This window comes from Nycticebus coucang, unplaced genomic scaffold, assembly GCF_027406575.1.
Source record: "Nycticebus coucang isolate mNycCou1 unplaced genomic scaffold, mNycCou1.pri scaffold_57, whole genome shotgun sequence".
In the NCBI taxonomy this organism is placed as follows: Eukaryota; Metazoa; Chordata; class Mammalia; order Primates; family Lorisidae; genus Nycticebus; species Nycticebus coucang.
The window spans coordinates 260,626-332,714 of NW_026515585.1; the positions used below are offsets into that span (position 1 = coordinate 260,626).

At 40.0% G+C, this 72,089-nt stretch overlaps 1 protein-coding gene and 2 pseudogenes across 3 annotated transcripts; 2 read left to right on the forward strand and 1 right to left on the reverse strand.

Moving 5' to 3' along the window:
- Nucleotides 1–1,079: 1,079 nt before the first annotated feature.
- LOC128579477 (zinc finger protein 41-like) lies at nucleotides 1,080–36,448 on the forward strand. Of its 3 annotated transcripts, XM_053581553.1 has the most exons (9): nucleotides 1,080–1,137; nucleotides 5,589–5,662; nucleotides 5,978–6,068; nucleotides 8,690–8,746; nucleotides 11,522–11,588; nucleotides 15,450–15,553; nucleotides 19,336–19,510; nucleotides 22,446–22,541; nucleotides 35,812–36,448. In XM_053581553.1, exons 2-9 carry the CDS (start codon nucleotides 5,643–5,645, stop codon nucleotides 35,838–35,840), a joined length of 639 nt encoding a protein of 212 aa, XP_053437528.1. In that variant the 5' UTR covers nucleotides 1,080–1,137; nucleotides 5,589–5,642; the 3' UTR covers nucleotides 35,841–36,448. The 3 variants fall into 3 exon arrangements, 2 of the variants coding, with proteins under 2 accessions (XP_053437528.1, XP_053437529.1); XM_053581554.1 differs by lacking the exon at nucleotides 1,080–1,137 and having other exon boundaries at nucleotides 5,096–5,662; nucleotides 19,336–19,462; XR_008378163.1 differs by lacking the exons at nucleotides 1,080–1,137; nucleotides 5,589–5,662; nucleotides 5,978–6,068; ... (1 more) ...; nucleotides 15,450–15,553; nucleotides 19,336–19,510 and adding exons at nucleotides 6,082–6,613; nucleotides 7,852–7,898 and having other exon boundaries at nucleotides 35,812–35,838.
- On the forward strand, nucleotides 23,236–29,048 carry LOC128579466 (zinc finger protein 624-like; annotated as a pseudogene).
- Nucleotides 36,449–61,254: 24,806 nt separating the features above from the next.
- On the reverse strand, nucleotides 61,255–62,431 carry LOC128579471 (plakophilin-4-like; annotated as a pseudogene).
- Between the last annotated feature and the right edge of the window lie 9,658 nt (nucleotides 62,432–72,089).

A 72,089-nucleotide genomic window follows, 5' to 3' on the forward strand; every position in this document is an offset into this window, starting at 1 on the left:
TTAAAAAATGTTTAGCCATTATTTCTTCAAATATTTTTCTACTCCCTCTCTCTTCTGTCTGGGATTCTTAGTTTGGTTACTTGATAGCTTCTGTAACTCACTGGTGCTCTGTTCATTTTTTCATCTTTTTTCTCTGTGTTTCATTTTGGGCAGTTTCTATTTTTCTGTAGTGTCTAATCTGTTCTTAATCCAATTAAGTATATCTTTCATTTCATATATTGCATTTGTTATCTCCAGAAGCTTGGTTTTTCCACTTGTGTTTCCCTTCTGATAGTAATAGTTCAAAGATTATGTCATATTATCTCCAAAGGTACTTACTGGCTCTTTAATATCTCAACAGTCCAGTTCTATGCTGTGTTCAATTTCGCTAAGCTTTGTATTTCCCAGCAGATTCCCCTCTGGAGAGAGCTGACCCCGTCTGGATCTCATACACAATTAAAGAAGCAGAGAGAGGTTTTAATGGATCCAAGGCAGAGCAGAAACGAGTTAAATAAATGGTCTCAGCCTGGAAGAAGCAGCTCTGGAGTCCTGGAGGATTCTAAACTTGACCAGTTGTGAAGAATATGGCCTTTGGACATTAAAAGCATAGAAGTACGGCAAAGGAAATCAAGTTATTATTGTCATCATCATTAACGTTTAGATGAGTAGAGACAGGAAGCTCTAGTTCAAAGACCCAGAAATTGTAATGAAGGCATGATCTGTATTTTTCAGGCAAGAACTTAAAGGAAGGAAAACCATAAGCCCGGACATACACCGGCTGGGCGCTCAGATTTAAAATAAATTGCAGAAGACCTGTTCTCTCCAAGGGCTTTCCTCAGTCGCAAGGCAAGAGTTGTGTCACTCTTCTTTGTCTCCAGGGCTGGTGCTTTTGACACGTAGTCATAGTCTCTCAAAAGAAGTATATACAATTTGAATCTTTTAGCTCACAGAAACAGTATATTGGCAATTCCTTCGTTAGCGCAGACAAAAGGGGCGGGGAAGAGTGGGCGCTGAGGGTGCTGGGTACTGTAGTTCCAACGCCCCTGCGCAGGCGCAATGGCCTACCCGGAGGCCGGCCCAGCCGAGCCCGCGCCATTGTTGGAAGAGTTCCCGCTCTCCTCTGCTAGTGCTCTCTGTTGTCCTCAGTTCGGCCACCAGGTACTCGTTCCCCCGGGCGCCAAACCTGGGTTCTCGGCCGCCCCTCCCTCGCGCTTAACTCCCTGCTGCTTCCGGGGGGTGGCAGTTCCCTACAGAGCCCCTTCCCACCCCCCCCAGCGGACCCGCCCACCCCGGAGAGGCGAATGGGGCTGGGCCTCCTACCTGCGTGTGGGCGCGGGCTGGGCACGGCCTCCCTCGCAGGGCGGTCCCCCGCTCTGCATGGTCTCCTCGCCCGGGTCCGAACGCGGGAACCTCCCCAGGAGGCCGGGCCGCCCTGGCTGCCCTGGGGTTGCGCGGATCGGTTGGCGGAGCTGGGGTGAGGGGCTCGTCACGGGCGGTCGGGGCCCTGACCATACCTTCCCAGCCTTCCCCATTTGCTGGCTTTAGGAGGGTTGGAGCCCGCAAGTTCGGAGCGAAGGGCGGTTGGGGAAAGCGCGCAGAGGTGGAGGGAGCGTTTCCATCCTGTCTTGTTGAGACAGCAGGGTCGGAAGTAGGTTTCACAGAGGGTGACCTGCGCTACTCTTAGTAACCCAGACAGCTTTTCTTTGTCGGCTCATTTTATGACATTTCGAACACTGTAACCACCTTTAAATCACTTGTCACTCACTCCGTGACATAAAGATAGTATGATTGCATTGGTTGGGAGATGCTGGACTCGTCCATGGCGCTAAAATTCTCAGCAAGGACACGGACCCTTTATTCTTTTTAAATAGCTACACTGGCTTGGGGACCACAGCAAGTGAAGTTTCTCCCTTTTTCTTAATACTTTTGCAATGCTTGGAAAGACAGCATCCAAAACAAAATAGGGAAATTGTGACTGGTGAAATACGTGTGTTATCCTAGATATCTAATGTCGAAGGAGAAGCAGGTGGTTACTCTCATTTGCTAATAACTGATTGTGTTAAAGAGACCTGTCTGTAGTCGCGGTAGCCAAACCAAAGTTAGAACCTGACTGAGGATGTCGACCGCCACTCTGGGATTTCATTCTTATACCAGACTTCTGCTTATACATGTATAGATACTTCTTGTCTACTTGGATAATACAGAAAAGTAGAAAGAAGGATAAATATCACAGCCCCAGGTCTTAGAGGTCTTAGTAGTCTGGCTTACTCCATATATATATATGTTTACTCCATATATATATATATATATATATATATATATATATAATGTTTACACAATCTAGGTCAAGCTGACTAGACTGAATGTTGAATAGTATTGTTCTGATTATAAAATAAAATGTTTATTGCAGTTTGGTTAAACATTTTACCTGCATGATTTATTGCCAAGGAGAATTTTATTAATCATTACAGATTTTAAAAGAAATTCTAGGCTACGTGGGTAGCTCATGCCTGTACTCCTAGCACACTGGGAGGCCGAGGTGGGTGGATCACTTGAGCTCTGGAGTTCTAGAGCAGCCTGAGCAAGAGTGAGACCCTGTCTCTACCCAAAATGAAAAACTGAAACAAGAGGATTGCTTGAGCCCAAGAGTTTGAGGTTGCTGTGAGCTATGATGCTACAGCACTCTACCAAGTGTGACAAAGTAATACTCTGTCTCAAAAAAAAAAAAAAAGAAGAAGAAATTCTAAATAAATGATGCAGGGTCATTCTTAACAAATTTTAAAGGTGCAGAAAACTATTGCTCATGTTCCTTGAATTGAAATGTCTTATGTTGCTCTTTGTACATTTGCTTTGGTGTATGGGAAAAATATTATAGTTTGTCTTGGTTCTTTGTGACCTTGTAAAACTGGTCTTATTAACTTAAGGGTCAGTGTAGGGGTTGGGAGAGAGATGGTCTTCAAGCTCCTTAAAATAATTTGCAACATCACTTATGAATGTGCATTATTCTGGACAAAGTCAGATTCTCAAATGTGGTCCAACCCCCCCAAATTAAGATTTATTGGTGTTGGTATGAAATTATTGTTAATATTCATTAGGGCAGTTTCAGTTATTGTTTTAAATTGTCATCAAACTTAGCAAAATCATCGCTTCTGAACCGGCGAGATGAAGAATATTTAAACAAACGCCTAGCTGGAGGCAGAAACTCGGATGAGGAAACTAACGTGGGGCAAAGCTTTGCCTGGGCTCTAGAATCCTTTGGGTAAAACATATTTCAATTGGGTTTTCAAGGTGTGTAAAGAAGAGTTTTTTTTTTTTTTTTTTTTTTTTTGTAGAGACAGAGTTTCACTTTATGGCCCTAGGTAGAGTGCCAAGGCATCACATAGCTCACAACTCCTGGGCTTAAGCGATTCTCTTGCCTCAGCCTCCCAAGTAGCTGGGACTACAGGTGCCCACCACAACACCTGGCTATTTTTTTGTTGCAGTTCGTCCGGGGCCGGGTTTGAACCCTCCACCCTCGGTATATGGGGATGGCACCTTACCGACTGAGCCACAGGTGCCGCCCAGAAGAGTTTTTAATTTGAGGTTCACGAGTTGACTTTAGGACAATATGTAAGGTTAAAAAGCTGAGGTACATTCACCTAGAGTTGAGACCCTGACTTAGGTCTTAGATGAAGCTAAAGAATTTCCTTTCTAATAAGTGTGTCTAGTGAGAGTTTGCATCCTCAGAATTGCTATCCCTCTAATTATATGTGTGAGTTTCTGGGAGAGGAATCATTATTTTCATTAGGTTTTCAAAAGGATCCATGACCTACAAAAAAATGTAGAGAAACACTAATGTAAGGTAAAACCACTTTTGTTGGTAATCTTGTTAACAAAAGACCATGAGAGGAAGAACCACAGAGGAAGGAAAGGAAACAACTTTATTTTCAAAGGAAGAAACAATCTGCATGCGCTGCAGAAGGGTGGGGGAACCTGGTATGTACAGTATGTGTCACAGGATTAGCCTTACCTGTGTACTGAGCAGGGGGAAATATGAATATTCATGAGGGAAGTAAGGCAGGGGCACATGGGGTAAACATATGTAACATACATGTTCATTTTGGGGTGAGGTTTTAGCATTAAAATGAGGGGTAATTTGGCTCTTTATATCAAAAGGTGAACTGTAGGGAACAAAGATAGTTTGCACACAGCCTGTGTAAGTTGGCCAAAACAGCCTTGAGGTTTGCTGCTATTTATCAATAAATAACGTTTATTATCAATAAAGACCAGTCCTTTGTCCAAACTATTTATCAATAAATAACAAAGACTGGTCCTTTTTGCAGTTTTGTTTTGTTTGTTTTTGCCAGGGCTGGGTTTGAACCCGCCACCTCTGGTATATGGGGCCAACACCCTACTCCTTTGAGCCACAGGTACCATTCTGTCCCTCTGTAAATAACAAAGACTGGTCCTTTTTGCAGTTTTTCCCTCCCACTGCACTCTTTTCCCTCCCTCAACTTCTCATTGTTTCTCTTCCACCAAAACATTTTCATTGTGCCTAGTGAAACCTGGTGTCGTCGAATAATTCTGTGTTTTTAAGATACTCACATATTTTCTTGATTTCACTCAACCCTGGTCTCCTCTTGAAGTTAGAAAATTTTAATTTAGTGGCCTTAACAGTGTAAGTTTCACTATACTCATATCTATCTCATTTATATATCTCTAATGTTTTTGCATTCATGACAGCCTTGGTTTTATGTCAATATAAAGATAATGGTTAAATATTGCATTGGTATAAACTATAAGGTTAGATTGAGTTCTGTTATATTTATTGAACAAAAGCTACAACCTGACAGGAAGCAAGGTTCACTTTCAGGGCAGGAGTGGATTCAGCATGTTTAAGCATAACAAAGTTTCTACTTGAAGGGCTATATAATTGTAGTACTTTTTGCACAAAGTAGAGTTTCTCAAAAACTGGATATTTATTACGTCACTGCCCTTTGGTCCGTGAGGCTGTTATATTCTAGAAGAATTTATATTAACAATCTATGCCATTTGGCATAAGGAAATAACATACATCAGAAAAGCAGAACCAGTGCCCAGGCATCCCTCAATAAGGTCCATCCTGTTTGACCACAGTATAAAACCTGTATAATTTATATTAACAATTTATACCATTTGGCATAAGGAAATAACATACATCAGAAAAGCAGAACCAGTGCCCAGGCATCCCTCAATAAGGTCCATCCTGTTTGACCACAGTATAAAACCTGTATAAGGCATGTACTTTTTTTCAATACCAAAGGACTAATCCTTAATGTATTGTGCATTGAATTTCATATCCCTTCTGTTATTATTGTTATCCCCACTTCCTTTTATTTAGATTTGCCTGATATACAAAGGATAAAGATATATTTGAGTACGAGGTTGGGAGGACATGTCAGAGTTTCTAATATCATTTAAATTTTGAAGTTGTAGTGTATTCCTTACATGAAGCTGAGGTCTCTGAAAATGTTAGGAAACTGACTTTTCACAAGAAAAGCAGAAGAGGAGACTTTTAGAATATTTAATTGTTAGATGAGGTGGTGATTGTGGCAAAGAAAGATGGAATTATATTCTTTTACTTCACACAGCATATTGACTTAGTGGAAGAGATACAGGCTTTGGACTTAGATTGATTTGGAGTCATGGCTCTTCATGGCCTTGGGTAAATACTTTGATTTTTCTAAGATTCAGTTTCCTTATCTGTGGAATGGGAATATTCCTGTTGGGTTGATGAGAGGATTCAATGAGAAAGTATTTTAAAATCTTGTACAATGTCTTGCTTACTTATTGTGATTACATTTAACAGTATTAAAGTCTCAAGCTCTCCGGAACCAAGGATCTTTGTCCCTCACTGATCTTGAGGTTACTGTTGTATTTGCTTGGGGAGGTTACACTCACCTGTATGTCAGGATTCCAACGTGGTGAGTCTACAATTCACAAGGCAGGACTGGTGTCTATGGTTCTTTCTCTTCCTCAGATCTGTCTCTACAAGATTCCACTCTTTCCAGAGAGGGGGACACAGAGGCAGAGATTATGGCTGCTGTGGTTTTTTCAGTTGGACCTCTCTGGTGAGTTGGTATTTCCTGTTTCTGATCTGCTATCTTAGTCTGAAAGCTTGTTTACTTTTCCTGAAGTCTTGTGACTTTTCTTCTTTATGCACACACACCCCTTCTTCTAGGAATGGAAGCAAATTGACCCGTGAAAACTGGCTTCATCTCATAAAGGTTGTAATCTATAGGAGGACTCATACACTGAACCAACTATCAGGACACATGATCTTTCCAAAAATATCTGGGCTGTCTTTAATTATGATAAGCATCTTTAGTTTGTATTATTGTATTGTATTATTCCCAGAAAAATCTCAGTTACTTATGGGGATGAAGAATGTAATATTTTTCTACTGGGAAATTTTATTCAGGAAATTTCGGAGGAAAATGTGTACACAAATACGCACACACACAAACATTAATTCATAGGGGCCATTCCCTTTATGACACTCTCTGTGATCTCTTTTCTACCCATTAAGAAGTGATCAAACTTCATAGATGACTTTGAGAGAAAGAACGTGTTTAAGATACAGCCATGACTGGAGGGAGCTTACAGTCTCCTTGAGGTAAGGCATACAGAAGGAATATTTTTGCATGATTTACATTTACATGATTTATTTAGGTGAATAGCAGTTGCTTAGCAGTATGACAAAAAAGATGAGTGTTGTGTAAGGGAAGAGAAGGGACATTAGTGTGGTCACAGGAAACTCATGAGGATAGTTAGATTTAAGCAGGTACCCAAGTACAAGTGAAATTTAAATTGTGAAGATACTTCAGGTGAAAAAGGACTTTAAGGGCAAAGCTCAGGGGCAGAGAAGAGTGGGTAAACTAATTTGGAAAGTTGTGGCAGATAAGGGTGGAAATTAGATATCTAAGATGAATCTTTTAATGTTTTCCTGAAGACATTTACATTTAAATGTGTGCGTATGGGTATATATGTGTGTTTGAGTGTATTTGGGATGAGGATTAATATGATAAAAATTGTATTTTAGCAATGTCTTTTAGAAGTAGGATATTCTGAAGAAAGGTAATACCAACAAATACAGTTTACTGTTGTAATGATCTGCAATAAGCTATACTAGGGATCTTTTTTATTTTATTTATTTATTTTTTGTTGTTGTTGCACTTTGGCCGGGGCTGGGTTTGGATCCGCCACCCTCGGCATATGGGGCAAGCACCCTACTCACTGGGCCACAGGCACCACCCTGAACTAGGGATCTTTTAAAATTAGCGGTTCTCAACCTGTGGGTCATGACTCCTTTTAGGGTCAAACTACCCTTTCACAGGGGTCGCCTAAGACCATCCTACATATCAGATATTTACATTCCAATTCATAACACTAGCAAAATTACAGCTACGAAGTAGCAACAAAAACAATTTTATGGTTGGGGGTCACCACAACTTGAGGAACTGTATTAAAGGGTTGAGGCATTAGGAAGGTTGAGAACCACTGATGTAAATAGTTCTTAAGATATACCCTTGAGAAGATAAATTAAAAACCAAAATGTTACACTTGATCACTGAATCCAACCATATTTATCTAGTCAGATACCGCAGCCTAATCAATCCCATCCCTAATTATCAGAAGCTGAGGGTTCCTATCATCATTAATTTTCTGGAAACTAAGTATTTACTTTTTTTGGATAAGAATTTGGGAGGAAGTAACTAAAATAACATTTTTTCTTAGTGAAATCAAGTATATGGTCTTACTATCTATGATTTTTAAATGGCATAAAATCTAAAATATGTAACTATTACTACAAGGTAAAGATTCACTTTATAAAATCAAGCCCTTGTTTCTAAGGTTTAGAAGAAAACAATGTTATGAAGAGTTGCTGAAATATTTCCTGAGTGAGTATGGAATCATGCCCCCCTAGACACTGTAATAATTTTTCAATTATAGAAAACAGGTGGTGTTAACAGATTTTTAATATTATTCTTGAGCAGGATAGATACTTTCTGAGAAATAGATTTCATCCCCATATGAAAAAGCAGAATTATGGAATGTCTAAAGGCCTTTTATTATAAATTTACTTTTGTTTTGATAGGCTCCATGTTAAAAGCTGCCTTTAAAATTATGCAGTTACTATTCAGCCATAAAAAGGATAGTGATTTAGTATCTTTTGTAACAATCCAGATAGAACTGGAGGCCATTCTTCTAAGTGGAGCATATCAAGAATGGAAAAACAAGCATCACATGTACTCAATACTAAATTGGAACTAGTTGATCAATACTTGTGTACATATATGGAAGTAAAACTCAAAGGAAATTAAGTAAGGGGTGCGGGGTGGACGGAGAGTAGGGTAAATTCACACCTAACTGGTGCGATGCACATATTCTGGGTGAAGGGCACCCTTATAACTTTTACTTAAAATGTACAAAAGCATATTATGTAACTAAAATGTGTATAAAATATTTTTAAAATTATGCAGTTTTGTTCAATCATGGTTGTGTTTGTCTTTGTCTCAAACAAGGAGAAAGAAGATTATAATTGAATGTTACAATGCGACCTTAATTTTAGTCCTTCGTAAAGGAGGGCATCCTATATACACCACACCCATGTGGATTGGTGGCTCTTGTTGAGTCTCTGTTTCAGGTTATAGGCAACCCGCCACAGTGATTTTATCTTATGTCCCTTTAGAGTCATGAAGTTACCCAGCCAGATGAAGATCTTCACCTTCCCATAGAAGAAACAAAGGTAATAATTTACCTCTTGTATAGAAGAGAAATAAAGAGAAAATGCCTTTTTACTGCCTCTAATTCTTAATGTTCCCAGTGAATCGCAAGTTCACAGCTAACATGTAGTATTTGATAGGTATGGTAGTTCCAGGGTTTATGGTATCAATTTAAGAGATTTCATTTCTCTCAGAGGTAGCAGCCCTAATCTGACAGATAGTCACATCATAATTGCTGATGGTAAAATATCCTACAATCAGAGTCTGATTCTTGCTTTGCATTGTAAGACCTACTACTATACTATTAAAAATATCAAGAATACATTAACATTGGTGGATATAGTCTTAAGACACATCTAGTTTATATAATTATTTCATTATATTTGTTAAGCTTACTTTCTTATTTCTGAGTACAGAATCAGAATAAGAAATTTCTCCAGGAAAAATAAAAATTAAAAATGTATCATGTTAAAAAAAAATTTCTAAAATGTAGAAATAAGGCAAAAGACATATTATATTAGACCATGTCATATTATATTAGACCATGTCATATTAGACAATGGTCTGGATATAGCAGAGGAAGGCTGCATTGTTTGACTTACATTTACTATTGATTAATATTCAAACCCTCAAAGGTACATGTTAACTTATAAAAGATTGAAAAGTTCCAAATTATTTCTATCTAAAAGAAAAGATACCCAAAGTTGTGGTATTATTGTCTTGTGGGGTGTAAACCAGATTTGTATCTAATTTTGTAATCTTATTCCAGCATTCTTTTTTTCCATTCTCCATACATCTGTTTCTTGCATCTTCTTAGAACCAGTTCTTTTAAGCTGCTGGTCTGTCAACAAAATTTAAGTAAATCTTTGTTCACTATGCTTTTAGGAGAACTATGTTTTTAAGTTTTTGAAAATTGTATTTTGATAGTTGTTTTTTATTCCAGAAACGTTTCGTATAAATGGGATTTTTCTTTTTCTTTCTATGAAAAAATATATTCTGGGATTCATTCTTAATATATAAAATTTTCAAAATGTAGTACTGGACCTGTGATTTCTTTTTAATTTTCCTTTAACATATAATAGCATAGACTTTACAATTTTAAGGTAAAAATATTCATAGTTTTATACTGTGAATCATGAACCTCAGGAAAATACAATACTTTTTGGCATGGTGAATAATTCATATGGTTATTATTTTTCTGACAGGAATCTTCCCTGGCAGAAGATTAATTTTGTCTGGCTTTTCCTTAAATTCTACTGCTTTTTATAAGTATTAAACTTAGCTTTGTTTAATTTTAATAGAGTCAACATTTTAATAATAACTATCTACAAATCATTAATTTTATTTTTGTTTTGTGTATACTGTGGCTTTTGTCTATACTTTTAAGGGTTTTTTTCCTAACACAGTTCTTCAAAAGAACAAATTTCATTGGTAAATGTCCTTTGATTTTTAAGTATATGTTTTCTATTAATAGTTTAAGCATCTAACAAAGAAACTGTAGAAGATTGATGAAGAACTTTTATATGCATGATTATAATCAGATCAAAAGGAACACATCAAAACAGTCTTGATACTTTCTAATGGATAAGGTTAAGATATTTATATACTAGCGATGTCACAAACAAAAACTAATGAAGTCATAGATGGTATCACAGTGCCAGCAAGTGTTGCAACTTCATTTCATAAAAAAGAGCAAGATACGTGCAGTCTCAAGATGAAGAGGAGATAATAAGCCTTTAAAATCAAATGATTATTTGTAATTTTTTAATGATATAAAAATTAATATGTGGTCCTACTCAATTAATCAAAGATCACTGGGCTGAACTTTTCAGTATTAAGGGCTCATTGCCATTGCAGTAAAGGACAAAGAAAGAGATAGGGTTATTACATAATTTCTCAGGAAGGGTGAAATTCATATGAAATTTTAATGAAATCATTAGTTTGATAGGCTTAAAACAAAGTGGGCTCTATGTGAAGGTATCAACAGCATGTCCAGACTGCAAAGTGGACTTGGGGTTCTGCTTCCTTAGAAAATATGAAGTTAAGATAAAGGTAAAATAGTGCATTCACAAGCTCCTCATGTGAAATTCTGCACCTAGGTCAGAAATCAAGACCACTTATGTGCATCGAAGTCACTTAATATTCTCTCTTGTGTTAGTAAAAGACCATGAGCTCTAAGGAGGAAGGAAAGGGAGACACTTAATTTTTTTTTTTTTAAGAGACAGAGTCTCACTTTATCACCCTCAGTAGAGTGCTATGGCATCACAGCTCACAGCAACCTCCAACTCCTGGGAGTAGGCGATTCTCTTGCCTCTGCCTCCCAAGTAGCTGGTATATAGGCACCTGCCACAACACCTGACTATTTTTTTGCTGCAGTTTGGCTGGGACTGGGTTTGAACCCACCACCCTCAGTATATGGGGCCAGCGCCCTACTCACTGAGCCACAGGCACCGCCCAGGGAGACACTTAATTTTAAGAGGAAAAAACAAACACAACTTTGGGAGAAAACCAAAAGTGTACGCTCAGCAGAAGGGAGCAAAGAACTGGTAGATGTGTCTTATGGAGTTAGTCTTACGTATATATTGAGGAGGGCTGGAGGGAAATACGAATATTTATGACAAGTCAGGCATGTATGTAGTGGATAAATATATAAGTAACATACATCTTATGTTTACTTTTGGGTGGAGGAATAGAGGTAGAATTTGGTTCTGTGTGTGGCAAAATAAGATGTCTGATGATTCTGTTTTGGAGGGTATGTCTCATTTTAAACACAAAGTTCATTTTGTCTGTCTCTTTAGGTATACTTTAAACACTGGTATGATTTCAAACTGCAAAATTTCTGTGATTTTAAAAGACAGCTTCGTGGTGAGTAACAAATCATTGGTTACTCAAAGAAGGGATCATTATGACACTTCATAGCTGCAACATGACTTGGGAGAAATAACTAATTTTTGTCAACTTTGCAGCTGGTTTTATCTGTGTCTCTTATCCTAGCATGAAGTATGGAAGAGCAGAATTTTGCTTTCTTAGTCTGAGCTACTTTTTACTTTCTCAAACTCTATTCAAAAGAAAACTTTACATCATCCTGGCTTATTAATATTATTTTCTCAGCAAAATATATAAAAGGCTAGTCTTGAAACTGAGAATCAACAGTGGGTATTGTCTATATTTTAAAGGTTTGTGGGTATTGTGCATGTACTTGGTGATTTTAATTGTACTCTTAATGTAATTTAAAATTACATTTGTTGGGGGTCTGGGTTCCCTGAACCCAGTTGACCTGGTTAGATTACTAGAAAGTTCAACTGAGGCACAGCAATAATTGAAAGAAAAAATGAATGGAAAGTGAAAATAAAACTGGGGCACCATAGGCAATGTGAAAGTGACCTGCACAAGTCTCAGTGTAACAAAGAGAAATTTTATTTAGGAAGAACAAAGAAAATTTAGAGCATCTCCAAACAGAGTTGGAAGTGGTCCCTCTCATGATGGAGAGAAGGTGCGAGAGACAGAGAGAGACCCAAAGGCTCAGATGCAGTTTCTCTCCATTTGAAATTGGTTGCAGATATTTCACTGGCCTCTCTCTGCCTCCAGGCATTATTGAACTTTTCTATTGGTCATTGGTATTGTCTCTTTCTATCTACCCACATTCTTACTGGCCCACCAGACTTCCTTGTTCATCAGGCCAGGCTTTCCTTCCACCCCACTTTGTGTCCCTTCTCAAAGGTGTTCTTAATTTAATTTTAATTTTTAATTAAATTAAGAATAGAGTTAGTCTGGGATAGTGTAATTGAAAAAAATCAGTACTCTTCTAACTCCCTAGGAACTTTTTGCAATAAAAATAAAACATTAATTTTAGCAATCATTTCTTTAGTTTGACAAGTAAAGGTCCCTTCTGAATAAAGGGATAGGTAAATGAGTTCACTTTCACCAACATCAAAACTTCCATTTTTGGCAGTCTTACTGTGTTTTAGAGCTTAATTCACACTTCCACATTCTATGGTTAGATTACTAGAAAGTTCAACTGAGGCACGGCAGTAATTGAAAGAAAAAATGAATGGAAAGTGAAAATAAAACTGGGGCACCATAGGCAGTGTGATTTGTTCTTCACCTAACACAACTTCCTGATTTTTTTTTAATCATTGTTTCTTACTGGTTTTTCCCTAAGACGGAAAGCATAACTTCCTAATACTATTATAAAATTCATAAAGTATACATTTCACTGGATTTTAAATATACATGTATTCACAGAGTTCTACAACCATCACTGCTGTTTAATTCCAGGATTTTTCATCATCCCTCAAAAGAAACCCCGTATGTGTTAGCAGTATTCTCCATTCCTCCTCCTCACAGCCTCTGACAGACACTAATCTTTCTGTCTCTGTAGATTTCCTATTCTGGACATTTCACATAAATGGAATTAGATATCCTGTGTGGTCCTTTGCAACTGCTTGCCTTCATGCTTGGGTTCATCTGTGTTGTAGGATGTATCAGTACTTATTCCTTTTATGGCCAAGTAACAGTCAGTTATATGGTTCCACCAGATATTGTTTAACCATTAGTCAGTTGATGGATAGTTGAGTTGTTTCTACTTTTGGGTAGTGAATAATGATGCTATGAACACTTGTGTACAGGCTTTTGTGTGAGTGTATGTTTTATTTTTCTTAGGTATATATACCTAGGATTGGAATGATGTGATGTGATATCATATTGAGGAGCTATCAGATCATTTTTCAAAACAGGTGCACCATGTTATATTCCCACAATCAATGTACTTCTACAAGGGTTGCAGTTTCGCTACATCCTCAACTACTCTTGATAATGTCTGTCTTTTTTGTTATATACATCTTGTTGAATGTGAAATGGTATCTTCTTGTGTCTTATTTAATAGTATCTTATTTTCTTGAGCATTTTTTCATGTATGTATTGACCATTTGTGTATCTTCTTTGGAGAAATGTCTATTCAAGTCCACTTCCCTTTTTTTATTGGGCCTTTTTTTTAATTTTAGGGTTGTAAGATTTCTTTATATCTTCTAGTTATAAATTGTTTATCTGATAAATGGTTTGTAAATATTTTCTCACATTCTTTGGGTTGTCTTTTTTTAAAAAAATCATTTTTTACAGTTCTAGCAGCTGAAAGTCCACAATCAAAGCACTGGAAGATTCAGTGTCTGATAAGGACCCATTTCCTTACAGATGGCACTTTCTCACTCTGCCATCACGTGATGGAAAGCATGAGAGAGCTTTCCATGTACTCTTTTTTTTGGGGGGGGGGATTCTTTAATTTCAGATTAATATGAGGGTATGGAAGATTAGGTTACATTGTTTGCATTTGTTAGGGAGAGTCCAAACTGTAGTTGTACTTGGTTGTCTTTTTGAGTTTTTAATTATGTCCCTTGAAGCATAAAAGTTTTTAATTTTTATGAAATCCAACTTATCTGTTTTTTTTTCTTTTTTCTAGTATGCTTTTGGTGTCATATCTAAAAGCCCATGACCAAATCAAAGGTCATGAAGATTTTCCTCTATCCTTCCTTCTAAGAGTTTTATAGTTTTAGTTCTTATATTTAGGTCTATAGCCCGTTTTGAGTAAATTTAATATATGGTTTGAGGTAGGGATTCAGCTTTATTCTTTAGCATGCAAATATCCAGCTAACATCATTTATTGAAAAGACCCTTGTTGGGGGCCGTGCCTGTGGCTCAAGGAAGTAGGGCACTGGCCCCATATGCCAGAGGTGGCAGGTTCAAGGCAGCCCCTGCCAAAAATTGCAAAAAAAAAAAAAAATACCCTTGTTGAAAATCAACTGAACATAAATGTAAGGATTTATTTATAGACTCTCAGTTCTCTTTTATTGATGTAATACCTGTCCTTATGCTGGTACCACAGTGTCTTAAGCACCATAGCTTTAAAGTAAGTTTTTAAATTAGAAAGTAGGATTCCCCAACTTTGTTCATTCTTTTTTTTTTTTTTTTTTACACTAGAATGTTTACTGCAGCTCAGTTCACAATTGCCACCCAACATTGTTCTTTTTCAAGTTTGTTTTGGCTACTGGGGGGGCCTTGTGTTCCCATATGAATTTTAAGATCACCTTTTCTATTTCAGAAAAAAAAAAGTCAGATGGAATTTTCATAGGGCCAGTGTTAAATCTGTTGATCAATTTGGGGAATAATGTTGCTTAACAAGATTAAGTCTCCCAGTATCTGAACATGGTGTCTTCTCATTTATTTATGTATTTGTCAGTTTCTTTCAGTGATGTTTTGTAGTTTTCAGTGTACAAGTCTTGTTAAATTTATTCCTAAGTATTTTATTCTTTTTGCTATTGTAAGTAGATTTTTTTCTTAATTTGTTTTTGAAATGTTCATTGATCTTGTATCCTGAAACTTGGTGAACTAGCTTATTACTTCTAGTGGGGGCTTTTTGTTTTGTTATATTTATTTCTCTATTTTTAGAGTTAGCACAGTGGCATCATCATAGCTCAGTACAGCCCCTATCAGACTCCTACCTCAGCTTCCCAAGTAGCTGGGATTATAGGTGTGAGCCACAAAGCCAAGCTATAGTGGGTGGGTGAGAGTGTGTGTGTGTGTGTGTGTGTGTGTGTGTTTATTTTCTTGTATTTCTTAGGGTTTTTCATATGCAAGATAATTTCATTATAAATAGAGATTATATCATTTGCATTTAGAAATTTGCTTTGTCCTATACAATCTGGATACCTTGTATTTATTTTACATGTCTAGTTTCCTTTGTGAAAACATACAGTAAAATATTGAATAGAAGTAAGAAGAGCGGCCATGGGTGTCTTGTTCATGATCTCAGGGGAAATGCATTTGGCTGTTTACCAGTAAGTATGATATTACATGTGGGGTTTCATAGAAGATCTTTATCAGGTTGATGATGTTTGCTTCTGTTTCTAAGTTTGTTGAATTTTGTCAAACTCTTTTTTGAGTCTATTAAGATGATTGTATGTTTTTGTTTTTTATTAATATGTTCTTTAATTTATTGACTGATTTTTCAATATTACATAAACCTTGCATTCCTGGGATAAATCCCATTTAGTCATTGTGTATACTATATTTTATTTGTTGCTTAATCTATTTTGGTAGTATTCTGTTGAAAATTTTGTATCTGTTTTCATCAGAATATTGGTCTGTAGTGGTCTTGTGATATCTTTGTCTAGTTTTAGTAATATTAGCCTCATAAATGAGTTTGGAATTATTCCCTTCCATTTGGGGGATGAGTTAGTAGCAAAGAATTTAATAATTAATTCTTGGACTGTTTGTTAGAATTCACTAGGGAAGCTGTTTGAACCCAGGCTGTTCTTTGTGGAAAGTTTAGGTAAATTTTTCTATGTAGTCTTGAGTTAGTTTTGGCAGCTTATGTCTAAGAAATTTATCTTATATCTTTCTAAGAAATTTGTTCATGTCTAGGTTATCTAATTTATTAGGAAACAATTGTTCATACTATTTCTTTATAATCCTTTTATTTTTTTTACGGTCAGTTGAAATGTCTTCTTTTTCATTTAGGTTTTCATAATTTGAGTCTTCTCTTTTTTTCTTAGTTACTCTAGATAAAGGCTTGACATTTTTTAATCTTTCCAAAGACAACTTTTGTCTTCGATTTACTCTATTGTTTTTCTGTTCTGTGTTTTATCTTCATTCTAACATTTTTTTTATTTCCTTTCTTAAAAAAAAATGTTTCCTCTTTTCTACTTCTTTATGGTGTAAATTTAGATTATTGACTTGATGTCTTCTTTTGTAAATCTAGTCATTTTACAGTTATAAATTTTCCTCTGAGAACTGCTTTCACTGTCTCTAGCTATTACTGTTCAATTGTCTCATTGTCCCTATAATTATGTAAATTTTTGCTTCTAGTATTATGAGGTTCAAAGTGAATATATGTCTAAATTTGTTATGTCTTACTGATGTGTTTATTTCAGTTATTGTGCTTTTCATCTCTAGAATTACTATTTAGTAAAATAGCATTCTCATAATTTTTAAAAATTTTTACACGTGGTTCTTTAGGTCTTTGAGCATAATAGGTGTTTAATAGTTACAATATCTTGACTTCCTTAGAGGGAGAGTTTCTATTGACTACTTTGGGTGTGTGTGTGTGTGTGTGTGTGTGTGTGCGCGCGCGTTTACTATATATGGATCCATATATATGGATGGATGTTTGTATGTTTTATAATTTTGTTGAAAGCCAGATATTTCAAATAATATAATGTAGCCACCGTGGAAATCAACTCCCTTCTCCAGAGTTTGTTGTTGCAATTGCTGCTGCTATAGCAGCTTTGTTTGTTTAGTAACTTTCTGGGACTAATCTGTAAAGTCTATATTCTTTATTGCATGTGGCCATTGAAATCTCTGCATGGCTAACATAATGGTTAGTTAAAGGAGACAGATTTCTTTAAATGCTTTACACTAGTTAAGTCTTCAGAACTGCCACAGAGACTAGTCCAAATTGAGATGTGTTATAAATTTAAAATACATACTGTATTTCAAAGAGTTAGTATGATAAAAAGAGTGTAAAGTTTTAATTAATATTGATGCATGTTGAAATTATTATATTTGTATATATTGGACAAAGTGAAATATATTATTAAAACTAATTTCACCAATTTATTTTTGTTTTTATTTTGGTTACTAGAAACTATAAAGTCACATATATGACTTGCATTATATTTCTATTGGAAATATTTTTATATATTTATATATTTATATTTGCTATAACCTGTACAAGGATGTGATACTAGAGAATTATAGGTCTCCCTGGGTAAGGATGATGTCTCCTATGTGTTGTTGTATCTGCCCATTTTACCGGGTTTGCCAAAGTGATAGAGCATTAATTTAGAATTTCACACAATATGGATTTTACTGATTGCATTCCCTTGGGATTATTTAACACGCTCCTCTGTCCCTGTATTTTCTTGAAATTATTTGTTATTTTGATTTTTAAGATATTTCTGGCAGTGTTATTTCATATTGCTGGCGGATATATACCATCAGAATATATGTAATGCCTAATTGAGGCCTTTCTCTTATGTTAGCAGCCCCCAATGACCCCTTAATTCATTAGAGGTTTCAAAGTGGTAATGTTTTAATTTTCACTCCTTTTTCATTTACTAGCTGGAGTACTTCCATAAAGGACAACCTCCCTTCATCAACTATTTAATTTGGTTACTATACAAACTATGTATAGTTTGCATAGGACAGGAAGGACAAACAGTTGATACTTTTTTTTAATTTGCCAGTTTCCAGAATTCTCCAAAGTTGAGAAAGGTTTTTAAAAAATAATTTATTATAAACTCATAAATATAACCATATTAGACATTTTTGAAATCCGTATTGCTCCCCAAGTTTTCACATCATTGGCAAGAGGACTCCTCTTCAGCTTGGCCCCAGTGTCTCAGACGTAACCTTGGTAGTGCTTAACAGCTTCCTTGCATTTTGTGTCAGAATGTTCCAGGCCCTGGTTCCTTAGAGTAGGAGGTAATGTTTACAGGTCACAGCAGACTTGCATAACGCTGCCTCATTCGTTATTGTCCCTAAGCCCTTTTAGTAGATGAAGCTAGGAAATACCGTTTCATTCTTTCCTTAAACATAAAATACTTTATTATTTTATACTGATACTTCCGATTCAGATTTGGAGCTATGAAGTTTTAAACTTTATCTTGTCAGTATTACATTTGTATCTTCTTTCTCCCATGCCAAATTTATGATATCAATATGCTGATTTGCTTTATCCAACAATACCTACCCAGTAGTTGCAGAATAGCATTTCAGCATTTCCATCACTACAACCAATACGATTATTTACTGAAAATGTTTTTTGTTTCACAGTTCTTTTTTTCCTCAGAATGTATCTCATGAGGGATTTAAAGTATTTTAAAGTCACTCAAATTGTTCCTCTATGATGATTGGGTATGCTACCAACTAGTTTCATTTTACTTTTAATTTTTAGGGATTGCTTTTTTAATTTTTAATTTTCATTTTGTAATAATATGAAGTATTATGTTTCAAAAGTCAGAGCTACAAAGCCAAATATTCAAAGGAGCCGAGCCTCTATTGCAGCCCTCCTCTCTACACTGTTTCCTCCTTCTCCCAATAAGCAACCATTAAAAATGTTGTATAACTCATTCTTCTATTTTTTTATTCTATATCCACAATCTAACCGGTAAAAATATCTCTTAGTAAGTCATATTCTATAGATTGGAACTGAAATAAAATTGATACTTTACATAAATGAGGGTTTTAAGAAAGAAAGATGATTTGGCTGGAGACTACTAGCTGTTATTAAGTATTTTAAATACTTTCTAGGGAGGGAGGAAACCGTACTATTGATTCCAGATAACACAGTAGGGCCAATATTTATAGACAGCCAGATGTAGTTATTAAAAAACTCCTGCTATCAGGTGACTCTCTGAAGATGGAATAAGCTTCCTTTCATGGTTTTAAGTTCTTGTCATTGGAGAGATTCATACATTTCATACATGATTAACTGGCTGACCTATATAATAATTTGGTGATTGTGATTTCTGGAGTTCTTCTCCAGTTTTATATGTATTATTCTGCCTAACAAGTCTAATTGTGTAGTCTCTGAGTGATCACAGTGTAATTATTTTAGCAATCAGTGACATTTAAAGATGTGACTGTAGACTTCACATTGGAGGAGTGGATGTTGATGGACTCTACACAGAGGGACCTGCACAAGGATGTGATGCTGGAAAATTACAGGAATCTGGCCTCCCTGGGTAAGGGCAACGTCTCCTCTGTGTTGTTCTCTCTGACCATTTTACCAGGTTTGCCCAAGAAATAGATCCTCTAAAGTTCTTAACTAAATTTTGGATTAGAGTTTAGGTGTCAAAAATCTCTTCATCTTAGGGGCATGTTGTTGGGAGTTATGCTATTCCTCTCTCTTAACTAACTAGTCTGACTATGGTAGAATAAGAAATACTTATTTCTTTGGCATCTTGGACATTGTTGACAATGTTACATATTTCGAACCAAAGTTTTCCTAGCCACTTCCGTAGATGGGAGTAAACTCAGATTATTCCATCAAATATAGATCATAGTATTGAGCTCCTTTGAGGTACCTTTGTAATCATCTAGAACATCTCTGCACAATAAAACATTCTTCTATGATAGAAATGTTCTGTATCTGTGCTGTCCAATATGGCAAGTAGTAGCCATTATTGAGCACTTGGAATTTGGGCAGTCCACCTGAAGAACTGAATTTTTTTTTTTTTTTAAGACAGAGCCTCAAGCTGTCGCTCTGGGTAGAGTGCCATGGCATCACAGCTCACAGTAACCTCCAACTCCTAGGCTCAAGCAATTCTGCCTCCGCCTCCCAAGTAGCTGGGATTACAGGTGCCTGCCACAACGCCCAGCTATTTTTTTTTTTTTTTTGGTTGTAGCCATCATTGTTGTTTGGCGGGTCTGGGCTGGATTTGAACCCACCAGCGCAGGTGTATGTGGCTGGCGCCTTAGCCGCTTGAGCCATAGGCACCGAGCCTGAAGAACTGATTTTTTTTTTTTTTTTGGCTGGGGCTAGGTTTGAACCCACCACCTCCAACATATGGGACTGGCGCCCTACTCATTGAGCCATAGGCGCCGCCAAGAACTGAATTTTAAATTGCACTTTTTTTTTTTTTGAGACAGAGTCTTGTTCTCTTGTCTGAGCTAAACTGCAGTGGCATCATCATAGCTCACCACAACTAAGACTCAGGCAATCCTTCTGTCTCAACCTCTTGAGTAGCTGGGACTAGAGGCACCCACTGCCTGCCAACTAATCTTTCAATTTTTTGTAGAGCTAGGGTCTCAGTATGTTGCTCAGGCTGGTCTCAAACTTCTGGCCTCATGTGATTGTTCCACCTCAGCCTCCCAAAGTGCTAGCATTTTAGGCATGAGCCATCACACCTGGCCTAAAATTTAATTGATTTAAATTCAAATTTCATACAAATCAAAACCACCTGGAGATATCACCTAACTCCAGTGAGAATAGCCCACATCACAAAGTCCCAAAGCTGCAGATGGTGGTGTGGGGGCAGAGAGAAGGAAACACTGTTAGTGGGATTGCAAACTAACACAGCATTTTTGGAAAGAGTCCTCAAAGAATTAAAGTAGACCTTTCATTTGGTCCAATAATCCCATTACTAGGTATCTATCCAGAAGAAAATAATAATTTACCATAAAGACATTTGCACTAAATTGTTTATCACAACTCAATTCATCATCACCAAGATGTGGAAACAACCCAAGTGCCCATCAACTCATGAATGGATAAGTAAAAAACTATGGTATATGTATACTATGGAATACTATTCAGCCACAATAGAGACTTTACATCTTTTCTATTAACTGGGAAGGATTTAGAGTACATCCTCCTAGGTAAAGTATCACAAGAATGGAAAACCAAGCATCCAATGTACTCAGTACTAGTATGAAACCAGTAGATGAGCAAGCACTGGCCCACACGAGAGAAAAACACTATTAAATTCTAGAAAGGTCGTGGGAGGAGAGAGGAAGGAGAGGGAAGGAGGGAGGAGGTTTGTCAGTTCTCACCAAACAGGGACAAGGTAGGAATATAGGATACACCTCCTGGGTGAAAGGCTCAACTACAGCTTGGACTTTACCTAACAAATGCAAAAAAAAAGAAAAAAAAAAAAGGTAACGTAATTATTTGTACCCATATATTAATCTGAATTTTTTTTAATAAAAATAATTCAAATTTCAATAGCCATATGTGGCTATCAGATACTGTATTGCAGGGGTCCTCCAACTTTTTAAACAGGGGGCCAGTTCACTGTCCCTCAGACTGTTACAGGGTCGGACTATAGTTTAAAAAAAAAAAAAAACTGAACAAATTCCTACGCACACTGCACATATCTTATTTTGAAGTAAAAAAAACAAAATGGGAACAAATACAGTATTTAAATGAAGAACAAGTAAAGTTAAGTCAACAAACTTATCAGTATTTCAATGGGAACTTTGGGCCCGCTTTTGGTTAATGAGATGGTCAATGTCCGGTTCCATATTTGTCACTGCTAGTCGTAACAAGTGATGCAAGTGTGCATCAATTAGTCCCAAGACTGAGAAGAGGAGTTGAGAGACAGAGAGAAGGAGGGGAGTCGGAGAGTGCGGTGCACATTCCACACATGTGCACTGCGGGCTGGGACCAGTCGGCTGCTAAGTAGGACAGGCAGCAGTGGCAAAAACACCCAGCAGGCTGGATAAATGTCCTTGGTGGGCCACATATGGCCCACGGGCCATAGTTTGAGGATCCTGCTGTATTGGATAATGCCACTCTTAAAATTTTTTATAATGCCAGACCTGGGGGCTCAGACCTGTAATCCTAGCACTCTGGGAGGCTGAGGCAGGTGGATTGCTTGAGTTCAGAAAATCGAGACCAACCTGAGCAAGAGCAAGACCTCGTCTCTACTAAAAAAACAGAAAAACTAATCAGGCGTTGTGGCAGGAGCCTGTAGTCCCAGCTGCTTGGGAGGCTGAGGCATGAGGATTGCTTGAGCCTAAAAGTTTGAGGTTGCTATGAGCACTCTACCCAGGGCACAGACTAAGACTTTGTCTCAAAAAAATAATAAAATAAACTAAATAAAATGTTAAAAAACAACTTTCTATAATGGCCATTCTGCACAGAAAATTAAGAACTGGGACTGAATTTGGCAATAGTTCTTCCTCACAGCTCCAATCAACTCCTATTTATTTTTCTCTGAACAGGGCTTGCAGTTTCCAAACCAGACATGATATCCCATTTGGAGAATGGGAAAGGACCATGGGCCATGGTGAGAGAAATCACAAGAACCCCCTATCCAGGTGAGTTAAGAAAGTAGGATTTATTTCAAGTAATAGGTCATGGAGGGATGTTCAGCAGAATATCTGAAATATCTTCAGCAGTATCTTTGCTCAAAGCTGTCTCAGCAGAAGAAAATTCCCCTGTCTCTCAATCCATCTTTCTCACTCCCTCTTCAGTCTCCCTTCTCTGTCCTCCACTTTTTTCTCTATCCCATTCTCTGCTTTCTTGGGAACATGATTTTCATAATTATTCCTTCATTTCTTCTTTATTGAAACATAGAATTCCTTTCAGTTCTATCTTCTCTAGTTAACTTTACATTTTTCTCATTTATTTTACTAATATCTCACATTTCTTCCTTCATTTTCCTAAAAATGCTTTTATAAGGGTCCCCAGTGATGTTTTTTAAGGTAAACCTATTTACTCATTATTTAACTTTCTTCTCCTGTAAGACTGCTGAAACCTTTGGGGAGCCCTCTTCCTGTCCGCCAGGTTCTTAACTAATTGGGAGTACAAGCAAGTAGTTAGTTGAGTATCAAAATACAATTTTCATTTCTTTAGTCAGTATTTATTATACATCTATATGCTGTAAACTGGGTTAGATACCAGGGCTTGAAGCAGTGAATAAAATGGACCAGATGGTGGTCCCTTCATTCTCCTTCATGAAGATTAAATTTTGAGCAATAGGCAACTAGCAAGTAAATAAAGACAAACTAAATGGTGGCTGCAATGCTTTTCAGCTGTGAAATAAACTGGGGTGATATGAGGGTACCTCCTTTAGACGTGGTGATCAGGGGAGCTTCTGGAGGAGCAACATTTAAGCTGAGACCTAAAGGGTCAGAAGAAGCCAGAGGAGGGCAGAGGAGAAGAGAAGCATTCCAGGCAAAGAGAACAGCAGGGCCCGGTTCTGATACAGAAAAGTATGTCATGTTGTTCCAGAAATCAAAGGAAGCTGTTGTGGTTGAAGTGAGGGGAAATTGGTACAGAAGAAGGTCAGAGAGTCAGGAGCTGTCAGGCCTTTGTAGATGATCTAAGTGAAAAAGCCTGGAGAGGATTTTTAGAAAATAACTCTGTTTATGGAGCTAGAACTTAAAAGTGCTGTTTTATGCAGACAGTAAGTTGAAGCTGTTAGATAGTCTAGGCAGGAGGTGATAGTAACTTTGAGTCAGGTGATGGCAGTTAGAGATGTCTGAGAGAAATGGATTCAAGTTCATTTGAATATTCATTTTATTATAATACCACTCATAACTCATATATGTGTTACATATTATGTATATTCTTTTTATATATCAAATATTATGTATACTTAAGAGTGAGTAGGCATTGGAGATATTTTAGACAAGTTTAGAGAAGGAGTTTTCCCCCCTGTGAAGAGGGAAGGAAAAATGGAGCAGCAACTGAAGAAAGAATGGAGTCAAGAAACACTGCCAGCCCTGGGGAGGGGGGGTCTGTGGTCCCAGCCAGTCTAGAGGCTGGAAGGGTGTCAGGGGTAGGGATGGAACTGCTTGAGCTCCGGGATTGAAGGCTGCAGAGAGCTATGATCATGATCGCACCACTGCATTCCAGCCCAAGTGACAGAGAGAGACCGCCTGTCTCTTAAAAATAATATTAAAATTAAAGAAAAAGAGCACCCATTTTATTTTGGAGATGGAGGTTTCTGTGGCATGTGTGAGTGTTAATAGGATTTTACCTCAGTGGAGAGGTAGAAATCGATATTACCAAAGACAGCATCACTGAAAGATGAAATTGAGGAAGTTAAAGGAGATAAAATCAGGAATGTTAAAGAAGAAATTTACCTCGAATAGGGAGGCCACTCGTGTGTTGTAACACTGGGGATGATGGACAAGATGGGTGCCCACACGGGTCCACTGATGATGGGATGATGTTGTGATGGTTGCCATGTTTTCTAATGTGCAAGGCAAGATCATCAGCTTATAGTGAGGAAAGAGTCATGAGAGAAGAAAACTTATATTTCCTTCAGTACTTATAGACTATACATATTTATTACGTCTATTTTTCTGGTTTAGCAAATTATATTTAACTAGGAATTGTTCTATTTAATCTGAGTGTTAATCTTACTGGCATGCCTCTTCATTATCTTTTAAATGTTCATATGGATCTGAAGGGATGGTCCTCTTTCTGTTATCTTAGTCTCGCTAGAGTTTATTTGCTCTGAAAGAACCATTTGTAATCTTTTGTCATTATATTTTATCTGTTTTATTACTTTCTGCTCTTTATTATTTCATTTTTTTACCTTCTGAAGGTTTAATTTGTGGGTCTTTTGTAACTTCTTGAATTGGATACTTGTATCATTGATTCTTGATCATTCTAATTATTAAAGCTATCAGGAATATATCACACTTTTTATGTAGCATCCTCATAATTTTTGAGTTCAATATATTTAATGATTTCTATTGTGGTATCTGTGACCTTTGAGTTATTTAGAAGTGTTTTGTTTGTTTGTTTTTATTTTTTGTGTTTTTTGTTTGTTTGTTTGTTTTTCTTTTGTTTTTAGAGACAGAGTCTCACTTTGTCACCCTGGGTAGGTGCCCTGGCGTCACAGCTCACAGCAACCTCCAGCTCTTGGGCTTAGGCAATTCTCTTGCCTCAGCCTCCCGAGTAGCTGGGACTACAGGCACCCACTACAACACCTGGCTATTTTTTGTTGCAGTTTGGCTGGGGCCAAGTTTGAACTCAACCACCCTTAGTATATGGGGCCAGTGCCCTACTCACTGAGCCACAGATGCTGCCCTAGAAGTGTTTTTCTTAATTTGTACCATTTGGGTATTTTCTGCTAATCTTACTGTCTTTAATACTCCTCTGGTCAGAAAACATGCTATGTATTCTTTAACTTTTGCAGGTTTCTTCAAACTTGCTTTATTTACCACAGTGTCAATTTTTGGAAACATTTTCTGCATACTTGAAAAAACTGTATAGTCTTGGTACTGAGTTCAGTGTTGTAGATATGTCAAGAGGTTGAGTTCCTTAATTATGTTGCTAAAGTGTATATACTTAAAACTTATTCTATTGCTTAAGAAAGATTTTTTTTAAGTCTTCAAGGGAGACTGTAAATTTGTTTCTTATATTAGTTCATTTAATTTTTTATGTATTTCAAAGCTATGTTATTTAAAAAATGTGAAGTTAGAATTATTACATCTTTCTTGTAAATTGTCATTATGAAAAATGATTTACCTGTTAATGGTTTTTGTGTTAAAGTCTGTTTTGCCAGTATTTCTAGAGCATCTTTCCTTATTGTTTGTATAGTGTATCTTTTTTCATCTGTTCACCTACACTTTCTTTTATAAGTAGCATATTGTTAATTTTTTTAATCTATCTGACAGTTTGCGTCTTTGGAGTGTTCAGTTCATTTGTAAGTAATACATTACATAATCTGTTAACTATACCATTTAACTGTGAAAGTGTTTTGCCTTTTCTGTAATCTTTATCTTCCCACTCATGCCTTCCTTTGGATTTATCTCCCTTTATTGTTATTTTTGCCCCCTCTAGTCACTTTGTAGTTATAACATTTTTAATACTGGTTCAGTGGTTAACACTGAGATTAAAGCATACCTCCTTGGCTGGGCACGGTGGCTCACGCCTGTAATTCTACCACTCTGGGAGGCCAATGGGGGTGGATTCCCTGAGATCAGGAGTTCAAGACCAGTCTGAGCAAGAGCGAAATGCCTTCTCTAATAAACATACAAAAACTTTCTGAGCATTGTGGCAGGTGCCTATAGTCCCAGCTACTTGGGAGGCTGAGGCAAGAAGATTGCTTGAGCCCAAGAGTTTGACGTTGCTGTGAGCTATGATGCCATGGCACTCTACCCAGGATGACAAAGTCAGACTTTGTCTCAAAAAAACAAAATAAATTTTTTAAAGCATGTATTTGATTCAATAGTCTAATACAGGTTTTTCCTTCTTCCCAAGCAACACAAGCACTTTAAAACAGCTTATTCCATTTAACCTCACATATATTTTTGAAGTTTTGTGTTTTAATTCTATGTATGTCAGATCACATATTCATTTAAACTGACCCATATTTTTACCTTTCCTCTCTCATTTTTTCATTGGTGAGCTTACATTTGAGATTATTTTTCTTCTACCTAAAGAACACCCTTTAATATTTCCTTTTATTCATATATGCATGTGTCACATTCTTTCTCTGCCTAAAATATCTTTATTTGACCTTTATTTTTGGAGAATCTTTTTTGGTAAGTTTAGAATTTTAGGTTGGCAGTTATATTCTTTCAGCATTTCAAAGGTATCATTTCATTGTTTGCTGTCTTATATAAAATCTGTTGTGGCCAGGTGCGGTGGCTCAGATCTGTAATCCTAGCACTCTGGGAGGCTAAGGCAAGTGGATTGCCTGAGCTCACAGGTTCTAGACCAGCCTGAACAAGAGGGAGACTCCACCTCTAAAAATAGCCAGGTGTGACGGGCAGCTGTAGTCCCAGCTACTAGGGAGACTGAGGCAAGAGAACCACTTTAGCCCAAGGGTCTGAAGTTGCTGTGAGCTATAAGGCTACAGCACTCTACCAGGGGTAACAAAGTGAGACTCTGTCACAAAAAAAAAAAAAAAATGAAAAAAGGAATCTGTTGACCAGTGAACTGTCTGTCTAATTTAGGAACCAGCAAATATATTATGAAAGCAAGGAAGCAAATATTTTAGGCTCTGTAGGGTCATAAGTCTGATGCAGCTTTCCATTGTGCCATTGTAGCACAAAAACATCCATAGACAATATGTTAAACAATAAACAGAGATATGGTCCACTAAAACTTCATTATGAACACCAAAATATGAATTTTATGCAGTTTTAATATGTCACAATATACCATTCTTTTGATATCTTTTTTAACCACTTAAAAATGTAAAATAGTTGTTATCTCACTGGATATATAGATTGTGAGATCTCTTTGGGGAGGTTCATTCTTCTCATAGTAATTCTTTAAGTCTTTCTAGCTTTCAGCTGCTTTCAGACAGACTTTGTTTCTCTATTTTGTCCAACTTTCCTAATTGTAATCAGAAATAATTCAGGTCCAGAATACTTAAGTCTGACATTACCAAAGTACAGCTCTCTTGAAATGTAAAAGTTGGGTTTCTGTTTTTTATCCTTGTTAAAATGAAGTGACAAATCAAAACTGGCAAGACATCAGGAAACTCACAATGGTGAGAAGCCCTTCAAATGTAATGATTGTGGAAAAGCCTTCAGGAATAAGTCATATCTCAGTGTGCACCAAAAGACCCATACTGAAGAGAAACCATATAAGTGCAATGAGTGTGGGAAATCTTTCAAGAATACCACAATATTTAATGTTCATCAGAGAATTCATACTAGAGAGAAGCCGTTTAGATGTAATGAATGTGGGAAAGCCTACCGAAGTAATTCAAGCCTTATTGTACATGTAAGAACTCACACTGGGGAAAAAAACCTATGAATGTAATGAATGCAGAAAAGCCTTCAACCGCATAGCAAATTTCACAGAACATCAGAGAATTCATACAGGAGAAAAACCCTATAAATGTAATGAATGTGGAAAAGCCTTCATTAATTATTCATGCCTTACTATACACCACAGAATGCACTCAGGAGAGAAACCTTATAAATGTAATGAATGTGGAAAGGCCTTCATGTGTTCTTCCTCTCTAATTATACATCAACATATTCATACTGAAGAGAAAGCTTATCTATGTAATGAATGTGGGGAATCATTCAGAATAAAATCACATTAACTGTGCATCAGAGGATTCACACTGGAGAGAAACCTTATAAATGTAGTGACTGTGAGAGGGCATTCACCAAAATGGTAAATCTCAAGGAACATCAGAAAATTCATACTGGAGTGAAACCTTATAAATGTTATGATTGTGGAAAGTCCTTCAGGACTAAGTCATACCTTACTGTACATCAAAGGACACATACTGGAGAAAAACCCTATAAATGTAATGAATGTGAGAAAGCCTTCACTAATACATCACAGCTCACTGTGCATCAACAAAGGCACACGGGAGAGAAACCCTATAAATGTAATGAATGTGGGAAGGTTTTCACAAGTAACTCAGGCTTTAATACCCATCAGAGAACACATACTGGAGAAAAACCATTTAAATGTAATGACTGTGGAAAAGCATTTAGCCAGATGGTACATGTCACAGAACATCAGAAAATCCACAGTGGAGAGAAGCCCTATAAGTGTGACGTCTGTGGAAAAGCCTTCAGGAGGGGTTCATACCTTACAGTGCATTGGAGAACACATACTGGAGAAAAGCCCTATACCTGTAAGGAATGTGGAAAAGGTTGTATTACTCTATCACAGCTAACTCTACATCAGAGAATACATACTGGGGAGAGGCCCTATAAATGTGAAGAATGTGGAAAGGCCTTCAGAACTGACTCAGACTTTACTGTACACCTGAGGATGCATACTGGAGAAAAACCCTATAAATGTAATGAATTTAGGACAGCCTTCAGGACTAGTTCAAGCCTTACTGTACATCAAAAATACATCAGTGAGAAACTCAATTAATATAGAGAACCATAAATCATTCAAATGTCAACTCCACAAGATAAATTTGATAAACTATATTTTATGAATGTGGGAAATCTTCATTAAAAATTCGCCCACAATATACACTAAATAGATACTCTAGAAACATAATGAATGTGGAAAAGCATTTAGTCATATTAGACCTTAGACGTTATAAGAAAATTCACACTAGAGAAAAATAACATACAAATGAAAGCCTTCATTCAGATTTCATACTTTACTCATTCAACAAATTATCTTCAATTAATTTATATATATATATGCCTATTTTTCTATTGGTTTATCTGCCTTTTCTTATAAATCTTGAGGTACTTTTTATATATTTTAGATATTAGTCCTTTGTTATTTGTGTAGCAAATACTTTTCTTAATCTAGTATTTGTCATTATACTTTTAAATAGAGTCACATTTTTATTCTTACAGTAAAATATTTATATCTTTTCATTTTTAGGTTCTCAATTTACTCATTTAGATTAAAAGAGGTATCTTTAATCCCTGGATATCCTCAGTTTGTTTCTGACTTTAGTTTTTACATTCAAGTCTTAAGTCCCTCTGGACTGGATGGTTCTTCATAGAAGAACAACTATAGATGACCATTAACCTATGAAAAGATTTTGAATCTAAATAGTGCTCAGGGAAATGCAAAATAAAATGACCAATGAGAAGAAACTTCTCCTTCATGGAGTTGGCAACAATTAAGAGATCTTTTGCTAATGAGGTTTATAAAATAATTTACATTAAGGTTGTATAACTTATATTTCCACCAGCAATCCAGCAATATATAATTAAAATATTAACTATAGTATATGCCCTTAGGCCCAGTAGTCTCACTTTGGGGAATATGTCCCACAGAAATAAAAGCATAAATAATGCATAAGAATATAAATAAATAAGCATGTTTGTAGCAGTATTGTTTGTATACCTGGGGAGAGGACCAACTGGAAACAAAGTATTTCCAACTGGAAACAAAATGTCTTCTACTACAGGAATGGTTGGATAAATTGTAATATATCTGTGTTATGGAACAGTGTGAGTCATTCTGAAAATAAGTCCTATCTATATCTGTACTAACTGGCTTCCATGTATTTCCACGTTTTGATAATTGCTTTATAAAATGTGTATATAACATTTCATTTTTGTTAAAATAATGATCATACATTAATAATATATTTATGTGTGCATGTGTTAGATATGCATGGGAGTAGGTAAGGAAGAATATACACCAGACTCTTAATACTGATTATCTTGAGGGGAGTGAGAAAAGGAAAAGTGGAGATAAGGAGGGAGTGACTATAAAAACAGAAGAATGTAAGTGCAGCCTGTAAAACTGTATATGTCATATTATGTATTTGTATGAACTTTTGAGAGAAATGAATAAAGGAATGGTCTTTAAAATTTTAATGGTAAGTGTTTCAGTGTTGGTGGAGTATCCAGTATTTTTTGTTTGTTTGACTTTCTTTGCTGTGCTTTTCTGTATTTTTAAGTTTTTCTCTGCAATGCACATGTAACATTTACATAAAATGGCAAAACCTTTTTTGTGGTGAAGTAATTTATTGCATGCCTGCTGTGTGCCAGATACTAGATACACATTAGTGGGGGGAAAGCTACTCCTGTACATGAGAGCATGAGAATGGGTTCTGACATTGCCTAAATTCCAAAATAGTTACTAAACACCTTATTTCTACAACCCACTGAGTTTCATTTGGAGAAGGTGATGGAAATTCCAGATAGATGAAAAGTGGATTCTGGAACTTGTGTCTGTACTTTAGACCAGACAAGCCTCAGAAAGAAGTTTCACTTTCAGCCTGGCACTGAAAAAAAGGTCATAATGGCATAAGAAGGTGAATTTACAGATAGGCCTATGTAAAGCCTCCAAATTTTGCATGATGAAGTGTAGAGAGGAGAGACAACCACTAACTCCCAAGTCTATTAATGAAGGCTTGGAACTTCTGGGAATACTAGGAAATCTTCCTCCAAATCCTGGGCTCAGGCAATCCTACTGTTTCAGCCACCTCCCAAAGCCCTGGGATTACAAGCATGAACCACTGCACCCAGCCAAGACTTTTGTTAGTTAAAAAATAGTTTTAATATACTACTTTCTGACTAAAAAGTTTGAGATTCAGAGCCTTAAGGAGCCTTGATGTGAAGAAGTTGACATATTGTGATGCCCACTCTGTTGATCATTCTATTTCACCTCTTAATCCCCACTATACCTCAACCATGCCTTATATCACTGCTCAGAGGCAAACACTTCAAGTGGAGGAGCATGGTGAGCAGTTTCAAATGACATAAAAACTGAAAAGTGTCTGTTAGGTTAGTGGATGGGGATAACATAGGCCAACTCGAACAGAGCAATTTCAGTGGAGTGGTGAGGTGCCAAAGCCTGGTTCTGTGGGCTCATATCTCATTTGGGGTTTAATTTGCATTTTCTCAGTGGATGATGACAGTGATGTTGAGGGACCTTTTTAGATGCTTATTGGCTTTGTGAGATCTTCTTTTGAGGAGTGCCTGTTCAAGAATTTTGCCTATTTTTTTGTATTGGGAACTCTTGACTATATTCATTTGTAGGATCTTTATTCTGGACACAAGATATTTTCTAGATAATTGTATTACAAACATTATCTCATCCACAGTTTGCCTTTTCACTCTATACATGATGTCTTTTAATGAATAGTTCTTAATTTTAATGAAGAATAATTTATCTTCTCTTTTATGATTAGCGCTTTTCTTGCCTAGTTAAAGAAATATTTTCCTAACTCAAGGTCATAAAGATACCTTTCTGCATTTTCTTCCACATATCTCCTGTTTCACTTTTCACTTTATGTCTATAATGCATCTGAAATTAATATTTATATATAGTATGGGGTAGAGATCAAAATTAATGTTTTTCATTACAAGCATACAATTTATTCAACATTATTTATTGAAAAGGCCACCTTCCTCTCTCTACCTTATATTGCAATGGAACATTTATGATAAACCAGATAATCATATATGTGAGAGTCTTCTGGACTATTTGTTCAATTTCGTTTTTCTATTTGTTTGTCATTGTACCAATACCAAAAATCCTTAATGAAAACAGGCAGTACAGTCGGACCTTGAACAAGGCAGAGCTTAGGAACACTGACCCCCTCACTGAGTCAAAAACCCATGTAATACTTTTGATTTCCCTAACAGTTAACTTCTAATAGCCTATCACTGACCAGCAGCCTTCCCAATAACATGAACAGTTGAGTGAATAGATTTTGTATATTATATGTATCTCTTTATATGTTATGTTATATATGGTGCATGTATGTTATCTATACTATATTCTTACAATAAACTAGAGAAAAACTAATAAGGAAACTTTAAGGAAGACAAAATATATTTACTAGTTATTAAGTAGAAGTGGATCACTGTCAAGGTCTTAATACTCATCTTCTTCACATTTAGTAGGCTAAGGAAGAAAAGAAAGGGGAGGCATTGGTCTTGCTGTCTCAGAGGTGGCAGAGGTGGGAGAAAGTTCACGTAGAAATGGGCCCTACCAGTTCAAACCTGTGTTGTTCAAGGAAGGGTCAACTGTATGTGTTTTCTAAATTTTTACTTCTTGTCCAAAGTCATCACTGCTCTTCTTGGTCCTTGGCATTTTCATATACATTGTTGAATGATATTTTTCAATTGCCCCACACCCAAAAGCTCAGATTTTGTTGGCATTACATCAGATAAATAGATTAACTTTTGAAGAATGTATACCTTAACAGTATTGAGACAGTCACCCTATGAAGATGCCAAATATTTTCACTTATATAAATATTTTAGTTTCAGCAATTTGTGTATTTGTGCAATGTACAAGTTTTACATTTTTTTCTTAATTTTGTTATTGTATGTAGGAGACCAGCCCAGGGTATCTCCAATGCTTGGTGCTGATGAGAGAATGAAGGAAATAAAGACATTTACATTCCACATTTACTAAGTTTCATGTAAATGTCTTAGCACAATAACTAAGAAAATTCCAGGAAGGCTATGTCAACCAGTGTGATGAAAATGTGTCAAACGGTCTATGAAACCAGAGTATGGTGCTCCATGATCACATTAATGTACATAGCTATGATTTAATAAAAAAAAAGAAAGAAATAGAAAAAAAATAATAATAAAGACAGAGACAAGATAGGGCCATTTAAAAATGGGCCCAGGGGACCATCACCACCTAATGCGAGGAAAGCAAAGGCCTCCCTTCTGGCTTAACTCAGTGTTCATTACCTAAGTTATCTCCAAATTAGCAAATGAATAGTCACAAAAACAGCACTACGTCTCATCATTCTTGGGGTACTTACAATTTCAGCTAAGCCACGGTTTAACTCACTTTTGAAACTACTTTACTCCACCCTAAGCTATTTATAAACTAAGGAAATGGGATATAGTTCATAGATAAAGGAACAAGACTTAGAAGCAGGGTGCGAGAGCCCACAGCAGGTTTGACTATGCACACCGTTTTTAATGGAGGCAATTAAGTCTCCAGGTCCCTGCAGGGCAGACGGGCTCAACAGGCTGAAGCCAGACCTTTATGGGAGCAGGACAGAAAGAAGCTGTTTCAAGAGACTATTTCTTTTCTGTGGAGAGCCTGAAGCACATGGTGCTACCAGCACCTCTCGCCATGGCTTATTTGACCTAGCGACCTTTCTACAGGCTTTCTTTGGGGAAAGGTCAGGCCTCAGCAAGACATCTTTTGTCCCTTTCTCCAAGGCCTATTCTGTCATGTTAACAGACTTTTGGGGCTCCTGATACGGTGTGGTCTCCCTGCACACCTACTCTTCAATATCCACATCTTCTATCTTTCCATCATCCTATTTCTCATAATCCACATCCTCTGATTCTTACTAACAAAAACATTTCATAAAAATCCAATTTACGCCTGTGGCTCAGTGAGTAGGGCGCTGGCCCCATATGCTGAGGGTGGCGGGTTCAAACCCAGCCCCGGCCAAACTGCAACAAAAAAATAGCCGGGCGTTGTGGCGGGCGCCTGTAGTCCCAGCTACTCGGGAGGCTGAGGCAAGAGAATTGCTTAAGCCCAGGAGCTGGAGGTTGCTGTGAGCTGTGTGATGCCACGGCACTCTACCGAGGGCCATAAAGTGAGACTCTGTCTCTACAAAAAAAAAAAAAAAAATCCAATTTACGTAAATACTTCAAAAGGGTGCCCTCTTCTTCCTCAACTCCCTCAGCCTTGTTCTCCCATATTTCCACCCACCATTGTATTGTTTTCAATTATAGAAATTTTGTTAAATTAGCTCCATGCATCTGATGTTTTATTATTTTAATTTCATTTTCTGATTCTTGCCACAATATAGGTATATAATATCTTTGATATACCTAATGTATATATAGGTTGTCCTTAAAATTCATGTGCAATTTAGGAGGCTGGGACCTGCAGAAGTAGAGATTATAGACATCCTTGCCTTTTCCCCAGAATCTAAAAGAAAAACTAAACACTTTACTATTAGGTATGATATAAGTAATAAATTTTGGATAATCTCTATCACATTAAGGAAGTTCTCAAATCCTAGTTTTCTGAGGTTTGTGATAGGTATTGAATTTCATGAAATACATTTTTTGAAACTATTGATTATGGTTTTCTCATTTTGTTAATGTGCTTGATTTATATGGGCTGATTTAAAACATTTTTTTAATTGTGCTAAGGCCAGGCGAGGGGGCTTATGTCTATAATCCTAGCACTCTGGGAGGCTGAGGCAGGTGGTTTGCTTGAGCTCAGGAGTTTGAAACCAGCCTGAGAAAGACCAAGACCCCATCTCTACTAAAAATGGAAAAATTTGCTGGATGTAATGGCACTTGCCTATAGTTCCAGCTGCTTGAGAGACTGAGGCAAGAAGATGGCTTGAACTCAGGAGTTTGAGGTTGTTGAGAAATATGGCTCTAGGGCACTGTAGCCTGGGTCAATGGAACAAGACTGTGTCTCAGACATAAATTGCAGTGAAATAAAAACAATATAAAATTTCTCATCTTAACCAGTATTATGTGTACAGTTCACTAGTGTTAAGTCATAATGTGTAACCATCCATCTCCAAACTCTTTTCATATTGCAAAACTGAAACAATACCATTAAACAATAACTCTGTTTAGCATTCCTACACCCTGGAAACCACCATCCTGCTTTGTTTAAAGAAACTTTGAATTCCTGGAATACATTCCATTTGGTCATTGTGGATTGCCTTTTTTTTTTTTTTTTTTGAGACTCACTTTTTTTTTGAGTCTCACTTTGTCGCCCTCAGTAGAGTGCCATGGCATCACAGATCACAGCAATCTCCAATTCTTGGTCTTAAGTGATTCTCTTGCCTCAGCCTCCCAAGTAGATGGGACTACAGGCACCCACCACCATGCCTGGCTATTTTTTGGTTGCAATTCTCATTGCTGTTTTAGCTGGATGGGGCCAGGATCAAACCCTCGGTATATGGAGCCAGCACCCTACCCACTGAGCCACAGGCACTGCCCGGATTATCTTTTTAATATATTGTTGGATTAAATTTGTCAAAATTTTACATAGGATTTTATGTCTTTATCCATATTGTCTTGTATGTTTTCTTTCTTGTGGTAACCTTGTTGGGCTTTATATTAAGGTTATGTTGGGCTTATAAGATGAATTGAGAATTCCTTTTTTGTTGTTTTTAGGGGTTTTGTGTTTGGTTTTGATCCTCTGGAAAAGCATTAGGTTATTATTATTGGTATTAATATTATGTATTTATTTTTTTTTTAGGTTTCTGCACTCAATATTTATTAATTTAGATGCTCTTTAAAAGAGAACTTGTGGAGGAGAGCAAGATGGCAGCCGAGTAACAGCTTCCTTGCATCTGGGCACCACGAGTCCCGGGAGATAGGACTCCAGGCATCTCTGGCTGGTGGAATCTGCCTATCATCACCTCTGTGAACTGTTTCCATGTCTTTGGACTTGGCACTCAGTTGAACTGCCTTGGGGAGAGCCTGAGCGGGAATGTGGAGAACTCTGGCCGCTGTCTAGGGCCCCAGTCTGAGCCGCCGAGCCAGACAGAGCCAACAGTGTTTGGCTGTGGGCCACAGGGAGCCATTGCGAGCGATCGCAATATTATTTTTTCTATAACTATTTTCTGTAAAAATCACCAGTGAAGCCATCTGGGCAGGTATTATCTTCATAGGGAAGTTTTTTTCATTTGTTTGTTTGTTTTTGAGATAGAGTCTCACTCTGTTGCCCTGGGTTGAGAGTCATGGAATCATAGCTCAACTGTTGGGTTTGAGCTTGTCTCTCGTCTCAGCTTCCTGAGTAGCTGGACCTACAAGTGCCTGTAAGAAAGTTTAAATTATGAATTCAATTAGATCAACAAAGGATTATTCAGATTTTCTGTCTTTTTTTAAGTTTTGGTAAGAATTTGGAAAAATATGTCTATATCATATTATCAAAATATATAATTATTGTCCTTAAATAGTTTATAATATCTGCTTGTTATAATTTTAGTATCTCCAGGATCTAAAGTGATGTTCTTTTCTTCAGTCCTGGTATTGGCAATTTGTATATTCTCTTTTTGTTTTCTTGTTTAGACTTTCTAAGAATTTAACATTTTATTAATCTTTTTAAAAACCCCACTTTGAATTTTTATATAGCTATAATTATCTTCTTCATTGATTCATGATCTTTTATTTTCTTCTATGTACTTGATTTGAATATGATTTACTTTTTATCTAGCTCCTTGAAATAAAATCTTAGATAACTGATTTCCAACATTTCTTTTTTTGCTAATATTTATATTGACACTATACATTTCTAAGTATCTAGTTAGCTGCATCAAATAGATGTGTGTTACCGTTATTGGGACATTACATATAACAAATTGCACATAATTTAACTTCACATTTTGACAAATTTATACACCTGTATAACTACCACCACAATCAAAACAGAACATTTTTACCACCCCAAAACACTTTACCACTTTTACCACCCCAAAACAGTGTATGCTTCCCCAGAAAATGCTTTCCACCTCTGACTCCAAGAAATAATACATCTACTTTCTAGACTTTCATACAAATGGAATTACAAAGCATACTCTTCTGTATCTACCTTCTTTACACTCAGCATAAAGTTTTGAGATTCCATCGTGTGGTGTGTGCCATATTTCATTCTCTTTTATTGGTGTGTAGCAACCCATTGTATAAATGTACTACTACGGTTTATTCATTCACTTGTTGGACATTTCAGTTGTTTCCAGTTTGTGGCTTTTATGCATAAACCTGCTGTGAACACTTATATACATGTTTTTGTGTAGACAGGTTTTCTTTCATGTTGCATAAATTTCTAAGTTTGGGTGGCTGGATCATATGGTAAATATACATATAGCTTTCTAAGAAACTGCCAATTTGTTTGTTTGTTTGTTTTTTCTTTTTTACTTAAGCAACATGTATTTATTATCTCCCACTTCTGGAGGCTAGAAGCCTGAGATACAGGTGTCGACAGGGTTGGCCCATTCTGACGGCTGTGAGGGAGAATATGAGCCAGGCCTGTCACAGCGTCTGGTGGTCATTGGCAATCTTTGGGATTCCTTGGCTTGGAGATGCATCACCCTGATCTCTGTTTTCAAGTTCCCATGGCATTCTCCCTGTGTCTGAGTCCCTATCCAAACTTCCTTTTGATTTTTCTTTTTTAAATTTTATTTCAGAACATTATGAGAGTACAAACCAAAACCCTCACAATACCATGAGTTGGCAAAGCTGAGAACAGGTGAAACAGTACACACTGTGGCTGGGCTGCAATATGGTACAAACACTTTTGAAAACATGTCTAGGTAGTGGCACACTTGTAACTGAGACTCAAATGTTACAAAAGCAATTTATGTAACCAAAATGTTTGTACTCCCATAACGTTAATGCTCTATATTCATTTGAAAATAATATGGAAGTGAGAATTTTCTCTTGAAAATTCTTCAATTAGATGTAATGGTCTATAAATATTGATTAGATCAAGTTGGTTGGTAGTTTTCTTCAAATTTTCTATATTCCTAGTGATTTACTTTTCTACTTATTCTGTCAGCCACTAAGAATGATGTCTTCACTTTTCCAACTATGATTTTGGGTTTACCTTTTTCCTCTATTTCTGTCAATGATCATATAATTTGAAGCTATACAAGGTCTGACAATGAAGTTTGTGAACTTGTCCTAGAAAAAGTGCTATATACCTCATTGCTAAATATCACTATGGTCACCTTTGAAATATTCTCCTTGAGAAGCTATTCACTGGTGTGATTATCTAGTCCACCCTTCAAAGCTATTTTGGAGCTCTTTCTAGAATGGCCATCAAAGCTGTCATCATAAACAATAAAAACTCTAGAAGAAAGTATGGGAAAAACTCTTAACAATATGGGCCTAGGGAAAGGTTTTATGAAGAAGGCCCTATCAGCAATTGCAGGAATGACAAAAATAAATAAATTAGACCTGATCAAGCTAAAAAGCTTCTACACAGCTATGGATACAACAATTAAAGCAAATAGACAGCCTTTGGAATGGAAGATATTCACATATTACAAATCTGAAAAAAGGCAAATAACCAGAATCTACAAAGAACTCAAGCAAATCAACAAGAAAAGAGCAAACAAGCCCATTTATATTTGTTCAAGAGACATGAACAGCACCTTCTCCCCAAGAAGACAGATGAATGACCAACAAACATATGAAAAAATGCTCATCGCCCTTAGTCATCAGAGAAATGCAGATCAAAACCACCCTCAGAGATCACTTAGCCCCAGTGAGAATAGCCCACATCGCAAAGTCCCAAAGCTGCAGATGCTGGTGTGGGTGCAGAGAGAAGGGAACACTGTTGGCAGGATTGCAAACTAATAACAGCATTTTTGGAAAGAAGTATGGAGAATTCTCGAAGAGCTAAAAGTAGACCTTGCATTAGATCCTGCAATCACATTACTAGGTACCCAGAAGAAAAAAAAAAGTCTTTATCATAAGGACATTTGCACTCAAATGCTTATCACTGATCAGTTCACAAATGCCAAGATGTAGAACCAATACAAGTATCCAAAAACCCATCAGTGGATTAATAAACTTTGATAAATGTATATCATGGAATACAATTGAGGCATAAAAAAGAGACTTTACATCTCCGGTATTTACCCGGAAGGATTTAGAAAACATCATCCTAAGTAAAGTATCACTCGCTTTTTTTTTTTTTTTTTTGTGGTTTTTGGCCAGGGCTAGGTTTGAACCTGCCACCTCCGGCATATGGGACCGGCGCCCTACTCCTTGAGCCACAGGGCCGCACAGTATCACTCGCTTTTAATGGAAAAGCAAGTATCCAATATACTCAATACTAATATAAAACTAGTAGATGAACAACTATAGGCCCACAGGAAAGAGAAAAAAGTAAATTCAAGAAGGGGAGGGGGGTGTTCTCTAAGCTGTCATCTGATGGGTATAATGTAGGGGTATACAGCACACTTCCTGGGTGAATGGCTCAACTACAAGTTGGAATTTACCTAACAAACACAAACAATGTAACATAATCATATGTACACTTTATTCATCCAGAAAAACAAAAAAAAGCTGTTATCATATTCCTCTTGATGTCCTGAATGTCATTAAAATGGTTTCCTTTCAGTATTTCCTTTATCTTTAGGTAAAGGAAAAAGCAACTGGGGACGAGATCAAAAGAGTAGGTAGAGTGTTCCAATACAGTTATTTGTTTACTGACTAAAAACTCCCTCACAGACAGTGCTGTGTGAGTTGGTGCATTGTCGTGATACAAGAGCCACGAGTTGTTGGCAAAAAGTTCAGGTTCTTTTCATCTAAGTTTTCCATGTAGCCTTTTAAGCACTTCCAAATAGTAAATTTTGTTAACAATTTGTCCAATTGGCACTAACTCATAATGAACGATCTCTCTGATATAAAAAAAATGTTAGCAGAATCATTTTGAGTTATGATTTGGTCAGACAGAACTTTTTTGGTGATGGAGAATTGGCTGAATTTCATTGTTCATTTTGATGCTTTCTTTCAGGGTCGTATTGGTACACCAGTGTACCAGTGTCTCATCACTGGTAATAACACAGCCCAAAACAGCATCTTGCCTCTCAAAAGGTCTTGGCAAACTTTGACTCTCCTTTGCTTTTGTTCATCAGTGAGCTCCTTCAGGACAATTTTTGTACACACCTTTCTCATGCCAGGATTATCCTATTTCTCTGTATTTTCCTATTTCTCAGTTCAATGATTATTTGGACTGCCATGCTTCTCACAGTTAGCCAGTGATTTTGATGCACCATTCAACCAATTTTACAACGGTTTGTCAGTTCTCATTACCGGCCACCCTGAACTCTCTTCATCAGAAAAACGTTTAACCCATTTGTACACTGTTGTTTTTTTCATGGCATTATGCCCATAAACTTGGATTAACATGTCCCTGATTTCATTTTCACTCTTGCCAAGTTTAACAAGAAATTTAATGTTTGCTCTTTGTTCTAATTCAAGCTCCAACATTCACACAGTGGCACACAAAAACACACAACAACAATAATGAACACCACTCAGAAAGACCTCACCACATGGCAGGGCAGAGACAAGATGGCTGACTGGAGCCAGCTTTCCAGAGGATCCCATCCAGAAAGAGAGTTAAAGGACAGAAATTTAGCAAGTAGTCTGGTGGATTAGAGCTGCACCAAGAGGGAAGGTTGAAGAACACACATCAACCCCGCTGAGGCGAGCTGAAACCCCAAGGATACAAACAAAAGGTACAAAATACATCACCAAGCAGATGGGAGTCCCCTCCCCCATGAGAATGGCTCAGAGTGCCCCACAAATAAATGATCAGAGTTCAAAGGTCCTCCCACTACACTCCAGGGGAGAGACCCTCTATAAACTGGACCTACCTCCCCTACTAGGGTGCCACAGCATTCTCCTGCCAGGCATAAAACTTTATAAAACTGTATATATTCTCTACCTGCAATTCTGAGCTCCTAGCCCTCCCCTCCATTCTCACTCTGAGGTCTGGAGGCATGTCCCTCAGGAGCCCAGATTTGTGGGTGATTTCTCGAGGCGTGTGGACAGGGCCTGGACTGCAGCTGGTCTATTGCTGATTCAGCGACATGGGAGTGAGGACGGTCGGCTGAGAGGGAACGGCGGTGCCCCAAGGCACAGAACAGCAGCTGTTTTGGACAACAATAGGGTCACCCCTGGATATTTCAAAGCCATACCCCATGTCTCTCTGGGGAACCAGAGGAGGCTGGGCATCTTCTTAGGTGGCAAACACCAGAGAACAGATCTGGGACAGAAACTCAGGCCCTGTGAATAAAGGGTTTGCCTGAGGCGGTACCAGCCTAGGTGGAGTGCACAGACTAGAAAACACACATGCAGTGCTGGCTGACTCCCAGGGTGGGGCTGACCCAGAGGACTACTTTACTTAGCCTAAGATGCACCCAGCCATCAGGGGATCTCAGCCTAGACAAAGGAGTGCAGGAGGCTAGAACTGACAGCTAAATGAGCTGTGAATACAAACCTTTGCAGCAACAAAGACAGGGCCTGAGGCACAGGTTCTGTGAACTCAAAACAGCTTCTCTTTGGCAGGGGAATTAAGCCGGCACAGAAACAAATTCCACAAAGTTGTTCTGTTCCATCAGTAACATCAATTAGGGGCAGGGCTGGAACTGAATGAACACCCCCAGCCTCCATCAAGGGCCCAAGGTTGTCATGCCTCACCTCCCCCTGCTGGATAGAGGCAGAGAGCAGCAGCCTGGCTGAGCACATATAGATTTCCTTGTGATTCAGGCAGGTGCAACCCCCTGGAGTATCTGCTCATTGGAGGCAGCTGGGTCACAGACTTGCAGGGGCAAACAGTGACTGGGTGTGACAGAGGTGCAAGGTGGGGAAGGAGGCATCAACTTTCCCAGACTAATCTATTTGCTGGGTGGGTCCTCCTGACTTCACGGAGCACCGGAGCAAGTCATACTTGAGTTGTCAGCAGACCCCTGCGATTTAGTTGCCAGAGACCTTTAAACCCACCTGAGACAGGTGGTGACTGAGACAATTGATTTGGACCTTTTGAACTGAGCCAATTGCCTGAGTACTATTGAAGTGGTCACCTGGGTGTGTGGTTTTAGGGAGGTTAGAGTTTCCTTTTCCAATTGTTACTTGTGGGGGGCGGGGTGACTTAACTGCTGGGATTTCTCCACAGCTGAACTTCAACCCAGAGTAACTGCTTCACTAGGGTCGGACAGAGACCAGCTGAAAATAAGACAGAAACACTTAGCCCCACCACACCACACAGGTCCCCAGTTTCTCAGGCTGTAGCACTGTATGGGTCCTCGACAAAGCTCCAGGGAAAAGTCAAAGGGTGTAAAATAATCATGGGACGGAATCAGCAGAAAAACTCTGGAAACATGAAAAACCAGAATAGATCAATCCCCCCACACACAAGGAAACATATGGCAGATGTAACTGAAGATCCCATTCATAAACAGCTGGCCAAGATGTCAGAAGTCTAATTCAGAATTTAGATTGCAAACAAGATTCATAGAATGGAGGAAAAAAAGGAGTAGGGCTCTGGCCCCATATGCTGAAGGTGGCAGGTTCAAAACCCAGTCCTGGCTAAAAACTGCAAAAAAAAAAAAAAAAAGAAAAAGAAAGAAAGAAAAGAAACCCAAGCACAAAATCTAGCCATAACATGCTTAGCCTTCAGGCTAATAAATTGTTGTTTTAAGCCAATGTTTGCAGCAATGTGTTATGCAGCAGTAGAAAAATAACACACATGATATATCTTTTTTCCACTCCTTTACTTTCAAATAATCGATGTCCTTAAAGTATATCTCTTGAAATCAGTACATATTCGGATCTTGTTTTCATCTTGTCTGAGCATCTTTATACTTTAATTATTTAATCCATTTACATTTAATATGATTAGTCATGTAGTTTGGTTTAAGTCTGTCATCTTGTTATTTGTTTTTATCTATCTCTTCCTATATTTCCACTTTCATGTATTTCTTTGAATTAATCAAATATTTTTCATTATCTCATCTTCTACTCTATTCAATTTAATTTATACTCATTTATTATTTTAGTGATAACCCTAGAGTAGTTGTTCTTAAAACTATTTTCATAACAATGCTAAGATATTATTTACCTTTTCACTCTCATTGTGCTCATGAGTGTAGTCATATTTATTTAGAAGCTACATAGCATGTAATATTGCAAAAGATTTAATGAAGAAGGAGATGTGAGAATTCAACTATCTTCTGTTAAACCATTGTTATGAACGTACCCTCCTCCAAATTCACATGTTGAAGCTCTAACCCCCAGTACCCTAGAATGTCACGATATTTGGAGATAGAGCCTGTAAAATGGTGATTAAGTAAAGTGAGTTCATTAAGCCAGGCCCTAATCTACTCTGACTGGTATTTTTATAGGAAGAGGAAATTTGGGTACAGAGAGACACAAGGGTTATGCTCACACAAGATGGATGACCATGGGAAATGGCAGCAAGATGGCAACTATCAGCCAATGCTTCAGGCACCTGAAACTTGGACTTCCAGCCTCCAGAACTCTGAGAAAGTCAAGTTTCATTGTTTAGACCACCCATTTTGTATGGTAGCCCCATCAAACTAAGACAGTCAGACATTAAAGAGATTTGCAAAAATGTAATATAATACCATTCTTTGCACTGATTTTTGTTTTGAAAATATTTTATTAAAAACATAACATTTGCAATATCAGGTAGTAGTTTATTTTTAATAAATATTTTTAGTTTTTCCAATTTTAATTTCAATTGTGGCAAATATCAATAGAAACAACCTACATAAAAGCTTTTTGCGCTCCTTTAATTTTTAAAACTATAAAGAAGTCCTGAGGCTGAAATGTTTAAAAATGATTGCGCTTAAAATTCCCTATGAATTTTTGGGTCATTTGAGCTTTCTTGAAGTTAATATTTTTGTCATTTCCAAATAATGAAAAAAAAGCCAACAGTTTAATTCAGTTTACTCCCTTCCTTTTGTTACATTGTTATATATTTTATTTCTATGTATGTTTTAAACTCCAAAAGATATTATTACTGTTATCATTTTAACCAATGTTCATTTACATTTACTCACATATTTAGCTATTTTGGTGCTCTTAATTCTTTCCTAAAATTCCTTGTTCCAATTAGGATCATTTTCCTTCCTCCTGATTAATTCTTTTGGCATTTTATCCTAAGATTTTAGTGCATTATATCTGCTTTTCAGATCCCTATATTACATTCATTTAGGAGGATAATTTTACTTGGACTAGAGTTCTAAGCTATCATTTTTGGGGATTTTCATAAGCATCTAAAATGAAATGACAACCCATTGTCTTCAGCTCCCAAAATTTCTACTAAAAAGTCTATTATGAATCCTTTTGTTGTTTTTATTTTTCTGTAGCTGCTTTTAAGGTTTTCTGTTTGTCTTTAGTTTTCATAAGTTTTACTTCAATGAGCCTAGGTGTGGAAGTTGTTTTGTTTGTTTTAAAATCATACTGAGGTTTTGTAGAGCTTCTTGAGACTGTGCTATGGTGTCTTTCATTCATATGGAGAAATTCTCAGCTAGATTTCTTCAAAGTGGAAAAGATTCATGACACTGGTCTGGGCAATGGTTTGGGGTGTATGACCCCAGAAGCACAGGCAACAAAAGCAAAAATAGACAAATGAGGTTGCATCAGACTAAAAAGCTCCTGCACAGCCAAGACAATAAGCAGTAGAATAAAGAGACAATATATGGGGCAGCGCCTGTGGCTCAGTTGGTAAGGTGCTGGCCCCACATACCGAGGGTGGCGGGTTCAAACCTGGCCCCGGCTGAACTGCAACCAAAAAATAGCTGGGCGTTGTGGCAGGCGCCTGTAGTCCCAGCTACTTGGGAGGATGAGGCAAGAGAATCGCTTAAGCCCAGGAGTTGGAGGTTGCTGTGAGCTGTGTGATGCCATGGCACTCTTCTGAGGGCCATAAAGTGAGACTCTGTCTCTACAAAAAAAAAAGAGAGAGAGATGATATATGGAATTGGAGAAAATATTTGCAAACAATGCATCTGATTAGGGTATAATATCCAAAACACATAAGGAACTGAAGGAACTCAGTAGAAAGAAAACAAATATTCCTATTTTTTAAACGGGCATGAAACTTAAATAGACATTTTTAAAAAGAAGACATATATACAAATGACTAGTAGATATATGAAAAATGCTCAGGCGGCGCCTGTGGCTCAGTCGGAAAGGCACCGGCCCCATATACCGAGGGTGGCGTGTTCAAACCTGGCCCCGGCCAAACTGCAACCAAAAAATAGTCGGGTGTTGTGGTGGGCGCCTATAGTCTCGGCTACTTGGGAGGCTGAGGCAAGAGAATCGCTTAAGCCCAAGAGCTGGAGGTTGCTGTGAGCTAAGTGAGGCCATGGCACTCTACCTAGGGCCATAAAGTGAGACTGTCTCTACAGAAAAAAAAAAAAAAAAAAAGAAAAATGTTCAACATCACTAATCCTCAGGGAAATGCAAATTAATGTTACTAGAAATTGTCTCACACGTGTCAGAAGGCTACTATGAAAAGGATGAAAGGCAACAAGTGTGTTGGCTCGCATGTGGAGAAAAGAAAACACTTGTACACCGCTTGTGAGAAGATAAAATAGTACAACCATCATGAAAAGCAGCATGGAATTTCCTCAAAAATATTAAAAATAGGACTACCATGTGATCCAGCAACCTGACTTCTGGGTACACCCAAATGAAATGAAATGAAATCATTACCTTATAAAGTTATCTGTATTTCCATGTTCATTGCAGCCTTGTTCACAACGGGCAAGATGAATTTATAAAGAAAATGTGATATATGTATATTTATATACACACATATATATGTATAATGATATATATATATATATATATATAAGTGCAATAGAATACTATTCAGCCTTTAAAAATAAAGAGATCCTGTCATTTACAATTACATGTATGAATCTGGAGGACATTATGTTAAGTGAAATAAGCCAAGAAAGAAAGACAAATACTGCATGATCTCACTTATACATGGAATTCACAAAAACTTAATTTACAGAAGTAGAGAATGGAATTGTGTTACTAAAGATGGGAGATGAGAGAATCAGGGAGATAATGATCAAAGGGTATAAAATTTCAGTTCAAGAGGAATAATTTTAAGAGATCTATCATACCTCATGGTGACTATACTTGATAACAATATATCATGTGCTTGAAAATTGCTGAGAATAGATTTTAAGTGTTCTTGCCACAAAAAATGATTAAGTATGTAAGGTAATTTATATGTATGTAATTTGTTTGATCAAGTCATGTCACAATTTATACTTATATCAAAATGTCACATGTACCGTATGTGTAAAATTTTTTATTGCCATTTATAAATAACTGAAAGTGAATAACAGACATGAATAAACACATCTGGGTATATAATCAATAGAATTGAAAGCAGGAATTCAAACAGATTTTTGTACACCAGTGTTGATAGCAGCGGCATCACAATAGCCAAAGGGTGGAAGCAATCCGAGTGTCCATCACTGGATAAGTGGACAAACCAAGTGTGTTATATACAGACAATGGAATATTATTCAGCTTTAAAAAGGAAGGAAATCCTGACACATGCTACAACACGGATTGACCTTGAAGAGACTATGCTAAGTAAGATAAGCCAGTCCTGAAAGGACAAATATTGTATGGTTTCACTTATAAGAAGTTCTTACACTATTGAATGTTTGTTTCCAGAGGCTGAGGTTAGAAAGGAGTGGACTGTTATTATTAATGGCAGAGTTTCATTGGGGGGAGATTATGAAGTTCTAGAGATAGTGTCAATGTATAACAGTGTAAATGTATTTAATGGCACAGAACTTTACTTTATTCATTTATTTTTTTTTTGTAGAGACAGAGTCTCTCACTTTACCACCTTCAGTAGAGTGCCATGATGTCACAGGACCCACAGCAACCTCTAGCTCTTGGGCTTCCGCGATTCTCCTGCCTCAGCCTCCCGAGCAGCTGGGACTACAGGCACCCGCCACAACGCCCAGCTATTTTTTGGTTGCAGTTCAGCCAGGGCTGGGTTTGAACCCACAACCCTCGGTATAGAGGACCAGCGCCCTACTCACTGAGCCACAGGTGCCACCCGACTTTTAAATATTTTTAAAAATTAAAAATAATAAAATGTTACCATTTCATTCTATGGTTTATTTTATCACAATAAAGAAAGAAAAATATCATTAGAAACAAATTGTTTTTCAGTGAGAGTGAGAAGACAATTCAATGGAGAAAAAATAGACTTTTTCATAAATGGCCCTGGGATAATTAGATATCCATAGGCAAAAAAATGAAATTAGGTCCCTACCTCACATCATACACAAGAGTTAACTCAGAATTGAGTAGATACCTAAATTTAAGAGATAGAACTATAAAAATACTAGAAGAAACATAGAAGTAAATTTTCATGATCTTGGAATAGGCAATGATTTTTAGCACAGTGACAAAAGAAAATATAGATAAATTAGACTTCATCAAAATTTAAAACTTTCATGCTTCAAAGGATATCAAAAATGTGAAAAGGCAACCCACAAATGGATAAAAAATATTTGTAAGCCAAATATCTGATAAAAGACTTGCAGCTCAATAATGAAGGCAATCCAGCTTTTTAAATGGATGAGGAGTTTGAACAGACATTGCTCCAGAGATGGTCAAAAAAGAGCACAAAGTATGTTCAAAGTCCTTACTCATGAGGAAAATACAAACCAAAACCCCAGTGATACACCACATCATACCCACTAGAATGGCTGTAATGAAAAAGATGAAAAAATAGCAAATGTTGGTGAGGATGTGGAGAAATTGCAACAGGAGTGTTGGTGAGACCATAAAAGCAGTCTTACAGCTCCTCAAAAAGTTAAAGATATGACCCCAAAGAGTTACCATATGACCCAGCAATTTCACTCTTACTTATATATTCAAAAGAATAGAAATTAAGTTCACACAACATGGGCATGAATGCTCATAGCAGCATTATTCACAATAGCCATTGTAAATATATGTACATGTATGTATGTGTATACGTGTGTGCATGCATGTGTGTTTCAGAATTATTAACCCACATGACTGAGAGAAAATATTTACTGAGATGATTACATTGTGTGTGTATAGTTTTTTATGTCTTTAGCTTTTGGTCTTTTTTTGTTTTGAGACAAGAGTCTCACTTTGTCACTCTCTGGTGAGTGCCCTGGTGTTAGATTCTCTTGCCTCAGCCTCCCTAGTAGCTGAGACTACCCGGCTATTTGTTGTTGTTGCTATTTAGCAGGTTGTTGCTGCTGTTTAGCACGCTGGGTTCGAACCCACCAGCCCTGGTGTACGTGGCTGGCGCCCTAACCACTGAGCTCTGGATGCCGAGCCTTTTGTCTTTATATTTACAGTTTACTTTTTCTTGCAAAGTAATCTAGGTTAGTTCTTTTCGTCCCCAAGGCCTTCATCTTGATTGTGTTATTCATTTGTGATACAGTTAGCTTATTTGTTTGTATACACCAACAACAGTCAAGATGAGAGGCTAATTAAGGATACAACCCCCTTCACCATAGCTTCAAAGAAAATGAAATACCTAGGAATATACCTAACAAAGGAGGTGAAGGACCTCTATAAAGAAAACTATGAAATCCTAAGGAAGGAAATAGCAGAGGATATTAACAAATGGAAGAACCTACTATGCTCATGGCTGTGAAATCAAGATTGTTAAAATGTCTATACGTCTCGGCGGCGCCTGTGGCTCAGTGAGTAGGGCGCCAGCCCCATATGCCGAGGGTGGCGGGTTCAAACCCAGCCCCGGCCAAACTGCAACAAAAAAAAAAAAATAGCCGGGCGTTGTGGCTGGCGCCTGTAGTCCCAGCTGCTCGGGAGGCTGAGGCAAGAGAATCGCATAAGCCCAAGAGTTAGAGGTTGCTGTGAGCCGTGTGACGCCACGGCACTCTACCCGAGGGCAGTACAGTGAGACTCTGTCTCTACAAAAAAAAAAAAAAAAATGTCTATACGTCTCAAAGCAATCTACCTATTCAATGACATTCCTATTAAAATACCAACATTGTACTTTCAAGATGTGGAAAAAATGATTCTGTGTTTTGTACGGAACCAGAAAAAACCCTTATAGCTAAGGTAGTTATTAGTAATAAAAATAAAGTCGAGGGTATCAGCATACCAGAATTTTGGCTGTACTACAAAGCCATAGTGGTCAAGACAGCATGGTACTGGCACAAAAATAGAGACATAGACATTCGGAATGGAACAGAAAACCAGGAAATGAAACTAACATATTACAACCACCTAATCTTCAATAAACCAAACAAGAACATACCTTGGGGGAAAGACTCCCTATTCAATAAATTGTGTTGGGAGAACTGGATATCCACATTAAAAGACTGAAACTGGATCCACACCTTTCTCCACTCACAAAAATTGATCCAAGATGGATAAAGGACTTAAATTTAAGACATGAAACAATAAAAATCCTCAAAGAAAGCATAGGAAAAACACTGGAAGATATTGGCCTGGGGAAAGACTTCATGAAGAAGACTGCCATGGCAATTGCAACAACAACAAAAATAAACAAATGGGACTTCATTAAACTGAAAAGCTTCTGTACAGTTAAGGAGACAATAACCAAAGTAAAGAGACAACCTACACAATGGGAAAAGATATTTGCATATTTTGACTCAGACAAAAGCTTGATAACTAGGATTTATAGAGAACTCAAATTAATCCACATGAAAAAAGCCAACAATCCCATATATCAATGGGCAAGATACATGAATAGAACCTTCTCTAAAGAAGACAGACAAAAGGCTAATAAACGTATGAAAAAATGCTATTCATCTCTAATTATTAGAGAAATGCAAATCAAAGCCACCCTGAGATACCATCTAACCCCAGTGAGGATGGCCCACATCACAAAATCTCAAAACTGCAGACACTGGCGCTGGCACGGATGTGGAGAGAGGGAAACACTTTTACATTGCTGGTGGGACTGCAAACTAGTACAACCTTTTTGGAATGAAGTATGGAGAACCCTGAAAGAACTCAAGCTAGACCTCCCATTTGATTCTGCAATCACATTACTGGGCATCTACGCATAAGGAAAAAATTCCTTTTATCATAAAGACACTTGCAGTAGACTTTTCATTGCAGCTCAATTTACAATCACCAAAATATGGAAACAGCCTAAATGCCCACCGACCCAGGAATGGATTAAGAAGCTGTGGTATATGTACACCAAAGAATACTATTCAACTGTTAAAAAAAAAAAAAAAAAGACTTTACATCCTTTGTACTAACCTGGATGGAAGTGGAACATATTATTCTTAGTAAAGCATCACAAGAATGGAGAAACATGAATCCTACATACTCAATTTTGATATGAGGACAATTAAGGATATGCTGGTGGGGAGAAGGGGAGAGAAGAGAGAGAAAGGAGGAGGGTTGGGTGGGTAAAGGAAGAGCATAGAGAGGGAAGGAGGGAGGGGGGTGAAAGGAAGAGCAGAGAGAGGGAAGGAGGGAGGGTGGTGGGGCCTTGATGTGTGCCACACCTTTTGGGGGCAAGACACGATTGTAATAGGGACTTTACCTAACAAATGCAATCAGTGTAACCTGGTTTCTTGTATACTCAATGAATCCTCAACAATATATATATATATATATATATATGCTTGTGTGTGTGTGTGTGTATCCAAAACTGATAGAATTATAAGGATGAGAAAATCACATTAAAAATGGGAAGTCATTAATTGAGAGAGGGTTTCATCTGTCACACAGGCTGGAGTGCAGTGGCCCCATCATAGCTCACTGTAAGCTTGCCTTCCTGGATTCACATTGTCATCCTGCCTGGGCCTCCCTCTTGCCAAACGCCATCGGAGGTGGCCTGTTGGTAAATGGAATGGACTTACTTGGGCTATGACAGTCTGAGGCGGCAGTGGGCTGTTGTCTCAACAACCTCCCACCTCCTCTGCTTACTGAGCACCTGACAAAGGCAAGCAGCAGAGGTGCTGGTGGCAGAGAGCGGGCTTTATGTCCATTATTGTGACTTGCTCCACGCTTTCGACTGGGGGAATCTCGCTATGAGAGTCCATGCTGGACTCTTGACCTGTTTTTCCTTAAGGTTATTTTCTAGCTTTATGCCTGGCAGCTGGGTAAGAAAGTAGCAGGTTAAGTTGCACAGAGGAAGGAAAAGAAAAGAAAGAAAAAAATTATTCAAGCCAGTAATCTCAGCACTTGGGAGGCCGAGGCAGGGGGATTGCCTGAACTCACAGATTCAAGACCAGCCTGAGCCAGAGGGAGGTCCTCTCCCTAAAAATAGCCAGGCGCTGTAGCAGGCGCCTATAGTCCCAGCTACTTGGGAGGCTGAGGCAAGAGATTCGCTTGAGCTCAGGAGTTTGAGGTTGCTGTGAGCTGTGATGCCACAGCACTCTACCAGGGGTGACATAGTGAGACTATCTAAAAAAAGAGGTTAATTCTAAACATTTGAGACAGAACAAACTGAAAGTACATTGGAAGCAAATGGCTTCTCCGTGATGAGGCTAATGTCATAGCCTGGATGGTCCCCGGGTGCGTTTACAGCCTAAGTAGCAGGGACTGCAGGTGCCCACCACCATAACTGACCAATTTTTTACATAGTGTGGTCTCACTATGTTGTCCAGGCTGTTCTTGAATTCCTGGGTTCATTCAAGTAGTCCTCCTGCCTTGGCCTCCCCAAAGTTCTGGGATTATGATTCTGGCCATGGTGGAAAGTTTTTAATTCACTTCAAAGAACAAGTCAAATACAAAAAAAATTAACAAGAATAATCTAATATAAGGTAATAATTCAATCAGTTTCAAAGAACTGACCTCACACTAGTATGACCCACCATCCTGGGGCGTTTTGCCGTAGGACACTTTCTGCACTAAACCTGGCACACACACACACACACACACACACACACCCACGCACACACACACACACCCCCGAGAATGAGGATGGGAACCTACGTTAACTCTCTGGCTAGAAAGCAACTGTTAATAAAACATAAACCCATAAATATTTCAGTATTTGGAGATGAGAGCTCTTGTTTTCACAGAAAGTCACACATCGTACGTAAAAGTCCCACTGTTCTTATTGTAATCATGTTGTGTACTAGGTTAACTACTGACTGGGCGCTAAACAACAAAAATTTCTTTTCTCACAGTTATGGAGATGAGAAGTCCAAGGTCAAGGTGTCGTCCAGGTTTCTCCGCAGGCCCTTCTCTCTGGCTTGCAGCAGCCGCTATCTCTGTGAGTGGCTGCGTCTCTGCGCGTGCGTGCATGTGCCTGCGTTTGCGTGCTTGCGTGGCTGCGTCCCTGCTAGCGTGTGTGTGTGTTTGCGCCTGCGTATGCGTGCGTGTATCCGCATATGTGTGTGTGCATGGCTGTGTCTCTGCTTGCGTGTGTGTCCCAGTCCTGCTAAATAAGGATCCCACTTTTAAGGCCTCTTCTAATCTGAATTAACCTCTCCATAAGCCTGTTCTCCAGATGACATCACGTGGTGGTTTAGGGCTTCTTTGTGAATTTTGGGAGCCGGTAATCAATGCTAATCTCCCTCCTCGGCCTCTCTGAAATTCATGTCTTTCCTACACGCATGATGCCTTCTCATCATCCCATAGCCCCCAAGTCTTTTTTTTTTTTTTTTGAGACAGAGTCTCACAATGTTGCCCTCTGTAGCGTGATGTGAGCTCAAACTTCTGGGACCAAGCCATCCTCCTGCCTCAACCTCCCAAGTAGTTGGGACTGCAGGCAACCACCACAATGCCCGGCCAGTTTTTGGTCGCAGTTGTCATTGGTATTTGGCTGCCTGGGCTGGGTTTGAACCCATCAGCTCTAGTGTTGTGGCTGGTGCCCTAACCTCTGAGCTACCAGGGGCAGAGCCAGTCCCTAAGTCTTAACCCATTTCAGTATCAATTCCAAGTTTAAATCAGGTATCTGTGAGTCGCCTGGAGGAAAAATTCCTCTCCAGGTGTAAACCTATGAAGCCAAAGACAACTGCTTCCAAAACACAACTGTGGGACAGGCATAGGATGGACATTCACACCCTAAGGAGAGACTGGAAAGAGGAAAGGGGAGATGGACACGGGCCAAGTCTAAATCCTAGCAAGGCGAATTTAGATCCTCATGGTCAAGCATCAGCCTGGCTCCCCTGTGGGCACTGCCTCCGCCCTGGGTCGTGACCCTTCCCCCGTGGTAGAGCCCCCTCCATACAGTTTTTCACTGTGATCCTGCCCCCCCCCGAGACCCTGGGTGGGGACTGCCTGGCCTCCCAGGCCCTGGTGGTCTCTGAATAGCCTTCAAGGTTGTTTTTCCCTTTCCTGAAGCATAAAGAGATTTCACAGTCAAATATCTTCATGTCTTGTTCTGAAGAATCCCAGAATTCCAAAAGTTTTCCTTTATTTCATCCAGTCTGTTCTCCTTCATGCAAACTCGCAGTGTCTCTGCTAGTGTAACCCCCTCTCTATTCCTGGCTGCTGCTGAGATGGCTGATTAACTCCACGGTAATCTCCTTAGGGAGAAACTGTCCAGTGACACTCTTGGTGCTCTCTCCAGAACATGCTTAGCACTTTTTTTTTTTTTTAATTTTGAAATATGAATAGGCTGAGAATTTTTCAGATATTCACATTCTGGTTCCTTTTTGCTTAGCAGTACATTCAATTCCTGTCTCTCCTTTTGCATTTTATTGCAAGAAGTAGTGAGAAGCCAGGTAGCAACTATACCGTCTTGCTTGAAAGTTTTCTCAGCTAGTTACCCCATTTTATCACTCCTAAGTTTTACCTTCCACAAAACAGTAGAACCCAATCTAATCTAGTTGTCTGCCTCCTTCCAACCAGGATGGCCTCTCTTCCAGCATCCAGCACACTAACCATTTCCTTTTAAATTTTTGAATTTGTTTCAGTGCCAACATAATTGTTGTTGCCTTTTTAGCTTCAAATTCCAATTGCTGAGTCAGGGGACATGCACCTGTCATCCCAGCAACTCTGAAATCTGAGGCAGGAGCTCAAGTCCACTCTGAGCAACATAGTGAGACTGTCTCATAAAAATTTCATTTGCTTATTGCTGACATGATAGGAAAATAACTGACCTTTGTACACTGACTTTGTGTTCTGCCACCTTATTGTCGTTGCTTGTTAGTTCCAGGGAAGTTTTTTTGTTGATTCTTTGGTATTTTCCACACAGGCTTTCATGTCATCTGTAAACAAAAACTGTTGTATTTCTTCCTTCCGATCGACATGTAGGACAGAGCATTGGGTTAAAAGTTCTAGGCACTAGGAACAGAGTAATCTGGACAGAACCCCAGCATCGCTGCTGGCCCCGAGAATGGAAAACAACACTTGCTAGACACCACTCACTGTCCAGGCCTAAGTCACACTTACCAGTGATAAGGCTGAGGTTAAGAAGTGCAGTAGGGCGGTGCCTGTGGCTCAGTGAGAAGGGCACTGGCCCCATATACCGAGAATGGCGGGTTCAAACACAGCCCCAGCCAAACTGCAACAAAAAATAACCGGACATTGTGGCAGGCGCCTGTAGTCCCAGCTACTCAGGAGGCTGAGGCAAGAGAATTGCCTAAGCCCAGGAGTTGGAGGTTACTGTGAGCTGTGACACCACAGTACTCCACTGAGGGTGATAAAGTGAGACTCTGTCTCTCTGAAGAAAAAAAAAAAGAAGTGCTTTAAACAGAATTTGTTACGAGTCAATATGAAACTTGCCCCTGTGCTGTATTTTCTCATGCCTGAGACTTTGATAAAAGCCTGTGTGGATCGTGGGGAAGGGCCACCCCCTCGTCTCCTCGCGTAGGGAGCTGGCTGGTGTTGGCCTCTCCGGGGCCCTTCAGTCCTGTGCAAAGGGACTGAGTAGGTGTCGTTATTTTGTGTAAAGTTGCACCAACATTTACATACCTTTTCTGTCCTTGTGCTGTCTTACCGTAAGTCCTATAACTAGGACTTCCTAAATGAAGTTGAATAGGAAAGAGGGATGAGAGTAGAAATCCTTGTTCTGTTCCCAATTTTAGGAGGAAAGAGTCCAGTTTCTCACTATTTAGTATCATTTTTTTTTTTGAGACAGAGACTCACTTTATCACCCTCAGTAGAGTGCTGTGATGTCAGAGCTCACAGCAACATCAAACTCTTGGGCTTCAGTGATTCTCTTGCCTCAGCCTCCCAAGTAACTGGGGCTATAGGCACCCACCAAAATGCTGGGCTATTTTTTTATTGTAGTTGTCATTGTTTTTGGCAGGCCCAGGCTGGGTTCAAACCGGCCAGCTCCGGAGTATGTGGCTGGTGCCCTAGCCACTGAGCTACAGGCGCTGAGCCTATTATGATTTTTTTAAAACATTTTTATTTTTTAGGGACAAGGTATCACTCTTCTGCCCAGTCTGGAGTGCAGTAGTGTGGTCACAACTCATTATGAGGCAGGGGATAGAAGCAGACCCAGACTCTGCCCTGGGAATTCTGCACAGGCATTAGCCAGGCCATCTGCAAACAGTATGAAACTCCTAATTACAACCCCCACTGTAGCAGATGTTCCTGTTATTGACATGCCCTTCAGAGGATACATGTTGAGCCCACATAGTAACCTTGTAACATCCTTGACCATCTGTTGTCTTTGAGGATGGGCGGCCTTGCACCAAGGGCATGAGCCGGCCTGACCTTCCCTGAATCACAAGATTTTCACATCCACCCAAGCCCTAAAAATGTACAAAAAGGGAGCCAGAATTTGAGTTGGTGGGCTTGGTTCTGGGGACGCTAGTAAGCCAAGAGTCCTGACCAGTGAATAAAGCCACTTCCTGTTTCAACTGGTGCCTTAGAGTCTCCTGCTACAATGACAGCCTCAAACTCCTGGGCTGAAGGGACGTCCCCACCACCTCCTCCTGAGTAGCTGGGAGGACAGCGTGTGACGCTGTGCCTGCTACTGGGTTTCTGCAGGTGCACTTTATCAAGGTGAGGAAGCTCCTCTCTACTTCCAGGTTCCTGAGAGTCTTATCAGGAAGGTGGATAGGATTTTGTAAAGGTGCTTTCTGCATCTAGGGCCATGATCCTATAATGCTCTTTCTTTAGCTTGTTCATGGGAAGGAGGACTTTGATTTCTGAACACTGAGCTGGCCTTGTACACACTGAGTTAGTCCATGGGGCTGTGGGAAAGGGAACTCATGTCTGCAACTTACTCTGACAAGTATTTTCAAAACAGCATGAATAAAAGGATGGAAGTTTGGAGATTTTGTAGTTAAAAATCTTGGGAAAAAATTACAAATCTATGTAAGGACTGTAGAACCCAGGCAGATATAAAAATGAAAGTGACTTGATTTGCAGTGATTTTGTTACTGTGGGTAATGTTTTCTCTCTTTAACTTAGAGCACTCAGTATTGCAGAAAGCTTTTTAAAAACATCAGTGGTGAATCCCTGCAGAGTTTTAAAAAGCTCCTTATAGTTCCCTAAAAATATGTTTCTGTTTCAAAACTGATTTTCTGGTTTCTAGCTTAAAAGTCAAAATTCCATCCAATAATACTGTTTTTCACTAACATCAGAAATACTTTCTCTGAACTCTATTGCTTTTTCTTTTTTCATTATTGATTAAAAAAAAAAAAACCTAAAGACACAATTCAATTTTTCCCCCTAACATTCTAGTATTTTGTGGGGACAGCAGGCATTATAAGGAGAGTTGAGGCATTGAACTTGTAAGCAAGTTAAAAAAAGTATCTGTTGCCCCTTTCCCCCATGTCTGTCCATCACCACTTAGATCTGGCTAATAATTCCTCTGAACTTGCAGTTCTACAGACAAAGCTACTGGTCTCTGCTTTGGGTCTCTCTTTTATTGCAACTCTAATTTTTTTTTTTTTTTTGAGATAGAGTCTCACTTTGTCACACTCAGTAGAGTGCTGTAGTATCATAACTCACAGCAACCTCAAACTCCTGGGCTCAAGCAATTCTCTTGCCTCAGCCTCACCAGTAGCTGGGACTACAGATACCTGCACAACACTCGGCTATTTTTAGAGATGAGGTCTTCCTCTTGCTCAGGCTGGTCTCTAGGAACTTATGAGCTCAGGCAATCCAGCCACCTTGGCCTCCCGGAGTGCTTGGATTATAGGCGTGAGCCACCACACCGAGCTGCACTCTTGATTATTGCAACTCGAGAAAAGACTTTGAAAAGAAAACAGGACTAAATTTCCCAGAACAATTGTTTTTAATAAACAAATTTCAAAATCAAACATCTATGTTCGGAAATATCACAAGGAAATACTTATTACTGTATTTTTTTCAGTTTCAATTATTTTCCACATCATTTAGAGTTTGACATTTTGTATCAATAAACTTAATTGCCCACTATGTCCAAGTTATCTTTGTAGACACTTTGGGAAATATGAAAATGAAACAGATTAGGTCTTGGTCCTCGCAGCGCGGAATTCCTGACAGTTTAAACACCACCTCTGATGGCTGTGAGAGCAATACCAGCAGAGGAAGGAAGGAGGGCAGTAGAGCTTGTGGAGAAGAGGGCATTTGAACCTAGATGCAAAGTAGCTGCAGGGGAAAGGATTTTTTAGGAAGAGCTCTGGCGAGAAAATGAACCAATAGCATATATATTCAGGATAGAGAAATTTATCTTAAGGAATTTATTCATGCAATTATGGAGGTTGACAAATGAAAAATCTGCAGGGTAGGCCAGCAGGCTAGAGACTCAGGGAAGAGCAGTGGCTGATGTGCAAGGCAGAACCCCTCCCCCACTGAGGGGTCGGTCTTTTTTCACTAGGTCCTCCAACCAATTGGACCAGGGCCACTCACATTGTGGAGTGCAGTCTCAAAGTGTACTGGTTCAAATGTTCATCTCATCTAAAAAAATACCTTCACAGAAAAACCTAGAACAATGTTTGACCAACTACCTGGGTAGTGTGCCTAGCCAAGTTGACATATGAAAGTGCCCATTATGGCAGCGTAAGTGTGTTTTCAGGCTCAGGGAAGAACAAAAGACTCATGTAGGAATAATGTGTAGCAGAGATAATTCAGGAGCAAGGTCAGAGAGGAGAAGGGCATGCTCTAGGACCTTAGAAAGAAGGATGGGGAAGGACAGAAAAGGATGGGTTAGGTGCTGAAGAATTTTGAGATGAATATAGAAAAGCTGATGTCTGGCTTGGTGCCTGTAGCTCAGTGGCTAGGATGCCAGCCACACACACAGGAGCTGGCGGGTTTAAATCCAGCCTAGGCCTGCAAAACAACAATAAGAGCTACAACCAAAAAATAGCTTGGCATTGTGGTGGGTGCCAGTAGTCCCAGCTACTCAGGAGGCTGAGGCAAGAGAATCGCTTAAGCTCAAGAGTTTAAGGTTGCTGTGAGCTGTGATGTCATAGAACTCTAACGAGGGCCACAAAGTGAGACTCTGTCTCAAAAAAAAAAAAAAAGAAGAAGAAGAAGAAAAGAAAAGCTGATGTCAGATAGCTTTGGTCTCTCGGGGAAAAGTGAGATGTGTGTTGGAGGCCAAGTTTGGGAGCTGGTGACAACAGCGAGTGTGTACTGGAGACAAGGGTGGGGGTTGAGGGTTTGGAAAAATATTAGGAAGGAACAGCACTCAGCATTAACTTAGTTTGCAGAAATATTAAACCTAAGTTGGCTATCTGCTCTCTTCTTTTTGTTTTCTCCAGCCTACTCTCTAAAAGAGGTGAGCTGTGGAATTACACCAGCTGGAATTTCAGTCCAGGAACCCACTCACTAGCACACTGGATGACCTTGGGAAAATTACCTCTGAATTCTTATAGTCTTGGTTATGAAGAGTAAATAAAATAAATTACTTGTGTAAAAAATGTCCAAGATAGTGAGTGGCAGTAAATGAGGAACAAATGTGCCTCTCAAGGGACATTTGGTGACATCCAGAGACATTTTGGGTCGTCATACTGAGGGTGGGGCAGAAGGTACCACTGCCTCCGTCCAGTGGGCAGAGGCTGGACGCTGGTGACTGTCTTAACCACCCAGACGTCAAAGAATCACCCAGGCCAACATGTCAGTGTCTGAGGCAGTATACGTAAAGGCTGGTTTCTGTTTATATATGAATCATAGAAGCCAAATTGAGTAGCATTTTTCCCATAAGTGGCCACATCTGAAGGTTTATTTTCAAAAATGTCGAAAATGCTGCTTTTAAAGAAGTTAAAGTGTAATTCAGAGACACAAAAAAAGTAAACTCTATTCAGAAATTCTTACACAGATAAAATATGAAAAAATAATCAACAAATTCAAGAAATACCAAAGCCCAGCTCCCCACTGCCCCTTTTGACAATCTCGGGGCAAAGACAGACTCCGGTGCAGTGTCCTCTGATCCTGGACCGAGATTCCAGGGAAACAAGATTTGGATTTGCATTTGCAAACGTATTTACACTTCTTTCTTTCTTTTTTTTTTTTAAGAAGATGTTAATTTTATTATATAACATATTAACAAGTTTTGTAAATAAAACCTAAAACAAAGTAAAAAGACAAATGATAAAATGGAAAAAAAATATACTGGAGAAGTATATTACCAATGGCTAATTTATCTCAAGTACAAAGAGCTTTTACAAATTACAAAATAGACAAATGACCTGAACCAGAGCTTAATAAGAAAATGCCTAATATACATCTATATGAAATCTTCAGTCTCAGTTGTAAGTCAATAATGGCCATTTAAAACACTAAGGTAAAGCTTTTATCTACCAGACTGGCAAAGATGAAAAACTTGCAATACACAGCACTGGTGAAGAGAATAGGGAACCAGGCACACCCTGAAATTACTGGCAGAAATCTATGTAACCTTCTTGGGAGGTTACAATTCAGGAATATCTCACAAAGCAAAAATAAGTGTTTTGATGCAGCAATTTTACTTTAAAAAATAGATCCCATAATTAGTACCTAAGTGAAATACACAAAAAGAATGTGTAGTGCCTCATATCTAATAGCTAAAAATGTCCAATAACCCAAATGTTCATTAACAGGAAAGTGATTAACCATACCTATAAAAATGGGAGTCCTATGCATTTATTAAGAAAAAATGAGGCAGAGGTCTTAGACATATATATATTTTAGAGACAGAGTCTCTCCCTTTGTTGCCCTTGGTAGAGTGCTGTGACGTCATAACTCACAGCAACCTCTTGGGCTTAGGAGATTCTCTTGCCTTAGCTTCCTGAGTAGCTGGGACTATAGGCACCCGCCACAATGTCTGGCTAATTTTTGTTGTTGTTGTTGCAGTTTGGCCGGGGCTGAGTTCAAACCTGCCACCCTCGGTATGGGGCTGGTGCCCTGCCCTGCTTACTGAGCCACAGGCTCCGCCCAGGTCTTAGACATATTAAGGTAAAGGAAGATACATATAACAAAATCTCATCAGTACAAAAGAAAGCACAGTGTATGCACGTTTGTATGTAATGAATCTACTCATATATGCAAATGAATGTTCCTGAAAATACTATATAAACAGATGGTGGGTGTGGCTGAGGTTAGAAGACAACCTTGGGACTTGCACTTCTGATTTCATATTTTCCTGTATAATCTTAATTTTTACTACTCTGTATGTTACTTTTAAAATAAAAACACTAAAAATAAATGTCATTTTACTTTAAAGTACAAAGTCTTTACCTTATAGGGGAAACTCTTCGTGCAAAACCCCGACGGGAACAGCTATGACATCAGGGATCTGGTGTGTTTCTGGTTTAATCAGAGTGGCACTTAAGGTAACTCATAAAAGCTTTGTGCAATTCCTATTGGGATGCCCAAATCAAGGCAGTAGGGCACGAAATTCATATTCTGGTGTACACTACCAAAATATTTCTAAAGAAAAAAATTCAAATATTTAAACAGATATTCTGATACCACCTTTTAACATAACTTACATATATGTATAGGGGTAGACCTGGAAAATCTTTCATTAAAAAAAAAAAAAATCAGTGAACAGTTTAGAATGCCAACCAATTCATCTAAAATGCAAAGTATATATATTTTAAACCCTAATATTTTGAAGGGGAAAAACGTATCCATCACAAAAAGCGTTCTGCTGGCATGAGTTTATACAATTTCATGGAGTTAAGAATTACAGAACCTGAAAGACCCATTAACCTGAAGTTGATGATGTGAATTATGAGATTAAAAACATGAGCTTTTTCCACATTAGCATTCTGTTTCAGCTACAGTTGCAGAAGAGATTTCCTCACTGGGCTGTATGTAGTGCAGTCACCTTGCACTCACCTGTCAGGCTGTCTGGCTGAGGTGGAACCATCCTCTCATAAATGTCATACTGCTGCTGTCCAAATTGCTCCATGTCATGAACAGTTCTTTGCAGTGAGGGTCCCAGATGCTATGGTATGGCAGTCATCCCTGAGCGTTTGGGGGATGACTGCCCCACCTGGCCTTGGGATGGGGAAGCTACCCGAGTCTGTGCATCCATCAGGGTCAGCGGGGACCCTACTCTGGCGGTGGTTGGGTACTGAGGGGTTGGTCCATTGGGGTTGGAGGTCTGCCGAGAGGTGACTGACCCAATCCGCCGTAAGGCTGTTGGGGAGGTGGGTCTCTGTGAGTACGGAGAGGCTGCCCGCTGAGCAGGTAATGTGGTGGAGGAGTATGCAGTGGGGTTCAGATGTCGGCGGAGAGCCAAATCCACTACCCAGAGAAGTTCTCAGTGACCCCGGTGAAGGAGACACGCCTGTGCTGATAACATAAGAAGGAGACTGTGCTCTAGATGGAACTGAACTAACTCTCCTCATGGCCGGACTGGCTACTGATGGCTGAACCAATGTTTGTCCTTCAGCTCTTGAATTCCTCACCAAATGGTTATTAGTTGATCCTATGAATGAATGCTGCTGCCTATTATCTGCCTTGCTCACATTCTGGCTATTGTGAAAACTCCCTGCTTCCTGGTATCCACTGTTGGAATAAGAATTCATTTGTGTTGAACTTCTTGAGTTACCCAACGATCCCTCACTTTCATGGAGAGATGTCTGTTCTGGTGGATAGAGGGTCCCTTGTTCCGGCTCTGTCCTGATGAGATAGTTGTTAGGATGGGCAGCGTCAGAAGCTCTAGGTTTGCTTACACCAGTATTTGGCACGTCTGTTGATCTCCAAGGAAATGACTTCTCTGTTGAGCTGGTGCTGACGATGCTTGGTGATTCTGCTCCAAGCCTACATCTTTCTAGCTGACTGGCAACAATCTGCCTTTCCACTTCCAGTTCTCTGGTGAGTCGTTGAAACTGAAGCTCCTGCTCCTTCACGGAAGCTAGAATAGTGGTGGCTGTGGTCTCGGGTTCCATGCCTGGGCCAGTGGAGGCAGCGTCCTGGCGGGTCTGGGGTTGCCCTTCCTCCACCAGTGAGGCCTGCTCAGGAGCTGGCATTCCTCTTTTAATGTTCCATACATGCGTGCTGTACATATTCATTAGTAAGCTTTCCAGCTTAGGCAGCGGCTGTCTTCGCTCCAGGGATCAGGGACATCAGCGCTGAGGGGTCGCTGCTGCGGCACCGGAAAAAAATTAAAAAAGTGTCGCGGCCAGGCGGCAGCCAGCCCCTCCCTCCCCCACCTGCCCCCTCCCCCGGACTGCTCTCTCACCACCCCCGGCGGCGGCGGTGGCCAACTTGCCCCTCCACCCCTTGCCCGTGGTGCAGCCTCCGCGGCAGGCCTCGACGCGGACTCAGCCCCGGAGCCCCCTCTACTGCCCAGAGGCCGCCGCCGCCGCCCGCCCAGCCGCCAGCCCGCCTGCCCGGCCAGCCCCTACACTTCTTTCTAATATTACTGATCTATTCAGAAAGGAAAGAACTCAGAAAATCAAATGATTACATTTTATCCTGTCTTATGTGGAATTTCTTAGCTATAACTGTAACACCTTCAGGCATTTCAGTCAACAGAGCACAGCCTTAAACAGAACAACCCGTACCTTTGGTTCTCCAGGAGCGCAGACGCTGAACAAATAGTGATCTTAGTTTTTTACAAACAGTTTGATCATATTTGTATCAGAAGTTCACATTGTTTCCACTAAATTTGGGGAGAAGGAAGCAGCACTGTCCTTACCTGGCCTCTGGTAATGCTGTCACTCCCAAATCTCACACTCATTGAATCTTTCTCTTTACCTTGCGGGTAAAACTTGGCAGAACAAACAAAACTTGCAGAAAGTTAATGAAAAAAGAGCTTTTATTTGGTAAATTCAGCGTGGCCAAGGGGTTTGAAACTATGTTTTAAACTAAGAAGTCCAGTCAGCTAATCAGAGGAAGAGGAAGGGGAGTGGGTGGGGAGGAAGAGTGGGGAGACGGGAGAGGGGGCTGTTTGGACGTTAGGGAGAACCCGAGGCTGTGGCTGAAATCATCAACAGTGCAATTTTGAAGACCAGCAGCTGTCTGCAGGGAGCCAGCCATGAGCCAGCAGCGTCAGGGGTCTCTTTTTCCTCGACCCCCAGAATGACCTTTCAGGGTTGAGATTATCATCCCATTTTTCAAATAAGAAAACTTAGACTGGGTGGCTCATTTGGCTCAGTGGGAAGGGTGCCAGCCCCATATACCGAGGGTGGAGGGTTCAAACCCAGCCCCGGCCAAACTGCTACAAAAAGAAATACCTGGGCATTGTGGCAGGTCCCCATACTCCCAGCTACTTGGGAGGCTGAGGCAAGAGAATCACCTAAGCCCAGAAGTTGGAGGTTGCTGTGAGCTGTGATGCCACAGCACTCTACCGAGGGTGACAAAGTGAGACTGTCTCTACAAAAAAAAAGAAAAGAAAACTCAGACTGAGAGAGAGAGAGATTATGTGCCTGAGTCCATCCAGCTGGTAAATAGATAAAGTAGGATTTAAACCTAATATGAGAAGATGTTGACTGAAAAACAGACATTTTTCTTTGCAATTTTCGTTTTTGGCCGGGGCTGGGTTTGAACCGACCACCTCTGGTATGTGGGGCCAGTGCCCTAATCACTGAGCCACAGGCGCTGCCCTGAAAAACAGACTTTATGTTTGTTTACAGTGAAAACAGAATTACTGTGGGTTTTTAAAAAAATTGATAACTTCATTTTTAAAAGCAGTTTTAGATTCACATATTGTGAGGTTATTCTAGTTCTATAAATAAGCAATATAGTTTTTATTTAAAAAAAGGGAGTTTGGAATCCTTCAAACTCCCTGTAACAATTTCATGCAATTTTTGTTTTTTTTTTTTTGAGGCGGGGTTTGGCTCTGTCGCCCCAGCATCACGGCAGCTTATGGCAGCCTCCTGAGTACCTGGGACTCTAGAGGCATGTCACTGCACCAGGCTAATTTTTATAGAAGCAAGGTCTCGCTCTTGCTCAGGCTGATCTGGAACTCCAGGCCTCAGGTGATCCTCCTGCCTTGGCCTCCAAATGTACTAAGATTACAGATGTGAGCCACCGTGACTAAACTTCAGCCTTCACGCATGTTCTGCATGGTTATAAACATACATGCAATTTGAGAAAAAGCAGAGTCATATACATTTTTAAACATTCAAAAACAATTTTTAATGCAAATTTTTGGCTTTCTCCTGACATCCTTCCTCTTATTACTCACACATTTGAAAATACCATATAATATTATCTATACCTACTCCTTTATCACAGCATACACACATGTATATATGTATGTGTACGTAATCTATCCAAGGGATTGATTACCTTACCCAGGTTCCTCCCTGCATTTTTTTTTAATTTTTTATTTTTTTGAGACACAGTCTCATTTTGTTGCCCTCAGTAGAGTACCATGGCATCATAGCTCAAAGCAACCTCAAACTCTTGGGCTCAAGCAATCCTCTTGCCTCAGCCTCCTAGTACAGGCACCTGCCACAATGCCCAGCATTTTTAGAGATGGGGTCTCGCTCTGGCTCAGCTGGTCTCTAACCTGTGGGCTCCGGCAATCCACCCACCTCAGTCTCCCAGAGTGCTGGGATTACAGGGTGAGCCACTGTGCCTGGCCCCACCATGCATTTCATGTAACCACCTTTTGAGCAGCTCCCTCTAATGCAGCTGGGTGGATGGTGTCTATTCCTGGTACAGCAGGCCCCAAAGTGTAGGTACACCCTCCTGATGGGCATTTACTTTAGTTCCACTTTTCTGCTGCTGAGAGAGGATACCCGGGAAAGGGGAGGTCTGAGAGAACAAAGGTCTCTCCAAGGAGGCCACAAGGATACTCCTGCAAGGTCCTCTCCATGGTGACTCAGCTCTTAGGAATTTGTAGAAACTTAGCTTGTTGGGGCCTGGAAACTAACTGCTTGCTTCTACTTCTATAAAACCTCAAGCCCCGCTTCTCCAGCTTGATTTAAACTGACCAATGAGAAAGGAACCCGCTGGCTGGAACTTTTGACTAGACATAAAAAGGAAAAGACTGAGCCAGTGGGGGAGCACAGCCATTCAGACTAGTCTGCCATCACTCCACCAGCTGGAATAAGGCCCTTCCTCTATTAAACATGGTGTTTGGGTGTTCTTCCTCTCCATTGGGCCTCATCTTCCTGCAACACCGCTGTGCAAAAATGGTTGCAATAAATATCCTTGCACATGGTCTTATTTTGAGCTCTTAAATTTTCCCTTTCCTTCTTTTATTCTCTATGTTCAGCCATCAGCTCACTCAGTTTTGTCCCCTCCCAAACTCCAGGGCTATTGCCTAGTTCAAACTTTCATAAGATCAGCCTGAACTACTGTAAAGTCCTCTGAGCTGTGCTTTCTGCTACAAGTTTAATTCTTCTCTTTTACATCTCTTTACCTTTCAACAATTCCTTCAGGTTCCAGGACTGTCTTTCTGATACATATGCAAATGTTGCTGAACTTTTCTGGTAGCTTCCTACCATGGAAATAGCATCCTGGGCTAAAGAGTAAGATAAAGAATCCTGTCCTGGAGAGGACAGATGGAAGCCCAGGCGCAGTCTGGATATGGAGCCGGCAGGAAGGATTGGCCACACCTTCTGTCTCTAGACTGCCCGCCCCTGCTCAGCTCTGACTGACGATTGCCACCAGGGAATGTGGACCAGTCTTGCCTATTGTTATTTTTTTACAATAAACCTAGAACTCAGGATTTTAATGGAAACCTTCCAATTAAACACCTGCGATCTGAAACTTTTGTCCTGCAGAATGGAGTGTGGCCCAGGCGGCTGGCCACTCCCATCTCTCTCTGCTCCTGTCCACATCTGTCCTCTCCTCACTGATAACCACCTGCTGTTTGTTCATCCACCTGATGTCACTCATATGTTATGAGGGTTGATTTAACTGACGCTCTGTCTCTGGAGCTGGTCAGAGTCTCAGGACATAATGAGAAAGGAAAAGCAGAGGATGACATGGAAGTGACATTAGAGGCACCCAGGTCCACCGCCTCTCCTGGTGTTGCAGGAAGACCAGGCCTGATGGAGAGAAAGAGCACCCAAACACCACGTTTATAAGAGGAAGGGCTTTATTCACCAGCTGGGAGCTCACGGCATAGAAGAATTCCAAATGGCCACGCTCCCCGACTGGCTTGGTCTTTCCCTTTCTATCGACAGTCAAAAAGTTCCACCCCACAGGCACCCTTCTCATTGGCCAGTTTGAATCAAGTGGGAGATGCCATTCCAGCCCCTACAGAACTACAGGATTTCACAGAACTTGGAAATTTCCAAGTTCCAGGAAGTTAAGTTTACAAATTCCCAAGAGCTGAGTCACCATGGAGAGGACCCTGCTGGTGTATCCCTCACCCTTCTTTGGTATCCTCTCTCACTGGGAGTTGCAGTGGTGACCTCCGTCACAAGCCACTGTGCTCTGCTCCACTGGCCGCTTCTCCAGGGCCCTGGACTCGGAATTCTAGCTCTACTTCTGAGCACCTGCCCCGTGCCAGGCTACAGGTGGGGCTGCTCTCCTACCTCTTATGTCTCCCTCTTAAACTGCTCATCCAGGTAAGTTTTATGACACATTTTCACCTGAGGGAACTGAGAGGTTAAGTTGCCCCAATCACATGGCAGTAAGTGGAAGGATTCAGGCTCAAATCTAGGTCTTTAACCCCAAACACATTCGCACTGACTGTCCTGTTGTCAGATAGCTCAGTGCCTTATCCAGGGGCCTCATAGGAGGAGAAGCCTTTGCTCTGTCACTGGATACATGATTGAAGCTGTGGTTTGAGCCTGACGAAGGTTTTCACTGAAGCTTTGCTCATTTCCTCTGCTTATTTATCACCATTTCCAGAACCAAATCCCATGTAATTATATATATATAATTACAGATTCTGGACTGTCCGGATTCTGGCCACTCTGGATTCTGACCAGTCCAGATTCTGGCCAGTCCGGATTCTGGCCACTCTGGATTCTGGCCAGTCTGGATTCTGGCCACTCTGGATTCTGGACAGTCTGGATTCTGGACACTCCGGATTCTGGACACTCCGGATTCTGGACACTCCCTGTCCCCTTCACTTTTCTCAGGTAACAGGAGGGACGCACCCTCAGCTGTGCTCGGTGCTGGACACACAGGAGTTGTGTGGTCCTGTGTGGGAGGTGGACATAGAAACAAGCATTTCCCAAACAGTGAGACCAGTTCCCAGACCAGGGCTGGTACAAATGAGAGACCGACACTGCCCTCTGGGGAGAACAGGCCCAAACGCCAGAGTCGGGGGGCAGGGTGCTGCACCAGGGCTGCTGTGGGGACAATTTTCAGTTCTCTGTCAGGAATACATCACAACTCACCCTTGGGCCACATAAGAAGACAGAGTCAATGGTTCTGCAGGTTTCTGGAGAGGCAGCACCTGTTCTTCTAATTAGCTGACCATCGGTGGCTTCTATGAGGATAGAAGCCATTTAGGGGAATGTCATCTTACCTTATTACATCTGCCTTGTTTCCCCAGTCGACCTTAACCTAGGGATTAAGATTAAGATGGTTCTAAACATGCGGAACCATCCTATCTAAGGAATAAAGGGGTTAGATAAAAGTTTGGGATTAAAAATTAATAGGGGAGATTCCGGCCCCAGCAAGTCATGCCCCTTTGACAAAGTTGAGTCATCACCAGGCCATCTGACCACAGACTGTGCAACAGCTCTTCTTGTCTTTCCATAGCTAAAACTTTCCAAGGACATTTCCGTGACAAATATGATTTAGCACCAGAGAGAGGGCTCTGCTATTTTGGTCTGAGTCTCTTGGAAAATCCAGTCTAGGACAAAGGCTCAGTGGCCTTAATCATAGCTGGTCCTGACAGTGGTCACCATTGTCTTCTGCAGAGGACACAGTATCACTAATGACCCAAAATGTAACAAGAGATGTGTTCAGGGTCTCTTGGTCCCATTTCTGGGGAAACATACAAATGTCCCCATTAAGCAGGGTCTTCACAAAGGATGGGCAGTTATGAATTCTGCTGGGCAATGAGCAGAGCACTTGGGCTATGTTGGTAAACCTTTGTTCACAATAGCCACATATTAGAAGATGAAGGTAAGGCGCTCTGGGGAAAGATTCTGGAAGCTTTGTTACAAGTTTTTAAAAATTGGTAACACTCCCTGCATTGCATTTTCTCCTAATATGGTAGGAGTTATATTGTACAAAGTGATTGCCCCATATGGAGACCTGGTCGGGAAACACTGGAAAATTGTAGGACCATCATAACAGGAGTGGGTTGGGATACGCTTCAGAATGGGTCTGAATCACTCACATGGAGCTAAGAAAATATGGTGGGGTGGGGACTGGACAAAGCCTGAAGAAGGGATCAGGATTAAGAGAAGCCAGAATCCTGGAACCTGATAAGCAGCAAGCTTCAGGCATTGGGACCAGATAAAGAAACACAGTGGATGCTATGGTGACCCTGAACGGGTCCAGAAATGAAGAGTGGGAGGGCAGAGGGTGAAAGGTCAGGGAGGGGCGGAGCGCCCTGGAGGTAGGCTCTGTGTGGGGCTGGCAGGAAGCCAACTGGCTTAAGGAAACCAGACCTGGGTCTAGTCCTTCTCACATAGCTGTAAGGGTCTCAGTCTGAGTGTGCAGCCCCCACACTCCTGCAGCTCAGCCTGCTGATGGCAGATGGGGCAAGCTGAGGCCGGGGGTCGGGGGCTCTCACCACCAGCCTGTGGCAGACAGGGCTCCCACCCTGTGTCCTGGGCTTTCTCACCAACTTCCCCACACTCTGGCTGACTAGGAAACTTTAAAAGTTCAACACATACGTAGCACCTACTGTATGCCAGGCCCTGTGGTAGCTGGTGGTGTTCAAAGCAGCACATGAATGTTACAATCTCATTGGTGAGACAGAGAGGGCAGAATTGTTACACCAGCTAAAAATTGCCAATAGATTTTAATGACACAGATAAATGCATATGTGACAATGTTACGTGTGAAGATAGCTAATAAGCAAAACCTTATACACAGTTGATCCTGAACTGCTTGGGTCCACTTAGAAGAGGATGTTTCCCAACCAAATGTGATTGGAAAATAAGGAAATCTTGGGCAAAACACAGGTAGACAGAGGGCTGACTTTTCCCACAGGTTGGTGGATAGAAGGACTTGGGTGCAGTCAGGGTCCTGGAGCCAGTTCCCCTGGTATACGGAGACATGATGGTATGTGTGTCACAATTTCATTCTGTTAGAAAATTCATAGATGCCTGAGAAATGCAATAACTCACCACTGAACCAAGTGGCCAGGTCCTGCCTGGACCTGGCTGCGGGTCTGTGAGCGCAGGTCTGAGGGCCAGGACCGAGTTTCTGACCTTTCAGCACGTCTTGCTCCGGGCCCTCCAACCCCCTCAGCTCAGTGGATGCTGAGAAAATGACACCCCCTTCTTCTCCCAGCCCAGCCCAGCCCAGCTGCTCTGCTAGGGGCAGGGATAAAGCAGGCGGGAGGGAAGGATGGGAGGGGGGCCTGCAGGAGGCGGTGGGGCGGAGACTTACGACTCTCCTAAGTAGGACAAGCGGCCTTTTCTGGACAGATGGACACTGACCCACCCTCATGCTCTTTGATTGCCCCGTGTCCCCTCCTGGCCTGGAGGTGGCCTTTGAGCTTGAGGCCAGCACAGGACGGGTGGCCCTGGAGGCTGTGGGTCCAGGGATGGTCCAAGACCTTTGGCTGGGCGGGGCAGCGGCGTCCCCCCTTCTGCCCCTTGGGCTGATGTCGGGTCTCACAGCAGACTGGGGGCACCCCACCTCCTCTAGAGCATCTCATGACACTGTTTGAGGGGTGTCCCTAGCACAGGGACAGGCGCTTCTGGCGAGCCCCTTCTGGGGCGATCCCGGCTCTGCCCTTTCCCCTAGGTCCCCCCTTCCCGCCACTCTCCGAGCAGCACCTCCTCCTCTGCTCTCTGCGCTGGCAGCTCTGGCCTCGGACAAACAGCTCCCGCGGGCTCGGGCAGCCGCGCCCCGCCCGCGGTCCCCACCCAACCCCGAGCGCGCAGCAGGTGGGGCGCACAGGTGAGCAGAGCCCCGGGACCCGGGAGCGCACTCAGCAGGTGGAATGTACAGGTGAGCAGAGCCCCGGGACCCGGGAGCGTCTTTGAAGGGCTTTAACCACTGAGGCTCAGCACCTTCTTTCCTCCTCGGGGAACTCCCTTCTCACAGAGGCTGGGTGAGCTGAGACTCCTGCCAGGTTTAATCCGAACAGCAACAGGGTTCATGTTGGGAGAGAAATGGAATTCTTTCTACTTAAGCAGTATGGGGCGGGGGGCCTTTCCTTGTCTGATTATTAGCAGATGCCATCGACAAAGGTGTAACCCCATTCCTGGAAGGTCCTCTGGGCAGGTCGCTGTGACAGTTGCCTCAGCGCACCTTCCCCTGTCACCTGGCCTCAGGGGTCAGGAGAGGAGCAGTGGGGCCGCTGAGAAAATGAGCAGGTGACACCAGGAGCCCGTGGCGGAACCTTAAACCCCAGTGAAACTGGAGTGGGGCGGGGGCCACGAAGAGGAGCCAGTGGCCTGTGCTTCCCCCTCAGCTTTTCATGCCTTTGCCTCTACTTTTGATAGTCTTGAATTTTTTGATCAGAAGACATTTTAAAGATGTAAAAATATTCCCACCTGATTGCTCTCCACACCGTCATTGATTTGAAAAGAAGCTGCCGGTTACATCTAAGTCACCCCAGTACACTTGTCTCTACAGAGGATTATAAAAGTCATAATTTGCTGCCTGGACAATTATAATTAGAATCTTCTTTATACTTAAGACAGAAAGTGAAATCCCAGCCACATAAGGGTTTAAGCTTGAAAGTAGTGGCCAGTCATCCTATGGAATTTTATTCTTATTAGGAAATATCAGAGGAGTTCCCTTTGTGTGAGAACGAGTGGATGTGATAGCCTCCCCACTTTTCTTCCAGGCAGCTTGGAAACCTGTATGCTTTTAAGAATCTTTTATGTTGGGTGGTGCCTGTGGCTCAGTGAGTAGGGAGCCAGCCCTATATACCGAGGGTGGCAGGTTCTAAACCCAGCCCCAGACAAACTGCAAGAAAAAATAGCCAGGTGTTGTGGCAGGCACCTGTAGTCCCCGTAACTCGGGAGGCTGAGGCAAGAGAATTGCCTAAGCCCAAGAGCTGGAGGTTGCTGTGAGCTGTGACGCCATAACACTCCACTGAGGGCGGTAAAGTGAGACTGTCTCTACAAAAAAAAAAAGGATCTTTTATGTTTTTAAACATGAAATTGTTAAGCACACGCTTGACACAGTATGTGTTATATGTTAAAATAAACAATTGCTAGTGTAAGTTTCCCTACTGAATAAATTAGTTTTCTCTGCCTAATGTGCAAATATCCAACAAGAATACTGCATATTATTTTATTTTATTTTTTACGAGACAAGAGTCTCACTTTGTCACCCTCAGTAGAGTGCTGTGGTGTCACAGCTCACAGCAACCTCCAACTCCAGGGCTTAGGGCGATTCTCTTGCCTCAACCTCCCGAGTAGCTGGGACTACAGGAGCTTGCCACAATGCCCGGCTATTTTTTGTTGCAGTTTGGCCGGGGCTGGGTTTGAACTTGCCACTCTCGATATATAGGGCCCGCACCCTACCCACTGAGCCACAGGTGCCGCCCCAAGAATATTGCATTTTAATAGTAGGACCAGGCTAAGAATTTTTGGAGGATGAAACTACCTCATCTTAGCACAGAGTTAA

Excerpts from the sequence above, each read along its gene's own strand:
- LOC128579477 (XM_053581553.1), top strand. The coding sequence starts at position 5,643 with ATGGCTCTTCATGGCCTTGG. Across the intron at positions 5,663-5,977 it reads ATGGCTCTTCATGGCCTTGG|ATCTGTCTCTACAAGATTCC; the intron begins GTAAATACTTTG and ends TCTCTTCCTCAG. Across the intron at positions 11,589-15,449 it reads TTTTAAAAGACAGCTTCGTG|TTTCCTTTGTGAAAACATAC; the intron begins GTGAGTAACAAA and ends TTACATGTCTAG.